This window comes from Dermacentor silvarum, chromosome 8 (genome assembly GCF_013339745.2).
Source record: "Dermacentor silvarum isolate Dsil-2018 chromosome 8, BIME_Dsil_1.4, whole genome shotgun sequence".
NCBI classification, from domain to species: domain Eukaryota; kingdom Metazoa; phylum Arthropoda; class Arachnida; order Ixodida; family Ixodidae; genus Dermacentor; species Dermacentor silvarum.
In genome coordinates, this window is record NC_051161.1 from 20,183,337 (window position 1) to 20,255,425 (window position 72,089).

General features: G+C 46.5%; 1 protein-coding gene and 1 long non-coding RNA gene across 2 annotated transcripts; one reads left to right on the plus strand and one right to left on the minus strand.

The window, feature by feature from the left end:
- Positions 1–35,973: 35,973 nt before the first annotated feature.
- On the plus strand, positions 35,974–46,258 carry LOC119460749 (sestrin homolog). The gene is made up of 7 exons (XM_037721826.2): positions 35,974–36,344; positions 39,564–39,725; positions 40,201–40,389; positions 40,769–40,954; positions 41,550–41,905; positions 42,839–43,064; positions 43,757–46,258. The coding sequence occupies exons 1-7, from the start codon at positions 36,267–36,269 to the stop codon at positions 43,841–43,843; spliced, it is 1,284 nt and encodes a 427-aa protein (XP_037577754.1). The 5' UTR covers positions 35,974–36,266; the 3' UTR covers positions 43,844–46,258.
- Positions 38,608–39,549, minus strand: LOC119460750 (uncharacterized). The gene is made up of 2 exons (XR_005193890.2): positions 39,456–39,549; positions 38,608–39,405 (listed from the first exon to the last, which is right to left on the minus strand). It is a non-coding gene; the product is annotated as an uncharacterized LOC119460750 (long non-coding RNA).
- Positions 46,259–72,089: the final 25,831 nt, after the last annotated feature.

Consider the following 72,089-nt stretch of genomic DNA (forward strand, 5'->3'; position numbering starts at 1 on the left):
AGCAGAGCTATCAGTGCGCACGCGCATGAATTCAGCCGTCCATCTCCCAGCTGCCGGTCTGCGCAGCCGGCATAACGGAATACAAACGCAGGTCACCCCACGAGAATGCCGGCGTGCCGGAAAGCACGCATCGCACTGGCGACGGCAGTGCGCTAATCGAATCGACCCTGAATACTAATTCATCTGTGTTCTTCCAGTCCCCCGATTAGGTTTCCCTTAAATATATAACTCTTCGCAGAAGAAACTGGTTTCACTGGGACACGACGAGCTTAAATGAAAGTTCACTCTGTTATTTGATGACGCTGATTCTCCCGAGGTATAAGCCCCCGCAGATGGATGTGACCGGCATCAAGTGCGCGCCTCGTCAAGCGAGAGAGAGCGGCGCCCTTTCAAACTGCAGTTGACTCAGCAGCGCAAGAAACACTGGAGAGCCAAGGGATTCCCTTCGCAATAACCTTTACTTAGCTGCAGCTGTGCCCGCTTGCAGCAACAATGGTTTCAGGCGGGACAACAGTGTTTCATTTTTACTGCGAGCAGCAGTTACGAGCTAGCCCGATCGTTTTCGCTCACTCGTATCTTTCATTCCTTCCTTCGCCTCTCCCGCCTTGATTCCGAGATCGAACGAACGATAACTGCGTTTCAAGCAGAATCATCAAAATACAATGCCACGGCCACCATGTGCGCGAGTAAATATTTGTATCGTTAATTAACTCGTTCTCCCACGAGTGTTTCAGTATGAGCAAAACTAAACAAAACTAATAATGCCGTAGAATTCTTGGTGTGCAAAGTAGCGCCAAGCGAAGAGAGACGTGTGCGGGATACAGCGAATAATCACGCTTGGTTATAGCGATTAATTAGGTCGGACATAATGTAGCTTTAGAACGGTGCTCCACAGATGAAAGGAAAAGCATGTAGAAAGATCAGTTTTAAGAGCCTCTGGGTGCAATTCACTGTTCGCAGTAATTGAATTAAGGCAATCAAAGAATCACTGCAATCTCTGGGTTTTTTTTTCCAGCTATTGTTAACTTGCAAAGTGATAATAAACTTTATTTGAAACTGGAGAGATTAACCTAGAAAAAAAAGCTTGGCATGCTGTACTACAGATGCAATGCATGATGAGGGGTCAGAGAGAGAGTGTAAGAGGAACGAAGGACACACATACAAACGGACATGCACGAAGCAATATCTTGAATTGAGCAAGCTTGCCGGCCACACACATGGAAAACACTTGACGGCGCCGCTACAGACGGGGAGAAAACGCGCCCGTGTTTTACGTGTTTCGTCCTCGTCTCCGGCGCCGTCAAGTGTTTTCGATACGCGGGCAGCACATTGACACACAAACTCGATACTGGCACATTGGCACACAAACTCGAGGCAACAGCGCACAAAAAAAAAAAAAATGAACAAAGTTGTACGCGTATATATAAGTTGAGCTACGGCTGCGGCAATAAGCAAAATTTTATCTATTATGATCCCTCAGGCGAGTTGACAAAACTGCTCATCCTGTATAGGACAGTATCGAAGAAGAGCAACTGATAGCTTTTTAAACGTACGTAATACATTTTTTATTCAAGTGAGGACCACACTTTAACGTTGCTTATGAAAACATTCGTTCAGTTGTATGACTGAGGTTACTAGGCCATATGAAGGACTACATTGCAGTGGAGCTGCTTAGCACAATCGTTGACTCTGAACTGCTGTATTTTTTTTTTTTTTTTGCAGTGCATTTCATCTTATCGTTCAATCAAATCAAAACGCCACACTTGTCGGCTTAATACGGCTAACTCGGCAGATGTGAGCGGCGTTAAGTACGCCTCGTCAAACGAGAAAGGACGGCGCCCTTTTAAAGTTCGGTTGACTCAGCAGTGCAAGAAACACTGAAGAACCACGGGATCCCCTTCACAATAACCTTTACTGTCTTCACTTAGCTGCAGCTGTGCGCCTTTGCAGCAGCAATGATAACAGCAGTGTTTTTTTTTTTTTTTTTTTTTTTTTTTTTTTGTAACGCGTTTGTTCGCTCGTTCGTTCCTTCCTTCCTTCGCCTGTCATGGCTTGGTTTTGGTGTCAAACTGACCTAGAATAACATCCTGGAGGTATCCCTTACTCGGATTGAAAGCAACTCTGACGCGGCACGAATTTCCCCCAATGATAATAACGCTATAACGGCCACGGTACCCTAGTCTAATAAAAGCTAAGCCTGCAGAACTTGATAGGACGAAAAGACACAGCGCAAAACCGAAGTTATTTCCACGTGGCATCGTTCTCGACCGCGTTGGCAGGGGATGTCCGTCACTCCAGTGACGCGTCTCGCTGGACTTCATATATGTACTTTATGCAAAGGAGATTGATTGATTGATTGATTGATTGATTGATTGATTGATTGATTGATTGAAGTGCAATGTTCTAGAGCGACACCTGGGCTCAGTAGTGTATAGCTCCAGTTTAATTTGGACTACCTCGGGTTTATTAATGTGCATCTTAATCTAAGAACACAAGCGCTTCACCCGCGGCCAGGAGTCGAACCCGTGATCTCTTGCTGTGGCCTCCGAGACCGCCCTCGGAGGCCACGCTCGTGCTTAGCAGCACAGTACCACAGCCACTGAGCAGCTTCGGCGGGCTCGTACTTACGTGACCCACAGCGAGAGTACACAATCGATCGAGAACAGGGCCCCTAAGGTTTCTCGCACTCAGGCTAATTCACACTCACTCAGACTGAGTCATATTAAGTGTTAGTCACCGGGCGAAAAAAAAAAAAAAAAAACAAGTACGCGTGAACGCGCTACACGTTATCTGTCGCACGTTTCACGGTGATCAAAGAGAAAGGGTCACCTTCGTTGCTACAGTTATTATGCGTGTAACGTGCGCACCGTTGCTTCCACGCGCAAACAACAACAGGCGGTCAGCGAGCGTGACGTCATCGTGACCCCCTTCTTCTCTTCCTAGTAGACACGCTGGCGACGCTTACTACGCCGTTCTTATCGCGAGACGGGATCGCGGCGATAAGGCGTCGTCTGGGGGGAAAGCCTCACCTGAGAGTACGCTCGGAGCACGCGTCGCAATCACGAGTTGCGCGCACCGAAACGCGGAATCTGTAGCTCCCGTTTATAGGGCAACACGACGTCAGAAGACATGATCATACTAGAGTAATTCATAGGATGCTTAATTTAGTAGTCGAGTACGAGTGGCAAACGTCTGCGGCATACAAAAACTACTTGATGGACGGTCTGTGCAGATCTCAAAAAGGTTCTTTTGCGACCTTAGCCGCACCCTTGTCGTCGGCGTGATATTCAATAAAGGCTGTCGTCGAATTCTCCCACGAGCGTGGCCCGGATTCCAAGACCTTGAAGAGCATTCGCTGATGATGTTCATTCGAACCGGACATACTCGTCCTCATCAACACTTTTCTCTCTTTTTCTGTTTACTCCCATTTTCCTTCCGCAATGCCGAGTAGCAGGTCAGAACTTTTGTTCAAGCCGACCATTAAACTTTTCTGTCATAATAAATGTATTTCTCTCTCTCTCTCTCTGAGTGTGTGAACGCATAAAACCAGTTAAGAAACGCTGTGTCCGGCGATGTGGCGGCTGTAACATTCGCACATTGCTGTTTTTATTTACTCGCCTCATGTATTTAAAGAATAAAGCACTTAGAGTCATAATAACTGCACTATTCACTGTCTACTACACCACGATAAAAGAAGCAATACATGGAGCACCACACAGCACTTGTATAATAATCGGTCACGCGCCAAACCGTTTCATTCAATTACCGGCAGATTTAAATGAACTCACCAAACACCTGCTACATTCCTGATCAGACTCACGTCTTCTTTCTACCCACTTTGGAAGAAAAGAGCATTCTTTTTTTTCTCCCGTAGCAAGATGGCGCTATTTTCGTTCTAAATGATCATGACACCAACTAACCAACAGAAAACTCTATTCTACCCACTCAGTTAACACAGGACTTCGTTTTAAAAGCCTAAAGGTTTTACATGTTCTTTGCCTCAGCCAAATATATTCGTCAGCATCCGGATAAGCACAACACTGATGAAGGCCTCTAGATCAGAATCCAATGCATATAAACTGAAAACAAAGTCAATAAGCCAATAAGCTTGACTTAGGAAGCTTTCCGCTTAACGAAGGCCACGGTCACTTCATCAGAAGATAGCCGAGAAGGCAGTACAGGCGAAATCGGGTTAGGACCAACTTGCTGTTAAATCTTGCCTCATCCATTGCTGGCTACCCTACGCTGGCCCTACGCTGGCTGGCTACCCTACGCTGGGAAAGGGGAATAGAAAGAAGGGAGAGAGTGAGAGAGAGACAGAGAGAGAGAGAGAGAGAGGGAGGGTAGAGAGACATGCACGGACAGCACTACAGAGTCAAAGGCGCTCGCACAAGCCAGACGTTCTCAGAAAGCACAAAAGCGCCTTCACTGCCTTGAGACGATGACCGGTGGGGACGTTGTTCTGGTATAGTCTGTCCACTCAGAAAACGATCTAGTTTCCTGAATGCGTTGGACATAGATTGTCTTTGTGCATCAAACTGAAAACAGTGGCACAATAGGTTGTCAATGTTCTCCTCGCATCCGCAGACATCATATGCAGGACTGTCAGCCGTTCCAATTAGTGCTGAATAAGCTTTCGTAGAGGCAACACACAACCACAACCGACACAGAAGAGACGCTTCGCATCTGTGCAGTCCTGGCCAGAGGTCCGAGTCGCAGCGAAAGGTTGAGTCGATAAGCAAGCATAAAAGCTTGCCGCCTGAAAACAAAATGAGAGCAGCACCCGAAGAACGTGCTCAAGCTGTGACCGCATCGAATTCACCGAAAACACCGCGCTAAAAGAATAAATAAAAAGAAACGCGCCAATAGCCACGCTGCCCCAGAGACAAATAGCTCGTCTATCGACAGACCTGACGTTTAATTGAAAAGCAGCTGCGCGTACCGTGGCGTTTCCAAACGGCGCATGCAAGCATGCATATAGCCCACAGCAGGTCCTCATCAACGCAAACAAAAAGAAAAATGAAAAGAAAGAAAGAGGCCAGAGATGCTTTTTACGTGCTTCTGCGCAGCTGCAGAAACGAGCTCGAAAACAAACGCTTCAGCGACCCCGTCAGCTTTTATGGCCAGAATCGTTGTTGCACGCGAAAACAGCAGCGTGAGCCATCATATAAGCGCCTATGTTCGAACGCGAAGCTACCGGCGGCAATTAAATGTTTACGGGACGTTCATGGCCCGGCCAAACTTCATCGATGCGCAGAGTCCGTGACGTTCGGAACCTGCTGTGCAGGACCATATTCGACGAGCACGCACGCCCTTTTATGTTTCGTAATGTGCGTTTGTGAGCTGACGTCCGTTGGAAGGGCGCCAGATATCGCTCCGCCAGTTGCCGTGTCGCGCATCTTGGTGTACGGCTTGCTCCGGATACGCGACTCAATTGTGGAGCGTCGTGCGTAGTCGTGCTCTCAATGTGTGTTCGCCTGTAAACTTACATATGCAACGTCAAAAGTTTTGCTTTTACTTCCACCACAACAGTAATAGGCCCTCTCTGTTACAAGCTTTATTCATTTCGGCAACTCTATAAACATGTTTCTTTGCAAAGCGTATGCAACGTATGGAATATGCTGACAGCGTGTAGCATTGTCACATTGTTGAACGGGAAAATTCGCGATACATGTGCAGCAGAATAAGGAAACCGACTGAAATATTGCGATATTGTGCATTGTACTAATGCTACGTGTAAACTATGCAACCGCGACAGACAGACGCCGGTATAGGCCAAACGAAGTTGTGCCAAGGTTTCCGCGCGTATGCTGAAATAAATGACGTTGGCTAAAAACAACACGACCAAATATGCAACGATTTTGGCGTGCACGGCCACTGCAATCCTACGGCATAACGAAAGGCTTCACTGTACTTCGCTTCAAGCCAAAGGCCCCAGCCGGTTAGCGCACGATTACAGATAAATCTGGCACCGTACCTTATCGTATAAACAACAGGAAGGTTTTTCCAATACCCCCCTGGTATGAGCAAACATTTAGCATTGTCATCGTCGTTACTTCGACATCCAACTCCTGTCACGCCGTCGTCGTGAGTCATCGTCGTCACACATTCGTCGTCATACCGCTGTCATCGTGCCCCGGAGTCATGGCGTCGTTTCACCAGCTTCATCACTCGAGTAATGTCATCCCATTGTCGTCAAACCACTTTCGTCGATCGATATCGATGTCATTCCTTGTTCGCCGTTCATTCCTTGTCACCCTGTCACTCTCATGCCGCCGTGGTCGTGCCATCTTCATTCCAGCTTCTTCACAGTCGTCGCGGTGTTGTTCCGCCATAGTTATGATTTGCTAATCAACATCTCGTTGTATTCATGCCGTCGTCGTTATAACGCCTTTACGTTCCATCGATATCATCCCTTCTTCATCATTCCATCGTCACTGCGTCCGCGTCATGCACAGTCCTCTTCATACCTCCATGCTCGCGGGCAACCTTGGCAAGCGAGTGTCATAGTAAAGTGGGACGACATTGGAGTAGGTGGCATATAGCCGAAGTAACGAGTCTCAGAATTACCACTGCACTTGTTAAATAAATGTGACATTAACTTCGATAAAGTTATTCAATCAATCAGAAATATATGGTCTGTCGCTACGTTGCTCGAATGTTATTCGCATTACCGCCGCCAGACATCGTGAGGTGAGCTCAGCCGTAATTTTTTTTCTGAACCGTCTTTAACCTCAATTGTAGAGAGAATGTTTGCAAACGAAAAGTGGGCGCCTTTCTGCCTGGCCGTCTACTGCGTAACATAGCGGTGACAACAAGCAAACGCCGTGCGAGTCATACCCACAGCACTGGTCTCCGAAATGTCCGGTAAGGAGGAGCAACGCACCACGTCGGAGATTTCGGAGGCAATATCGAAGCTACCTATGTCTATTTGTGCCGTTCTTGGCGAGTATGCATACCGGATTCGCGGTAGAATGCTCGAATCTTCTGTACTGAATTCAAGTTCTGTAGTAAAATCACGACCGGAGCGAGAATCCTTTTTTTTTTTTTCTTCTTTTCAGCGTGCGGCCCATATGGTTTCCACTCTCCATAAAACCAGGGAATGTCGCATGAACAGCTTCTCACCATGCGGTTGAGGTGTCCTCTATTGAGAGACAGTTATCGCGCTGCACTTTAACCCAATCTTTCACCCTTTCCAACTATAATCTCTTGTCAGCTTCTCACCAAAATTAAGTGCCAATTGCCATGGAAGAGGCTGCTGCTCTAGAACACAGCGAATAATTCTAACGGAAGACTTTGTTCAAACAAGTGAGCCATTCGACCGCAGAATGGGGCTGTCATGCATGTATACACGAATTCGAATGTCATAGATCATTTCAGATATACACCTCCTGGACGATTTACTCTTGAGACTTGTCGTACAGCGGGGCACTTTGCTGAAAGTGCTCCGGCTTTAATCATGTCATTGTACTATGTGTGCTGCTCATTCATCACACGCAACGTCTGCTTTCATCAGGGTTATTCATTTTACTCTTCGTTAATGACGTCAAAGCTAAGTCACCATCGCCACCCTTCCGCAGAGCGCCATAAATGTTCGATACGGAGAAATTTTGACCACTGCGTACGACATTGTGTACACTGGTATATATGCTGCCGGCAATGGGAAACTTAAGCCCCTATAGGTACGATACCTACGGATGTTTTATGTTTAAGTGATGGCCTCGATAAGTTGATTGATTGCTTGATAGATTGATCTTAACGTCCCAAAGCGGCGCTAGGGCTACGTGAGACGCCGTAGTGGAGGGTTGCGGATTAATTTTAGCTGCCTGGGGTTCTTTAACGTGCACCTGAATGTAAGCACGCAAGTGTTTCTTGCATTTCGCCCCATGGAAATGCGGTTACCGCGGCAGGAAATCGAACACGTGACCTCGTGATCAGCAGCAGAACACCACAGCCACCGAGCAACCACGGCGGAGAACGACACGGCAAATAACACCATGCACGATAACTACCATCGCGCATAAATCTGCGGGAATCATGCCGTGTATAGTTGCATCGCATTGAACTGCAACTTTACGCTCGATTTCGTATATAGAACGGGCAAATCGACCATTGCAAAGCATCTGCCGGTGGTTCCTTCCCACTGTACTGCGAGAATGCGGCGGCAGCAAGCAGCAGCAGCAGCAGCTGTGCGCCCTCGTACCGCCCGACACGCGTCGAACTTTTCCGCGGCGTCGAATTCACCTCGTGTCCGTGTCATCAGAATCGAAGGCGGACGCGCAAGGAGCGTTTCGCGCTATCGTATTATATCGTTCGTGAGCCCGACGACAGGAGTTCCCATTGCCCGCTCCTCAGCCACGTGTTCGGTCCGGCGGGAAACATCCATTAGGCCGGCGCGCCGGCTCCTCCTGCACACAACTATTCACTGGGCGAGAGGGCGCAGCGCAAGAAAAAGTTGCAGCGCGCTGCGTCGGCGTCGGCCTACATATCGGCGCGTCGCGTCGCGTCTCGGCAGGCTACTGCAGCGCTTGCCCGGCTGCGCCGATGAGGGCGAGGAGAGGGGCGTACGGTTGGCGCCGACGCCGATTCCGGCGGCCCCGCTTGCTTCTTCCCTGTCGCCGCTTCTGAAATGTGAAGAAGAACCGGGACGCCGCGACCACCGGGCGAAAAATAAATTCCCAAAGGGAACCGGTCTCCCCCCTCCAACGTGTGTGTGTGTGTGTGTGTTTCCGATCTCCACGCACAAATGCGCACTTTCAGACGGACATGACGCCGAAGTAAGGACGGAGTGGACAACAGGATGACTCCGCGAGTAGTAGTAACCGTTGCTCTTAGTCTCGCCAACGATGATGGCCGGTGATATAGTATGTAGGTTAGGCGGCCCGGGTCGGAAAGTTGTGATGTACTCCAGACGATAGACAGGCTCATATTAAGTTGTTTCTTGCTTTGCTAGGAAGGATGAGTCGACCTCGGGGTAGGCCCCGGGGTGGGTCCGGCTGAATGAGAACGGAGGTCACGGGGAGATTTCAGAAGGCGAGCCAGCTCCGTGCCATGAAGAAACCGTGACGTCCTTCCGACAATGCGATGATGACACCCACGGAGCCATCGGAGCAAGCTGCCATAGGAACTTGCGCAACATAACAAAGAGAAAGAATGAGAGGAAATTTCGCTCGCACGCAACGAAACGAGTGCTATCTCAAAGTGTTTATCCCTTTCAATGAAGTACGAGATAGCGGGCGATCGTTAAATGCAGTTCGAATTCGCATACCATGCCCGATCAGCAACGGCTGTTTGCTATATGCTATATAGAAGCATGGCATAAGGTCTCATTCCCGTTGTTATATACAACAGACGTGTGACTCACTTGTAGATGCTTCCAGAATGCGCAAAGCAGGAACGCGCAACTAACGGCTCTGTTAGTGAATCGTGTACACGTCGCCAAAAAGCGTTGCAATCGGCTTTACATCATACGTCTGGCTTGCGCGCTGCTGTACCTATCACAGTGCGAACTTGTACTTTTTCTAAGAACCCGCTATTCTATGTTTCTTTCACACGTGCCGCCAAGAGAGGTCGAGCACTCCAGGCGCGCGCAAAAAAAAAAAAAAAAAAAAAGAAAGAAAAGACGCTTCGGCTTCTTCCCTGTGCCCAACGCGAACCCAATAACAAGGAATACTACACGCGCACGTGTTAATGAACCCGAAGCTACCCAATTTAACCCTGACTAGACGCGCGCACACCTGACTGCGGCGTCAGTGTGTTAGCCCGCGGATATACAAGCACTGAGAAAAGCCGGCGCTGGACGCGCCGAACGGCTCCTCTCTCTTTACCACACCAGTAATTGTATCCGCGGCGACGCACACGTGCAATCAACCACCACCGAAACTGTATCTGATTACGGTAGCCTAATTACCCGAGGTCGAGCAGGCTAGCTATAGGCGGACCTGACTCGTGCAAGATCCGTACGGCGCGCGCACACCGCCAGAGGCCCAGAAAGGCGGAGAAACGAAGACTAAATGAAAGACAGAGATAGAGAGAATAAAAAACACGACAGTGCGTGCGTGCGTGCGTGTTTGCCGGAAGGCCACGCCGCTCGATTCTAGGCACCGCCGAGCGGCGAGGTTAATAACCTCGGCCCGCTTTTTCTTTCTTCTGCCTGCTTCCTTCCCACCAGCAGCTCGCCAGAAAACAAGCGGCTCGCTTTCTTGTCGCCTTTCCGATGTAACGGATCGCGCGCCCTGTCATCGCGTTGCAAACGTCCTTTAGACTCTATTCGATTTATAACGGGTTGGACAAGTAGATTCCACTAAATAAAAAAAAGAAAGAAAACGAGCAACGAAGCAGTCGAGGCGAAGCATCTGCCTACGACGAAACGACGATTCGATCCTTGCTAAGCAGACATACCGTTTTTTGTCGCGAACTATACGTATAATAGTAGGCTTACAATATGGCGGACACAAAAGTTGCTGCCGCTGTTAGCCGACCCCTGTTAAAAAAAAAAAAAAAAGTTCGGCAGCTGTTACACTCTTGTAACACAAGAAGGCGAAAGCCTGCTGCACATTTGGTACTACATTGCGTTATGCAATCGGGGTTAGACTTCGTTGCAAGACATAACGAGCCGTATATGGGAAGCACACATGTGGCACTAAGGCAACCTCCTGAACGCCACATATGAACACTTAACGTAGTACCTTAGGTGCAGCATGTTAGTGCACGCACTAGGCCACATCTTTAGTCAGTGACATGGCTGCGACGTGACGTGCGCAAACACGCACGCACTAGGCACACCTTTATTAAGCCAGCTAGTACTGTGGAGCAGCCGTGGCTTCAGGCAAGCGTGCTCGTATAGCAACCCGGTGGCCCGGGTTCGATTGTCGCCCAGACCGAAATACGTACTAAATTTTCTTTTCAAAGCCACTAATTTACTTTGTTTACTCATTCAGTCCATTCCAGGCTACCATGGGTGTAGACCACGGAAAGTAAAGACGCCAGAAAAACAGCGTGTATATAATGTCGGTGTGAAGTAATAAAGGGTGTGGTTTAAGCACAGTTGCCTTGTCTCTGGTTTCACTCTTTGTAGAACCACGTGTGCGAATTCAGGTGACGTCACAATGGGTGATCGTTGTGGGTGTCGTTTACAGCTTCGTTGTCCAACCACCTTCACAGCGTGGATTGGAGCCACAATTTTTTTTTTTTTATTTACAGCGAACCTGTCTATGGCTAAGATACGGGATTGTATGGCGTCCGCGCGCAAGAACTCTCCCCCGAGTGATACGCGAATGTGTGTGCGTACTTATCGGCACGAGGATCACCGATCAGGACAATAAATATGTTTGTACCGTTGTTAAAAATTCTGTGTCACCTCTGTGTCGTGCGCTAAACAGCTTCGCTGGCCATCCACCTTCACAGAGTGGAATGGCTCATGAATTTTTTGGCAACTGATTCAAGATTTACGTCGGTGGACGCAAGAAATTATGTGATGACCAATGATTTATTCATTTTCTCAACAGAATATGCCAGGAAACAGGCAAGACGAGGTTCTGTCGAGCAGTGTATACATATAGGGAAAGGCATTATATAAATTTATACGTCAAATGTCAATTCATTTCGCAGCAGGTTAGAGAACGGATATCTAAACGCTGCGCGGCAGCAGCTCCGCAATTGCTATACGTGTGCAGTCAAGTAGTTCACTATTTCTTGAAATCATAGCGGATACCAATTAACTCGCTGATCTTTAAATCAGGGTTAGTGACAACGAGTGTTGTCCATCGGTGAAATAATGTTTCAGAAAAAAAAAAAAAAAAACAAGACGACACAGGCCTGCTGAAACACCTCGTAATCTCTGCTCACTCACACGGGCAAATACTCTTTCTTACAGAACTGTTCGAGTGAAAAGTGTTCCTGCCGCTACCATATGCCCTACATATATTCATTCCAACTCTTTTCGCCAACGCCAGATAGTGATTACCACATTGTTCCATATCTAACCGTAATCATATCCCGTTACGTTTACGCCAAGGAATAAAGAAAGAAAGAAACCCGATTGTAGCTTGTTTGGGAAACATGTTAACGGAATTTCATTCGCCGTTTGCAACAAGCCTTCCCTACGCCCTGCATATATTCATTGCTACTCTTTTCGCCAACGCCAGCTAGTGATTACCACGCTGGTCCAGATCTAACCGTAATCATATACCGTTACATTTACGCCAAGGCAGAAAAGAAAAAAAGAAAGCCGATTATAGCGTGTTTGGGAAATATGCCAATGGAATTTCATTCGCCGTTTGCAACAAGACTTGCCTCCACTCGAGGTCTAGAGGCCTAAGTTGCGAAAAGTGCTTTAATCTAACGCTGATTTTGGGCAGCGAACGGCTAATGCCTTTAGAGGCGCAGACTCTTCCGAGAAACGACCGGGCCCGATAAGATGCGCTTATCATGACTGACCTAGCGCGGAGTCATTGCTGCTGCGACCGAGTATAGGTCTATCGCATATTATCGACATGAGATTCCATAGCAGCGAAGCAAACAAGCGTCACTGCAGAATTGATACCATTAAGACCACGCGAGGATATCGTTACAGTATATACAGATAACTCAAGGCACGCTATCGTCCTTCCTGATCTGCAGCACCAAACTTTCCGTCAAACGCTAACGCACGTTGTCCCGCTAGGGGATTTGGGAAAAACTGTAAGCGACGACATTGAACATCATGGAATCCCACGGCGCAAATCGCGGCCACATTTTGTAACTGCTATTTCAGCACCTTTTTGTATCGTCCATCTCACGTTATGGTCAATCCTATGCAAAGATAACACTCGCATGCCAATTAGCCGGGCAGAGACGGAGGGCGAAAAAATATACAGAGAAGGAAGAATTCGTCACAAAACACGGCCCCCGCACCTAATCAACATATAACTGATAACGTGCTTGCTTCTATTATCGGTCACTTCAGCCGCATATGTGTTGGCCATTCACAAAGTGCTCAGGCGTCCTGATTTAGATGAGAGACTCGTCCCGCGATTTTACCAAACCCAACCGCATAATGCAGGGCATTACGTACCGCTCTGTACCATGACGTCACACACGGGAGTGAATGCCCTATCTTCAAATAGGGGCAGCATGAAAGTACATAGCAGCGGCGTTATCTGTGTTCATGATTTCGTCACGCTAGTCTTGCCAATTGGAACTTCGACCCTGATATGTGACGGTGCGGCTGAAGGCGTTGCTGATTTGTACACGAGGTGACGTTGCTTTTACAAGCGCGAATGCAGCGTTAAAGGATAAAATTTGTTCATGAGAACTACACATAAGCGTAACGTGTGGAAATAGTACAGAAACAGCGTGGGGCATACTTTGTTGCCATATATCACACTATACACCCAGAGGTCACAGAGGACGTCGTAAGCTTCCCCAAGGAACCACCCAGAGGTCAACGAGGACGTCGTAAGCTTTCCCGAGGAAGTAGGCATCAAGTATAATATAGAGCAAAAGCTTACAAAAAAAAAAAGAAAAATTACCAGTGGAGAATATTAAGGAAGGCTGGGATACTGGTGATGTATAAAGGCCGAGAACATAAAGATTAGATTTTAGGACAATGAATTTTAATCAGCTTTGCTATCATTAACAGCATGTGTCTTAAAGAACGGATAATAAAACCCTTAACGCGCCCGTAAATATTACTACACGTGCGTCTTTGCATTGCATCGCCATCTGAATGTGACCTCGGGCTCAGCAACAAAGCGCCCCACCCACAGAGCCACCGCGATTCGATGATACGCCTGCGTAGCTATAGCACTTTTCTCCGATAACACCAAGAGCCAACCTTCAGCTGAGCCGTTGTCATGGCAACGGCTCCGCACGTTCACACGTAGGGTCGTTAATATCCTCGAGAACATCGACGACTTCGCGCGCACTGAACGATATCGAGCGTGGCCTATGAATGAGCCAACTTAAACCACGCTTATCTCAAGATATTGCACTGAAGTCGTATTTACGACTGTTTAAGCGCGCTTTTATTCTGCCTGTGTCGGGAGGGGGAGCTGGTTGCGAATTGTTTGATAGCATAGCACACCGCCACGTCGCTGCACGGCCTGTATAACGCGCTGCCAAGTAGACTATCGATTCCTCGACAATTTTCAAGGCAATCGACCTTGTCGACGCTGATGCTCGTAAACGTATAACCAAGCAACGAACGGCCAGGGGCAAGTCCTTCCGCAGAACGTTCGCCAAAGCAGTTATCACACAGGCAGAACACGGGGCAAAAGAAAGTAATAAACCAGGAGCTCAGCCGCTGAAACGAGGACTGAATATTTCATCACCTCATTAAGGTCTCCGAAACCGGAAGACAATTCCAGTTCGACGTAATCAGCACCGCCGTCTTCCGCGCCGGGTATGATTTACGTCGGACTCGAGTGTTTCGACGTGTCTGACTATGCTTCTCGCAGGAAAGCCCATCTGTCGTATCTTCGCAAGTAGTTCTTGCGCAAGCATTACCCGTCAAAGAAGACGCAACCCCTACAAAAAAAAAAAAAAAAAAAAAATCTGGCAAGTGACGCGCAAGCGCGTACTCCGATAAACCGAATTGGCCGGGTTGCCCGACACCAGAGCGGGCGATAGAAAGACCACAGCGGTCATGCTCGTGGTCTTCTATCGAAAAAAAAAAAAAAAAAAAAAAAAAACCGGAGCTAGAAATGCTACGGGCATCCCCGAGATATGTTACAAGGGCGATCCCTTTCGCGACTTCCTACTACAACTCGGCGTTTAAGTCTTTCATTTATTTCTGGTCTTTTACTTTTCCTGGCGCCGTGCCTATCTGGCTGATGCAAACGGAAAGAATGCCTCTTGTACAGGACGCGGGTGTAAAGAAGCCCCCCCCCCCCCCCCTTTTTTTTTTTTTTTATTTTATTGCCCCGCTTGGAAACGCGATCGACGTCTGGGAGTGAAGCTCGCCACACTTCCCTGCAGGCTCGCCAGGAGCGAAAGAAAAAAAAAAAGAAAAAAGCAAGGAATGCTATCTCTTTACTGCCTCTCCAGAGTTCGCCTCCGAGTTCCGTAGCGGCATCCTTTTCTGCACGGCATCTAGAAAGCGAAGCCCCTCATATGCAATGTCCACCCATGGTTCGACTTGGATATTCTGCAACGCTGCGGTTTCTTTATCGCCTTGGCATCCGCGCGCAAGGTTGTGCAGTTCCCACCGTCGGTGATTTCGGAGCGACGATTTCTGCTCGCCCAGCAGCAGCAGCCTATAATGCATGGCACTTATGCGAGTCGACGAACTGCTGACGTGCCAGCGGAAATGGCTGCGCGATGTGCAGCAGTTCGCCTGCATCAGCGATCGCCTGCACTGCGCTCCGTTGAGATCGACCGAGTATCAATCACCTGAAACCCAGCAACAAAGCCGCCAAGCATAAAGCGCTACGATGATTCGCGGACTGATGCACAGGGCCCTGGACGTCAGGATTAACTTTAAGAACGATCGGTGCTTTCATTTAATGGGTGCCATTTAACATGCAGAAGCTGCAGGCCGCAACGCTGCGAGACACAGCTAAGTGGTAGAAGAGGACGGAGATTTGGTTTATTCCCAGGCACCTCTAGTTCTGTAACGTGCACTTAAATCTAACTACGCGACTGCCTTTCCATTAAGATCACATCGCAATGCGGCCAGGAGTCTAACCTCTGACTTGGGGCTCATCTGCAGAACCCTGCAGCCACCGCGACCGTTCCCTGTCTCCTAAATAACACAAACTCCGCTGCCGGATATTGACCCTAATAATGACAGCCAAGGCTATTACGCGGCAATCTTAGTTCAGAAGCTGCGTAGGCGCGCCTGCGCAACATGGCAGACAAGCAAAAGTTCCGGAGAGCCATGACCCTGCTATAGAAGGAACACAAGGTCGCGCATCGTAGCCCGTCGTATCTTGTCTGTTTCGCACCAGAAGGCGACTTGCAGTAAGACATGCGCAGCGCAGTGCAGCACCGACACTCTGGGAGCCATATCGCTCTTTCTTTCTTTTCTGTAAAAGATTATTCCGCGATTCCCATCATCATCGTCTGCCTCTCCTCTATATGTGCAAACAAGAAATGATTGTTGACTCACTGCACGATTCCTTCGTTCTATTCGCGATTATGCCTGTTTGCATTCTGAACAGATCTTTGGATTTTCTTTTTTTTTTTCTTTCTTACCCGCCAAGCGGGCGAAATACTGACGGCCAATGAGCGACAAGCAGAGAAACAGAAGGCGAACACCACAAACCCGTCGCCCGCACTCTAAAACGAACGAGTACTAACAGCAAACGCGCTTGCGGGCCGCGACCTCGGCAGCTCGAAAAGTGTGGTCGCTTTTCGATCGCGTCTGAGGATCGCCGCTAACGACACGCGCGCCAGGACTATCGCCGACATCACCTGACGTCGTAACCGGCGTTAGGGATAAAGCAGTCCTGGGAAACCGGCCCTTTCCCCAGTGTGCCCAGCCTGACCTTCTTTCTTTCCCCTGGAACGACGCCGTCCTCTCGCAGACGGGAGGCGAATCATCATCTACGTTCGCGGAAGATCGCCCTCTGCAATGACTCACCGCCGTCGCTTCGTGTTGTGAAGGCCTCCGGAAGGGCATGTTTCAACTCGCCTGCAGTGCTTGTGTGTTTGCTTTTTGCATTGGCATACGCGAACGCGTTTTTGCTTGCTCCGACAAAGTTTGCGCGGCCCGGAAGAAACAGGTCCCGACTACTACACAGGTGCCATCCGAGACCTGCGTCTACAACCAGCCCCCCTTGCGGTCCTCCCCGTTTTTCTACGGGGGCCCCGACGACGCCCTCCTCGTCATGGGCAGCGCTCCAGACTCCTTTCTTTGGCCGTGGCAGCTTCGAGGGAAGGTAAGGAGCTGCTTCGCGTACGTGCTCTGACACTGCGTGTTCTTGCTAGTTTTCTTTCTTTCTTTCCTTTTTTTTTTTAAGTTGGATGAGTCAGACGGCCTCTCCATTTATCTTCACCACCTCACTTGTGAAAGGAAAAAGCTGGTGTGGTTGCTGGTGCAATGTATCGGAACGGTTGCACGTCGGCTTTGCGAAGCTGCCAAAGTTCGCGAGCTTGGAAGCTTGCGAGTTCGGGAGGTTTTTGTCGGCGTGCTTTGCAGTTTTGACTACAGAAGGACAGTAAAGCAGGACCCAATGAGGCGTAATTCGTCCCTTTACAGAAGTGGCGTTATAACCGTAAATAGGATTCCGGTGGTCACCGCCGAAGCAGCACCGGCACGAGGGTGTTTATTTTTATTTATTTTTTTAACAAAGCATCCCCAGTGGAAGCAGACGAAAACATGTTTTTGTCTGTCTCGACGCGCCCCTCTCTGGTAGCAAAAACAAGGTGCCGTCGTCTGCTACAGATACAGCTGCGCGTGGATACGGCAGCGTGATCTATCTGTCAGCTTCGTGATTCACCCGACGCGCTCACTCATAATCAAATGCACTGCTATACATGCCTAAACAACGTCGCGACTGGTCGGCGCGACTCATCTAGGGATTATTCTTCTTCGCTGAACGTATAGCACCTGAGTGTTTTACGCACTCGGTGGTTACAAGAGCGCCAAAAGTAGACGAGTTTATTATAGTAGTTTCTGATTCACGACAGATGGTAACCTTATTGACGTCATAAACTCTAGTCGGATATTAATGGTATTCTTGACACCACTGTACGTTATAAATTTCGTCAACGTCAATAGATTCGGTTATCTGGGTCTAATCTTGAAGATTGGCCCAGAATAGCCGTGTCCGACGTGAGACATATACCAGCGGTCAAAGAATGACGTAGCCCAAGCATAAATTTGAGAAGAAATGAATTCAGCAGTAAGAAGCCAAAGGTTTCTTTCGTTCTCTTTTCTCCCTTTTACGTGTATCTGAATAGGATATCCTGAGTTGGCTCTGCAGCGAAGCTTGCTATTAAAGCGCATTTTGACAGACAACACAAATAACAGGTGCACCTACGAGCAATATATTATTGTGATAGCAATCATATGGACACTCCATGCGAATATTTGCAGTCGCCGTGAGGTTCCGTATATATTTAGGTACATGCATGCTATAGGACATGTGATATATGCGGGTTATATTGCTACACCATTCTATCACCAAGGTTGCTCATACCAGGTCTTCCATTCTTGACAAAATTATTCCTCAGAATTTTGAAAATGGCAGCCCAAAAACGAATGTCGTGAAACAAAACCGCCACACCACATGCATTTTATCTTGAATCTTCTCAGACTTAAATATGAAAAGTGCGAAACAATGACAGAGCTCAAACCCAAAAATGATGTAATTTTACTGGCGCTGCTGTGCACCTCTGTGATCGGCCCAGGAAAGAGAAATTGTCCGATGGCAGGATTCCAACAGTGGACTCCTAGCCCCACAGCTCGTTTTTACTTAGCTTACGTTTGCTTCAATTCATACTGCCGCAACAGCTGCGAGTCTTACACTTCGTGTAATATTCTAACATGTTGCTATCGCATTCATTGCTTCGCCCTCATGGCGAATCTATATTTTATATCACCCGGACATAACTGCGATTCACTAAACGCGAAGGTTAAAACACACACACACACACATCGCCTTTCTTCCGTTAAATTCCTGTGGTTTTGTTGTGAGATGCGTATGTAAGTGCACAACAGTACGCTGCCTGACACACGTGCGAGTAGTTCCTTTCGCACTACCAGATTTCTTTCTTTCTTTTTTTTTTTTTTTTTGCGAACACTTGCGCAACAATCCCGCGACTTGCGCAACTTCGCACAAGTTCGGAACACGCTCGCGATGCAACGGCATATATATATATTGTACACAATGTAGTTCAGCGGCTAAAGTTGCTCTACCGACACCTTGACAGGCGCGAAAGGATTTCACATCTTACCAGATGCCGTATTTTAATTAGCAAGTGCCAATTCGCCGGACAAGGACGCCTCGATAAAAACAGCTCGAAGACGTCAAGGTTCAGTGTTTACTCTTGTTCGCAGAGTTTGACAGAAAGGCGAGAGGGAGAACCGTTGCCCCTGATGCGCAATGCGTGATGCCTGCTCATCAGGATGGTGCGAATATTCGGAATTTCGAATATGAACCGAATAGTGCCAGCTATTTAATTGGTATTCGACTCCAGAATCCACTACTCGAAATTATTGAATATTCGTTTCTGTTCTAATACAAGGGGTAACAACACTTACGGAGTCTCGAGGAAGGCGGATCGGTGCAGGTGAGGACAGTTCCGAATGATTATGCTGCCAGCAGAGCCGATAAATGAAAACGAATGTTACTAATTTACAAGCTCCTCAATTAACCGAACCCGCTGTTGTGAACGTCACTAAATGCACGTTTCAGATAGTGCCAGTAATTTTTTTTTTTCACGCGAACATCCACACGAACTTTATATTTCGTTTTGTTCAGGAATGAGAAAATACGTTGATAGTCGATTCGGTATTCGAAGGAAACGTTTCTCGAATGATCGTATTCGATTCGGAAACTTCCCTATTCGAACGCTCCTACTGCTCATGATTTGCCTTCAATACTCGCGAACGGTATACCCAAGAACACTCCTAGGCACAACTTTGCAGCGGGCGGCATCGTTTCTGCAATGGCGTGCCCGTGCGCGTGCTTTCAATGGAAGAACAGCAGTGCGACATCGCCGGCCCGTCCTGCGATGCTATAATAGCTATACGCTTCCGCGAAACTGTTTGCGTATGCACCCTCGTCGTCGCCTCATCGTGACGCAGAGTCGCCGTCGAGTGAATGCAAGGCGCCGAACTATACGCCGTGCGCCGCCGCTACACGTCAGAATTCAAGCGAGTTCGGTCCGAAGCAGAACTGTCTTCGTTCAGCACGCCTTCCTCGATAACTTTTTTTTTTTCTTTCTTTTCCCCTCTTCTTTTTTGTGTTCGATCTGGGCGGTGCCACTGCAATAGTCTTTTTTATACTTATTTATTTTATGATGAAAGTTAAGCGACCGACCGACCTACACAGAGAGAGAGAGAGAGAGAGAAAGATTGCTTCTCTGAATTTCGCTGAAGGTCTGGGTGAAGTCCCCGCTGCGCCGGCGTATCTGTGGTGGCCATTCCATTAGGCGAATGAGCGACTTTCCCGTCGGAACATGTGCGCGCATTCGGGTGCGCTTCGATTGCGACGGTATTAAAACTTTAAAAAATTAAAAAAATTAAAAAAAAGCAGGGAGGGAGGGCGAGACAGCTTGATTTCGAGTGCGGCCGGCCGAGAGCTGTCTTTTACGCAACTTCCGAAATCAATGAGCGCCGTGTTCGCTCCGGCGCGATGTGCGCGTCGGATGACGAAGGCCGCCTAAAGAAGTCGATTTTAGGGCAAATTAGTTCCTATACGGAAAGTGCTCGCTAAGTTAGTTTGCAACTCATGAATGCCTTCGCCTTCAATCTGACCCACTTATGCTATACGCTGAAGCGCGAGCTCCTACAGAATGCGTACCGAGAGTTCCTCCGTCTTTCAAAGACGATATGTATATATATATATATATATATATATATATATATATATATAGAGAGAGAGAGAGAGAGAGAAGACGAAAAACTAGTCGCATGTAGCCTTAAAGGCATGCTAAAGAGGAGCCGTAAGTTGAGCTGAATTCATAAATTATGCATTCCTGGGACACCGAAAATATCAGCGTTACTGTGCGCGGACACTTGGCAAGTTAGAACAGGCGCAACAAAAAATATTAATCAAACAAACTTTCGCCCGAAGGCAAACCATTGAAAGCGATAGCAATGTATAGCGTTGCGCTGATTGCGTCTCAGAACGCTGGCGTGATGAAGGGCGCTGCGACGACGATGCGCCATTGCGCATGACGAGACCGATGGAAAAACCGCCGGTGTTCGTCAGAGAAATGATTAGATAGATTTAATTTGACGTTTAATGTCCGATTTGCTCAGACCAGTGTATGAACCAGGGCGTCGTATGCAAACAGCTGCTCGAGCAGCAACAGAAACTACAACTTGTGTGCGCACAAACTTCAGGTCAGCAGCCGAAGTCGCAGAACGCTGCCCTGGCTCTGGAAGAGGCGACTAAGTGGAAGCGTGACGATGCATTCACTTGCCTTCGTCTCGTTTGCAGCCAAACACACTGTGCTTCTCTGGGCCGGTATTTTGTATCGATGCCTTGCCGGTAATAATGCCTTTTCGCGTTTATCGCGCTTTGTCAGTGGTCAGAGCGACGGTCCGCTCGCGTTATCAACGGGATCAGCCGGCCGTGAGCGGTGGTTGATAAGACTACAGTAGAATAAGTGATAAGGCATCGCTACAAACTCGCGCCCCTGGAGGCCTTCTCCACGCCCAGATACGTCGCCCATGCGCGTCGATACCGTGACAGCACGGCGCCAACGACGGCAACGGCGCGATGGGGCCTCCACCATCCGTATAGTTGGCACAATAGGTGATTTCCAAATCCACGACCCACATGGTGGCGCCCTCTGGATTTAAAGGCTGCTGTTTTGGCTGGTTCAATGCGGCGGAAGCAATTTTGGAAGCGGGGAGCACGTCATAGACGTCGGGTTTTGGACACGGTGGTATACGACGGCTCTCTAAGTAGCAAACGCTAATTTCGAAGGCTATGCTTTTCCTGGTGACGGGCACCGGAAGCGATTGCAGAGCCGGAAACACGTCAAGGCCACTATGTTTCGAACACCCTAGAAAAAAAAATGTCGCAGTTTCGCCCGAAAGGCGAAGCATCAATTTCGATAGCAAATTAGTAGAGAGCTATTCGGAGTAGGGATAGTAGTTTTATCGGCTGCATAAACTTGGACACATTCGCTTACTAACTGAATTAACAAGCGTGGTGTCAGCGCGCACAAGCAAACATGAATAGATCACACTGAATGACCGCAGACAACGACAGTCAAAACGCTGGCAGCAAGCGCAGCCGCCGCAGCGGGCGAAGGTTCGTGCGGTCTATCGCTTCAACGGAAACTGAGCGGCGAATGCACAGCGCATACAAAGGTCAGAGCCGTGTGGAGATAAGAGACGGTGCGGGCGACCGCCACAGCCGGGCAAAGTACAAAGGCAGTTGTTGGCTGAGTAGAAGCTGCCCCACCCCCCTCCCGCGCTGCTTTCCCGCTTTCTTGCTTTCGCGTGGGAGATTGAGTGGCCAGTTCCCCTTGCGCCCGGTTGCAAGATACGCATTTCGTGCCGCAGCAGAGCGTCGCCCCGCCTCCCTCCCTCCCATACCCCAACGGCCTTTCGCGCGACGGTCGCGTTTGTTTTCCGCCGTGCGTTCGCTCTCCGTGATAGAGCGTGGGGGAATACGGCGCGCGGCGACGATTTTATCGCCCTTGGACTTTGTACGGAACCTCACGGCGACGACGACGGCAGAAATCCGGTTGAAGTGTCCATATAATTGCTATCGCAATAAAAAAAGAAAGCCAGATGACGCCTCCGAAACGTTCCCGCACTAACTAGCTCGAGTGACCTGCGTTTTTCCTATAGTAACTTCAGCTGGTCTGGATCGTTCAACATAATACTTGGCACTGTTACTTGCCTCGATCGCCAAGAAAAATGAAATACAAATTTGCTTTCGTCTGCACCCCTCATACGTGATGTCCCCATCGCCATACCTCTGCGAGTAATGGAACACAATTTCGAAGGTCATGTTTCGCCGTACAGCAGAAGACGGAAGCGATGGCACAGCCACCATGTTTTGGAAACCGGCGTGCGTTTTTCTCGTAAAATCATAGAAAAATTATTTTGCTATTACCGATCCTACGTTCTTCCACAAGTTTCACACCAAAATCACAGTTCAGGGTCCGGATCGTTCAGTACAACTCTTGGTACTGTTACTTGCCTGGTTTGTCAAAACAGCGAATTTTTCTTTCTGCGCCCCTCGCAGAGAGTAATTTGTTTAAAACGCGACCGTATGTCACTTCCGGCGCTTACAGTTACGGCAGAGCATGGCCTTCCAGATCCGTTTCCATTAATCGCTAGGGGGTCTGCCTCTGAGAGCAACAGACAAAAGCTAATTCGCTGTTTTTTTTTTTGTTTTTTTTTCGTGACAAACCAGGGAATTTTAACAGCGCCAAACGTTATATCGAAAGATTCGAACCATAAAATGCGATTTTGCTGTGAAATTTGAGCAAGAACAGAGAAACGGTATCGCAAAATCAGTTTTTCTTTTTTTAAAATATCTCTGTTGCCGTCGTTTCACGCGCTGATCCAAAGGATGCACCAATTCCAACTCACCCAGATTTCCACCTTACTGCACTATGACGTATGGCGGCTATGGCGGCTCGGTATGGAAATAGGCAGTGTCCAAATGCACACCCCAGCGAGGGTTCCCTCTGAGTTTGTTCAGAAACACATCTCAAAGGCTATGCCTTTGCAAACTGCATTTGTCGGAAGAAAATTGAGGACCCGGATACACGTCATGGCCACCATGTTTCAGACATCGCCTATTAGAAGTGTTGTATGCTAATACATAATTCGATACTCGTGTTTGATATCCCTTTGAATGAGAGCCAATGGAGACGTAAATTACGTTTCACATTTAGAATGGACCTTGGTGCAAGATCCACGAAGATTAAGAAGAAAATTATGAGCTGTAGTGAAGACGAATGCCCGGCGCTGCAGCCACATCGCCAGTCATCCGGGAAGCGCGAGCTCGAGATTGCCTGAGCCGCTCTGGTTGAGACACGCTGCGAACGCTGCCCGCTGCTCTCTTGTCCTGTGTTCGCATTAGATTCTGGTGGAGGTGTTGCGGTATCCCCCAACCTGGAATTACGCACCCGAACTCTGCCGTCCGTCATGCCTGACGACCCCAGCCCGACATCCCCACCGGTTACTCCAGCCATCGTATGTGCCGGTGCCCAGCGTCAGCGGGATCCTGACATCTTCAGCGGCACCGATGAGAAAGACGTTGAAGATTGGCTAGAATCGTATGAACGCGCCAGCAACACTAACAAATGGGACGACACCCACAAGCTCAACAACGCGATGTTCTACTTATCGGGCGTCGCCAAGCTGTGGTTTCGAAACCACGAAGCCGATCTTCGCAGCGTGTCTCAAGCAGAGCTCGCGCTTCCCGGATGACTGGCGATGTGCCTGCAGCGCCGGGCATTCGTCTTCACTACAGAGCATACTTAGGCCTGATGCACTCCCGCTATGTGCGTCATTCGAATATTTAACGCAAATACGAATTCCTCTCCATGGCTGCGCAGTCAGAACTGTCACCTAAGTTCCTTTTAAGGTGTATTTCAACTTCCTTTCAAAGTTTAAACTGCAAGAGGAACGGTGAATCTTGTTTTCGATTTTGGAATTGATTTATAACTCACGCGCGATTTACTTAGTGACGTTCGCGCGTAGGCGCGTTGAAACAAGGCCGTGCTCGACAATGTCATGCATCACGTAGGCTACCGGACACACAGCCCGCATGAGCTGTGCCCAATGACGCTCGTATAACTTCTCCTTTTTTCCTTTCTTTTTTTTTTTTCCTTTTTGCGATTCGCGAGCTCAAGTTCAAGATGCTAAGATACTATATATGCGGATCCTTTTCATCCATACACGGTGAAAGGAGAGAGAGTGAGATGTTGAAGCGACAGAAAGGGCACGCATGTTGAAGGGACACGATAGACAAGAAATCACCTTATACTGATAAATATTTTAAGGCCATATTTACACTAACTTAGCGATAAGCGGCTGCTTATTACAAAGGAAAGTGAAGGCCAGGTTTCCATTTTTTTTTATTTCGCACATTAATCCCAGCGCCAGCACCTCGCTTTGACGTCAATTTTTTGGGGAGGTGGGTGGGGGGAGGTTGAAGTGTAGACGTGCAATTTACAAATGCAGCTATTTTGTGCCCCTTTAACCAGGCGAGGTTTCCGGCTGGCAACAGCGGGCGAGGTGATGACCGTAAGGGAATAGAAATCAGCAAGAGAGAGTAACGGTGATAATCGCAAGCGTATCCACTTCCGTGCACGGCTGATTCAGCACAGCTGTAAATGAACTATAAAAGGTTCCTCGTAATGACGTTCCACCTTGTTGCCAGGTAGCGTTCATTCTCTACGAAATCTGTTGTTGCTACGACGCGACAAATATATTTTTCTTTATTTATTCAAGCGCTTCGTTGAAATTGATGGCTGTTTTCGCGCGGGTACTACGCGCGCGATACATATTCAACTCGCCGCGCATAATTAAACATTGCTTGGGGCTCTACAGCAAGTTAGTGCTGGCTTCGAAAGCTAGGGGTTATGGAAACGTTAAAAGGCAAGAATGAAAAAAGAAAGTCGTGCCGTTAGCTCTAGACTTCCTACGCAAATGGACGTCGGCGGTATACAGCTTGAAGGTGCGAGCGATTGCACCTGACGCATTAGTGCGTCAATTCTTTGATGTGCGTAAACCGTACGCTCATCTGCGCTTCACAAAACAGTATACGCTTTTCCTTAAATAACCTTTGAACGACAGCACCATACGGAACAGGCAAACAAACCGTTTCATCTTTCACCGTTGACGTGAAAGTGTGGAAACCAGGATCGAAAGCAGGATTGAAACCAGGATCGCAAAAGCGGTGCGTACCGAGGATTCAAAGGAGCAAGTTGGTCAAAATCTCTCACGTCGATGCATACTTTTTCACTTTATTCACGTGAGAACCACGCTGAGAGCAGCAGCTCTACATTCCTTCGCAATGACGTCTGCGATACACCTGCAACCAATCATTTATTTCGCCATTGAAAGCTGCACGGTGCATCCGAAAATGTTGAGCTATACGGGACGACTATACGGGGTGATTTTAAGTTTTCTGAAATTTTTAGACATCGCCTGTGGCAGATAGCATAATTATTGTCCTTACGCTGTACTATACAAAGAGGTGGACGTTACTAGCCCGAGAAATCGAAACACGTATTCAACTAATCAACAAAAACACTAATTAACACTCCGATTAATTAGTTAACGGCACATAATGCAATTTACGAATTGTAGCCGGTGAAGTTGCAAGATGTATCAACTTGAAATGAATCTCCAGAATGATACCAGTTTCGAGATATTATTTACCAAAGTGTGGGACGAAATACATGGGCGTTCCAGTTACATTCGTGTTCGGACGCATGAAAGAGCGTTTTGTTAAACCAATTGGAACAGTGCATTTTTACGACGACTTCGATGGCGCATATCTCCAAACCGGTGTGATTCTGGAAATTCATTCCAAGTGGATACGCATTATAAGTGTTGCCGATGTGATCGGCAACAGGCGATTTTAAAAATTCAGTTAAACTTCTGATCATCCCGTATATACAAGTATGATAGTCTCGCATCGGAGACTTCGACGCATTTCTCATGGGCGCGGTGTCCAATGCACGCCTGATATTTAGTCACTGGTCGCTGTCGGCGCCAAAAGTTTACATTGTGGGGCTTGCAACGTCCCGAAATTGCACAGCGGGAACTTATGAGGGACGCCGAAGTGGAGGGTTCCAGAATATTTTCACCACGCAAGGTTTGTTTGTTAACTGTGCACCTAAATCAATGTACACAGGCGTATTTGCATTTCGCCCTTATCGAATTGCGGCCGCCGCGGCCGAGGAATGCCGGGAAATCCGATCCAGAAACAATGTAATCTGTATTGTATACTCTACTGTAAATACTTTACATGTAAAAATGAAATCAGAAAGGAAACAGTTGATGATAATTCAGAGGGCAGTGCCCTATTGCTTGAAGCCAGATGAGTGTGCATGAGAACGCGTAGATGTTGGCTTAGCCGAGGCGTTAGGTTTTCAGGGCGGTAGGGTAAACATAAATGAAACTGCTGTCGAAAGTAGTTGAAGACGGCTGGAAGGATGACGGTGCGGAGCAAGAGATAACACGCAGGGAAGCAAACCTTCTACAGTGAATGATATGTATAGCTTAGCGTATAAAGCTTGGTGACCATGTGTCATCTCCTCATTTAAGACTGGACTCTCATATCATCATGTGCCAACCTTATGTGACGTCACCGATTTTTAGCAGTGCGTGCTCGGTGCTAATTAAAATCGTTGATCGATAAAATAAAATTGCCTTCGCAAGTAAGCAAACTAGGATGAGTCGGGCAAATTTTGTGGACTCTCCCCGTACATACGTGGTCGATTCGCGAGAATGTATGCAGTGAAATCCACGACGTCAGTCTGACGTCATCGGTACCAGCACTTCGAGCATGAATTTCGAAAATGAACGGGTATGGCTTTCATTTCCTCGGCTAATAATCAACGTTCTCCCCCCCCCCCCCCTCTTTTTTTTTCTGGCCTCACAAATGCGACGACCTTTAAAAGAAAATCTAGCAGTTCAAACTTAAACAGATGCAGTTTCTCTTTTACCGACCATTGAACAGCAGCGTAACCTATGCGAACAGTTCTGTTAGGTATGTCTTCTTTTGCGATATGGAAGACGGATAGTACTGTTATGCTTCGCAGCAACGTTCATCTGGGATACTTGTGAAGTGCCACAATTCGCAAACTTCTATTCACTTTGCAATAAACTCATCAGTCATAGCTTGCCATGACTCGTGTTTCGTCGCTACAGCCTCCATTTAAATGTTGACTTGGTTGGTCATAATGCGACGTCACATGGCCTGCCGAGGCTGTGACACTGCCGATGTGAACATCATCATATGGAAACGAAACGTGTTCGCTGTTGCTGTGCTGGTTGGTTCAAACTCTTTTCTACGGTGTAATAGGACGCGAAACAATGAGACGACCACGGCAGGAAATTAGACGCTATTTTCTTGTTCTGGTCTTACTTTGCACTGTTTAGCGTCCTGTTGCACCGTAATGTGGGAATGAATTCCTTGCTGTGGACATGAGCGCGCATGGAAGCACGAATTGCCAGCTCGCACGCGTGTCTTGAAGCCAACCCGGTAGGAAAAAAAAAAAAAAAAAGAAACAGCTAAGCAACGTTTGGTTGAGCGCTTGCCAGCTTCCGCGATGGGACGCCCACAATGCGCGCATCATTCTTTTGCACGAACAATCAACAAGCATTACATAAGTTAGGGCTCTTAACTTGGAATACGTGTAATGTTTAGCGTGTCTCGCGGCAAAATGTGGGTTATTCACCGTGAAAAATTCAGGCCGGAGTTTCGAATTCTGCACCCAAACCGCGGACTCGATGGCGTACACAGATTTCGTGGTATTGATTGATAGTGAGTTAACGTCCCGAAGCAACATAGATGTTGTGACACGGGTCATCGCTGAAGGCTACGGATTATATACGTGCAGCTAAAGCATGGTACGCTCACGTTCAAGGTGAGGAAGTGGAACCCGCAACCTTGTGCTCGATCAGCAGCAGAGCGCTGCAGCCACTTTATACCGCTACGGGTCGGTATATATATATATATATATATATATATATATATATATATATATATATATCATATGGGAGACGTTCAGTACATAGATTACTTTCGAATGTAACGTTTCCTTGTAAACAAGACTCTCAAAAGCGATAACCGCGAGATCATCGACAATAAACTAATTAATTAAAGATCAATGATAAGCACCGATATATAGCTAATGAGATTAGCGATAACGTTGTAAGCGCATCCGACAGATGTCAGCCTGTGTGAGGGAAATAACGAAATAATCAAATTGTTCAAAGTCCGCCACTTGCCACTCGATACGAACAGCTCGGCACTCGATACGAAATCAACGAGTGCGAGGGGAGGAAGAAAGACAGAAGGCAGGGAGGTTAACCAGCATAATGTCCGGTTGGCTACCCTACACCGGGGGAATGGGAAAGGGGAACACAAAGATGACAGGGGGAGAGAGTGGAGGGAAGGAAAGAAGGAAATTAGCGGTGAATTCGCTGACGCGTGTGGTATTGCACTATTAGTGAAACACGTTCACGAGCGCGGTGGAGTTTATGTAACAATGAGGCGATTGCCGCCTTTTTTACGCGTCCTTGTGTACAACCCCGACAATCCTCGTGTGTTCAGGGTGTCAGCATAGAATAAAAGCAAGGTTACGTTTCTCGCTACTTTCGTATTCGCTGTTGAGCGTTTTTTTTTTTTTCTTTCTCTCGTTCTTCCAGTTTTTTTTTTTTTTCTTTACCGTGCCGGCATTACGATGAGCAATGCAAGAGCGGCGGCAGCCACACTGGAACGGATCGAACGCATCCGGTGGCTTTTATCATCTGCACGCGTGTATTTCTTTTCTCCGTACAGTTTCGTACATAAATCACTACAGGGAACTTTGTTGTTGCGATTTTTCAGCTACAGCGAGAATGGTTGGTAATACATGACTTCGTCCAATAATCGTGCTTGTATCTTCAGACGTTCTTGCGGCGGTGTTTATTAAGCTTCGTCTTTTTTAAAATTCCCAAGCCGCCTTATCTTTCTAAACTCGTTAAGGCAGTACGTCTCTGCCTACACGCATAAACACTGCGAATCGTTGCGTTTATGCGACAACATTTTGTCTAAAATGGGCCATTTGCAACGCCACGAAGCCGTTTCAAGCTGGAAGAACGAAGCAAATCCATGTGTATATACATCACTAGACCACCCTACCATCACTCCCAAGCAGGCCAGAACCGCTCCATACTTGCCCCGCAAGCACGGTGTACCCGCAAGCTACAGCACTCCCCGCAGACAGCGACGTTGGCGGCGGTAGCAGCAGCAGCAGTCTGCGGCGCTTCGACCGCAACGCAACTAAAGCTTTAAACGCAACGCGAGCGGGGGGCTCGTCTTGCAAGCTCGGCTCTCATCGTCACGTTGCCGGCTCCGATATCTGCGGACGGCGCACTCGGGACGGAGCGCGGTCGAACAGGGGCGGGTACAGAGGCGTGTTCCTGACGCAAGCAGTGCGCCCGTTGACGTCACCACTACTCCTCTCTCTGTGTGCGCTTCTTGGGCGAGCGAGGTGGTGTTGGGGAGCGTTGAAGAAGCGAGACGAGAGAGAGAAGGGGAGAGTTGGAGGAGAGTGAGCGCCTCGCCGAGCGCTGAGGTAGCGCTGGATGCGGCGGCTTGAGAGCGTTCTAGCCGAGAGGGCGCGACAAGGAAGAGAGACGAGGAAAGGAGGAAGTAGCGATGGGAGAGGGGTGGCATAGTCGGTGACGGGCCGGAGAGATATGTGCAGATATGTTGGCACCGAGGGCGGAATTAAATCGCGGAACAAAACGAAGAAAATGGAAAGAGACGGGAGAGGGCAGCTCGGGCTGGAACAGAACGAGGAGCGGGTTAGAGCTCCGGCGGGGAGGTTGTCGCCGCCGCGGCTTGAAACGATGCATCACACTTGCATCATGCTCGAGTTGTGTGCGCCCGGGGCCTCAGCCGCACGCAGCGCCATCTGTGCGCGTGCGACGAGGAGAGGTGTGGAAGAGGAAGGGAATGTTTCGGAATTCCACTAATTCAAACAGGCACCGAGTTGTTTGCCGGGGAGTTAATTCCGCCCCGATTGGGGGGGTTACGCAGAGAGTAACTGACCTGCCGTTTGACCCTACATAAGTGCTACCACACTGTGAGGTCGTGCTGCTTTAAAACAGAACGGTTAACGCTGTACAATGCTGTTTCACAAGTCAGACGGCACCCAGCCGTTCGACCAGATCAGGCGTATTTTCGTCTTACTTCGGGAGAAAAGTAATGTCTGCCAGTAACACTGAGCGTGCGAAATCGATCGCATGTAGTGGAAGATCAGAGGGACGTGGTTTCATTGATGTAGTTCGGTTTAACGCGTAGCAACAAAGGAGGGAGAAAAAGCGACAATAAGAATCCGAGAGGGACACAAAATAACGAGCTTTGCGCTTACAGCTTGTGCGGTCTGCGTCCATGTTTTCTGTAACGCTGAACTCAACTCCATTCCAAAGCGCGAAGAAGAAAGAATCGGCGCACCACTGCGGCATGCAGCAGCTGTCCGGTGCAAAACGCTACTTCGACAGCCGTTGTCTGATAGGTTGCGCTTTACACGAGCGACGCAAAATAATGTAAAAGGGGCGAGTAGTGCATATTTGTGTTTGTTCGCGGTTAATCCCCGTTCTATGCTGTTGCTTGGAGGACCACCAATGCGTTTCAGCGCTTGCTCCTGATTTGTTTTCCCCTGTAATCGCTCCATCGTCTGCGAATGCAAAGTGCTCTCTTCATTGCCTAGCAGCTGCATGCGTACAAAAACATGAGGCAGGCAGTGCGGCGACACATTCAATTGTGCGACGGAATGCGTCAATCACTGTCGCGGTAAACGAAAATAAAATCATAGTTTCGCCGTAACGGCGAAGCAACGTATGCGATAGCAAGTTGATAGAATAATACGCCAACTGTATAAGACCTGTAGCTGCAGTGGCAGTATGAATTGAAGTAAACGTAAGCTGACCGAGTAAAAACGAGCTGTTGCGTTACGGGTCCTCTGTCTGAATCCTGCAATCGGGCAATTTCATTCATGTTTATTAATTAAATCCAACTTCTCTCTTAGCGACTTTGCCCCCACTTTTCCGTATCGGATGTGTTTTAAACCTCTTCCCTGGGCCGATCACGGAGGTAGTGCACAGCCGCACCAATAAAATTGCATCATTTTCAGGTTTGAGCTATGTTATTGTTTACCACTTTTAATATTTAATTCTGAGAAGATTTAAGATAAAAGGCATGCGCTGTCGGTGTTTTGTTTCATGACATTTGTTTGTGGTCTGTCATTCTCAAAATTTAGAGGAATAATTTTGTCAAGAATGTGAGACCTGGTATGAGCAACTTTAGTGATAGAATGGTGTACCACATGTCATACAGCATGCCATATAGAATACATACCAGATATATACGGAACCTCACGGCGACGACGACGACAAAAATTCGCTTGGTGTGTCGATATAATTGCTATCGCAATAAAAGTTGTGGCGCTATAGTCTTAAGTGGCAACTTCGCGGAACGCATCATAATGGCGTATTGTCGGCTGTCGTCGCCAGGCGACCTCTGTAATGATCTCGCGGATCGCACAAGAAAAGTGTTCTCGTGGCAACGCCACAGTAAAGTGTTCTGAGCGGCTTTTGATTAATGCTGATACCACAGATTTGAGCTGCGATAACAACTGTCGTAGCCTGGCGTGGCTTCGCGACGCCACGTTTAAGGTACGACGGAAACGCGCGTCATGTATAATTGAAGCCTCAAAGGACTAAACTGAGAGCCATATATAGAGCTCGAACATAGATTAGTGGGCGTGAGTGGCGGGGACCACAAGAACGTCGTTGGACGATTACTACATCGTGTTTTTGCAACACTGCCTCGAATTACGCCTCTCTCTCTCCTTTTCTTTTTTCGTCGATTTTTCTCAGAAGTGGCGTTTCCCAGATAATGAGGCAACTATATCGTTGTTCTTCCGATCGCTCTACGGACAAAAAACAAAACAAAAAGGAACCGTTTTCGTTTCGCATTATCGTCCTAAGAGCTTCATTTTAGCGAAAAGAATCATTCCTGCCGCTCCCTCCCCCCTTTTCTTTTATGCTGCGCATTATCTATTGCGAAGCTCGTCTCGAAATAAATGAGGTGTGGTAAAGTGCACAGTATGATGACTGACGGCAACAATGTTTCGAAAGGTCGCGGTTGCTTTTCTCCAACGCTCACAAGTTGGCGACATGCTGACTCGGCGTAATTTTTTCTTCGTTTCATTTATCCTTCATGACACACTTACTAGCTTACTAGCTGCTTAAATCTAAAACAGTTAAGGCCCCCGTACCAAGCAATCTCCTTCGCTCTTACTATAGCAAGTATTGACCTTTTTTTTCTCTCTCTCTTTAATTGTGTATACAACGGCAAACCAAACTCAGTGCCATTGGGATTTATTCCAGTGCGCTGTTTGCGGGGGGTCCATCGGGAATGCTATGAATCGTTGAACAAGCACACCCAATGACACTCATTTTACAAAATATAGGAACTCTAGCCAGGCGAAAACGTGTTGTCGCCGAATTTTTTACATGCAACGTGTACACACCTTAAAAACAATGCATGTCAAAACGGGTTAGCCCAGCTGTCGTCAATGCGTTTAATTCAGCGGGCGGTTATTTTTCACCTCGACTCATGTAGGCAGAAGGTATACAGATAGCACAATCACCATACAGGCCCAGTCATAAACGTAAACAATACTGGTGAAACGTTGGCACAATATCACACAGTGCAGTCACAGCTTTGTTAGCCAGCATGCCCTTCATATGCGTCAACAATGCGGCCAACTGCATTTCGTTTTCTTTTTTTTATTAAATTAAGTGCATAGACCATGTTGTTCTCAGAGTAGGCAAGCTGCCATTGATCACCATCGGGAGTCATTTTGAAAAGAGGCCGTTGTGCCGTGAGAACGATGTGACTATCCCCGGGCAAGCAGGAAATGCCGTGCCCTGGCTACAAAGAACAATAGCAGTGCAGGAGATAAACCAAAAATCCTTCGACATGAAGGGATTATAGTTACGCTGCTGACGACTGCCTTCCGCGTGATAACGACTGCGTGCCCAGTTTTGCCATTGCGCTGTGTTTCACTGGCAAGAACATGCAGTCTTCGCATAGGACAATGACGCACCTTTGTCCTATGTTCGTCATTGACAGTATATATATACCGCTAATCCACAATGCCCTGCTTTGCTTTAGCAGTGCGCACGATTTCGTAACCTGTGTTCCAGCTGAGTTAGTATCGGTAGAGATGCCAACGTCCTTCGGATGAACGCATTTCGTCCGGGCAGCCACCGAGAAGTTGATGCAATGATGATCGACCGGGTGTACCGGTGGCCTCTCGTATAACCAATAATGAATCCAGTCCCTGGCGCCAAGACCAAGTAAGCACCAGGTCACAAACTATATCAGCGCCAGCGAACCTGGGCGCAAGTTCGTCCGGGGCCGTCGCCATTGGACCCAGTGCGCAGGCGCCACAGGCAAGAAACGCTTTTTTGTTCGCGTTAAGTGTGCGGGAGACTGTAACCACTCACATCGGGGACGGTAGGAGGAGAGAGAAAAAAGGCCGGAGGCAAAGAGAGTGGCGCAAGGCATTAGTTAAAGCCCGGCGAGCCGTCTTCTCTCCTTGCCCGCCCGGTGCGGGGCAAAAACAGCGAAGGTGACCGGGCGCCGATCGCCAGTCACGTAGTGTGCGCGCGGTCCCTCTCCCTGCACCATTGCACCCTCTCCCCGACATCTTCCTTCGGCTCCGATGCGGGAGCCGCGCGTTTCGACTGAGCCGCAGCCAGCCCCGCACCGCCATCCCCTCTCCCCAATGTAAAAAAGAAGAGCGGCGGCCGACCGGGCGAAAGTACGCGCACATCGGTCGCTACGATAGGAGAGCCCTTTGTTCGATGGAGCGTCGCTCGGCCACCTCGGATGGTTTAATGCGAAGTCGACCGGGCGATCCACTTCCAAGTCCGTGGCAGGCTAGAGAAAACGTACTAGTGCATCCAGCCCCCAAGCTCGGCTCGCATTGACAATGACATTTAATAGACGCCAGCCCAGTTGGCAGGCGGCATCGAAAAAAAATGAAGACGCTGAAATGTATATCACGGTTAATGTCGTCTAATCCCTAACAAAGCGTTCGCTTATAGGTGTGGCGCACGCTGCGCTACGCGAGTGCAAATCGGATTTATTTGCTTCCCAGCAGTCCGCAGATCACCGGCGGCCCGAAACGATAGCTTCTTGTCTGTAGCAATGAAGTCAATAATGTTGCCGGCTGCTTTGTTGCTCGAGATGATGCGAGGCACTACTCGCGTCGGTTGATACGAACGAGCCGGTAAGTCGAGTCTGGTTTGCCTCTCTAAAGATGTCTGTATTCCAGCAGCGCAGGAACGATTGATATCAGCGAGTTCGCGCTCGCAAGAAAAAAAAAAAAAAAAAAAAACGTGCATTGAATTACTTTCAACGGCACCTATTCTGCTACGTTTCAAGAACAATGCAGTACGCGCGGTTGGAACCGTTCAAGAGCCCTTTTTCCGACGACGTAACGTTTTACTGGCGCAAGCTCCAAGCGATATTCGAAGTTACAAGTGCATCAGAGACCTAGCTGTCAAAACCACGCGTCATCACTGAACAAGAGGGGGGGCCCCCCTTTCGGATTAAACTTTCCACGTAGCAGGAAGCAACATCGGACTGCTTTCCGCCGTGCAGAGCGAAGAGAGGAAAAACACGCAGCATTTGGAGCGCTACAAATCTTCACTGTAATCTAGAGAGAGACGGTGTTTGCGGGCCTTGACTTCTAGCCAACGAATAAAGAAACCCCGCAAAGGATAAGAGTGAGAAGGGGCGCCTCAAAGACGGCAAACAAGGACACAAGCCAGATTACGCTGTCAGCTGCCTCCGCAAAGAGCGCGGCCGAGTCCGGTAATCCCTAGGTAGGAGGGCCTGGCCGCGACCAGATCGGGCTACGATCTCCACGCAGCGCATGTGCAGAGATCGACCCGCACAGCACACCTGTGCGGAAGCGACTGAGGCCAAGACACCGCAAGGCTGTTTTTCGCAGCCAGTACGACCGCAGCGCCGCCGCTACCAGCTGGAATTTTCCGTTGCCTGATGCGAGAGCGGCGAGCTGTGGTAAAGGGAGCGGCAACAACACGTTTAGAACAAAGGGCGAGGCGCTTCGTGCTGAAAGCGTCAACGAGACCTGGCAGAAAGAACACTCCTAAATAGTTTCAATCCACGTGCATGAACCTTCGATGAATGCCCCCTTATACAACTTGCGTCACAAACTGCGTTTATCGCTTCGAAAGCCAAGAAACCACTTTGGAGTCTAATTTTGGCAGCATCGTTCCCACTCGCAAGTCAAAGCATTGTGATGCTTGTTGCGATCACCATTGAAAGCAAATAGAGCGCCTTATTGCATTCGCCCAGACGATGCACTATGCGGCAAGCAGTATCACTCGCTTTCTGCTTCCTGCCGCTCCGTTTAAAACGAGGACGTAGCACAACGCGCTCTTCCAACGCGTCGCCATAGCGACGAAGGCCAGGGGGCGCCAGCATCGCGGCTTTTTCTCTCACCTAGTGGCCGCCCATTGGTCGGCTGGGCATCTCCTGATTTTCAGCTGTTTACTAGTCCAGCTGATAGGGCCGTTCGTTCATTATTGAGAATGACAGCCTAGGTGGTAGCTCGTATGCGTGTGTGAGTGCGTGCTGTCGTGCGTCTCGGCTTCGGCATCTCCGTAGGATTTCCAAGGGGGACACTCTTAGGATGACGGACGCATGATCTCGCAGCGACAGACTTCGACGGTGCATGTGTGAGTGAGTGCGTGGTGACACAGGGTATACTGCGGCGTCGTTCTCCGTCGTTCTAGTCGTGCGGTTGCGTCCAGGGAAGACCCTCCGTAGGATCACAAGCGCTTTGCGTGGATCTTTTGGGGGCTCATGATTCTGCCCTGCCGCAACAACAGTCCACTGCACGATACTTCAAATCATACCATGGGCCAAATGGGAATAAGAAACGTGAGTACCGTTTTCGCTCGGCCGCTTCTCGCCGGCTGCCGAGGCCGGGAAGGAGGCCAAGCCGGCCGGCTTCTTTGTCTCTGTCGTCTGCACCAAGCATCCGCCAGAGCCGGTTTTGTGTACGTAACGAAACGCACAACGGACTTCGCTAATACATAGTTTGCACCGGCAGATCTGGCGAGCTATCGAGTACTTTCTCGCGTGCTTTTTTGGAAAAATCGTCTGCTTCTGACTCTATTGTCTCGGGGGGGTGTGCCGTTCCGTGCTTTGTTGCCGGGCGGCTTCCGCATCAAGGCGATCCTCATTTGTGTGCTTTCGCAACAGCTTTCCTGCTAATATACGCTTCCACAAGCTCGAAATCGGTAGATTCGGCTCTTTTCTTTCCTCGCCGGTATGGCGTCCGGCTTCCGTCATCGCTAAGCGTCAGCCGGCATCGCTCGCCGCTCCCGGCCGTCTACTACGAGAGGGGGATGGTATTGGGCACATTGCCCGCTCGCCGGGCCGTCGAGAAGGGTATCGTCACGATTACAGCTCGCCGCCGAGGTTGCTGCCGTTCGGCGCTCGCGATATTCAGCCCGAGGGATCGAGCCGAGCAAGCCCCTGCATGCTCCGGGCATTTTTCTTCGACCGGTTCGGAGGATGCTCCTGTCCGTGCGGCTGACGAAATGCTGCGGAGAGGTTGCCAGCCTGCCAAGCTACGCCGCCGTGTTTTTTGAGCTCTCTCCGGGTGGTTTTCTCGTGCGACCCAACGAGCAGACGATTTTGCGGTGCTTTAATATTTTCGCGACCCGCACACATTTTTTTTTTCTTTTTAATGAGAAAAGGACGCGCTGGACATCGCAACACAGAGGCTTTTGCTTTTTTTCCGGCTCTTGTTCGCGGTCCACGAGACTCGGAGGATGTTTGCATCTTTTTTTTTTTTCTTCCATCGGTCCGACGATGGAGCGAAAATCTTTTCGGTCCAAACGTCAGAGGTGGCCCAGGCCGGTGGTAGTGCCGGATTCTGGCTTTTATCGTTATTATATCCCCCCCCCCCCCCCCCTCCTTTTTTTTTCGCCGGCTCTCCTGTGTGCCGCCACTATTGTGCCGGCGCCGGCCTTTTGAATTCAGGTTTCTCTCGCCAGCCTTTGCGTGGCGCCAGCCATAGCAACAGCGGCTGCCGACTCGCCATTGGTCGCTGCGGCGGCGCGCCTGTCGCGGTTGCCGTTGCGCCGCATTACGCCGGGCCGGGGATGGGACGGTTCGCTTTTTTGGATGAATGCTTGCTGCTCGAGTGCTCGCTTCACACACATTCTGCTAAGCTTTCGTTTCGTACCTCCTCTCCCTTTTCGTTTATTTTCTATAAAAAAAATTTGCTTTTTTTTTTTAATGTAGGTTCCGTGTTTGCAGACGGTCGGCGTTTTTAACGCAGTGCGTCGGAAATTAACGCTCGATAGCTGCTGCATCCGTTCGTCTTTGGCAGGAACGTACCTTTTTGTTCGTTTTCCGTCATATGTGTCACGTCGCACGGAAAGGCGTTTCGCATGACGAAGCCGACTGGTATTTCTCTTTGCGCGCCCGCGGATGCTCTAGCTGCAGACGGTCGTTGCCTTGCGCTTTAAGCGGCGTGTCTTGACGTGCACTATCAGGATTGCCGGCTGCTCTGAATAAAACTTCATGCATTCGGATGCAGTTTCTTTTTTTTTTTTTTTTTTAATTCTAGGCGCTGCTTTTTGTTCTGCTGTGAAAGGTTTGCGCTTTGGCCGTTATTGCTTGCGATCGGTGCAACAGCTGAAATAAACTTTTCGGTCAATCTCCGGTCGCGAATTTAGCTTAGCTTACGCACCCCTGCTGTGAAGGAGCTCTAAATGTTCCTTGAGTATGTCAGCCTACTCTTTTTGCTCGGTTTATCCAACATACCGGCAGTGGCGTTGTCTTTTATACCATAATTATTCGTTTCAAAGAGGCATCTATGCCGTTGTCTGAAAATTTTACGTGTAAGCACAGTTACACATACTTGTGTCGAAAACTGCAGCTGGAGGCGAACTGCCAGAAAATGGAATATTGGGTGCCTCTTTTAAACGAATAATTCCAGTATACAAGGCAATTTGATACTCGCGCGTCGACTCGCGCGTCCATTTTGGTGTACAAAAATAATGGGGTGCTGAATATTTCTGCTAGGGCACCTGAATGTGCTAGCTCAATGCGATTTCCTTACAAAGCGTTCGATGTTTGCTCCTTACAGCCGTTTTTTTTTTTTTTTTCCATTGTTCGGGTGAATTCAGACCTGACACTAACACACACTATACGCGCATCGTTTTCGTTTTTTTATTCTTCGTACCGGAAATGTTCAATTCTTTTAATTGTGCAATTTTGTCGCACTACACTGAATTTCGCACAGTTTAAGCCGTAGCTCTCGCAAGACGGCTGTGCCGATTGCGCTTGCGAAGGATTTCGTCAGCAAATCGAGAAATCGCCTGCTTCATGGCCCGAAAAGCGTAATTGATGTAACGGCGAGACTTTCCCAAGATGTTCCAGCGTAGTCGCAGCACGCCCAAGTCGTGTAGCGACGTACGCCTCCCATGTTGCACCTTATAGTCGTTAATAAACTGTTGCAAGTACAGATTACTTGGTGCACTAGGTCTTGTCACTTACCTAGGCCATTTAGTCGAGTGCCGATGTCCAGCTACGTTTGACAGGGCGTCATTATCGCACAGTCGCCTTGCGGTCATGGGGCGTTCATTCGTTGTCGTTCTCTCGTCGTTACGCCGTCCATTCCATCCTCGTTAAAGCGTCTTCGTAATTCCATCCTCATCCGTGAGATCCACATGTTCGAGCGCCACAACTTTGTGTTGGGCTAGGCGTTTTTCTGTGAAAATGTGTATATATTGGTCGTGTGCTCAATAAGGCCGGTATAACGTAAAACTTATCTGTTTTTATTCCAAATCGGTCATTAACCCGAGCCATTCTGACCTATCAGTCAGGGTCAAACGAGAACGGCGTTGCTTAGATTCCCACAACGCGTAGGATCAGCAACTATCTTATTTATTCCTTTTTCTTTATGGTTCACTTATAAGAATACCTTGCAATCTTATTTATTCCTTTTTCTTTATGGTTCACTTATAAGAATACCTTGCGATCTCCTGAATTTCGGGTATCGGCCTATATTTAAATACCAGCTATGAATTGCACAATTCTGCAACATCAGTGCCTAACTGTGTGTGTTTTTCTTGCTTGCAGACTCAAGTGCTGTTTATCGATGCGCTTTGCCAAAGCAGCCACCTGGACCTACTCATGGGCTACCACTCAGCCTACCAGGGTCCATTTCTCAAGACACAAAACTTCATCCTGAAGAGCGATGGGCCACTCCCATACGACCAAAGACATTACATCGCAATCATGGTAGGCACTGACTCTGTCTCTAGTATTGCATGCCCTGCTGTAGTCCATCAAAGAGTGAGAAAAACTAGAAAGGTGGGCAAGGGTTTTGGCCAGAAGCATGTCTGGTTTACTGCACAGCACTGGGACGGCGAAGGCAATGCTAATGAAAGGCATGCTGCATTAACTAGGGTAGAAAGGTAGGCTTAATTAGCAGGCATAAAAATGACCAAAATGCTCAATGATGAACAAACTTGATCTGTCCAGACCTAATATTATACATAAGTATTGCCAGTGTCACTGTCTGGCTTTTTCTGTCTCTTGGCCATCATCTTTTGGAGCATTGGTAATAATTAGAATGTTGCATGCACACTGTCGGGAGAGTGCACTTGCCTGTAGGCTCAGTAGTGCACAGGTTTTCATTTCTTGATGCTCGGCTATTATGGCTATCCATTGTTGCTTCACCGATGACAAAATCCTTTTCATCTGTGTGTTGCAGGCAGCAGCAAGGCACAACTGCAGCTACCTGGTGAACATGCAGCGGGAAGCATTCCTGTCCCCGGACGTTGCGGGGGACAAATCGTGGCTCCAGGGCTTGCATTGCATTCCGAAGAAGTTGAGGGACCTAGACGAGATCAACAAGATTCTTGCTCACCGCCCTTGGTTGATAACAAAGGAGCACATAGAGGTAGGCATGCACTGACAGTAAATTCACACTGTCTGTGGCACTTATTTCTCATAATTTTGCGTGTGCTGTAAAAGTTGAAGACAGAAATATTTTGCTAGAAATATTGGAAGCAAATGCCCTAAATCGCATAAAATAGATGGTAAAATAAAGCATGGAACAAATAAGTGGGATATGGAATGAGCCCATGATTTTAACATTATTTTGGTTCCCTAATTTTCTGCCTTTTTAAAGCACTCTTGGAGTTGCCGCTGCACTCAGATTTGATAATGCTGTAGGCTGTTTACGAAGTGGTGTGCATGGCACTAAAGCCTAGTGCATTGGCCTATTTGAAGATCTGTGTTTGTCCTTCATAACGTTTGCTTTCTTTGTCCCTTTGCAGAAATTAACCAAAGGAAAGAACAACTGGTCCTTATCGGAGGTAGTGCAAGCCATCGTGATCCTTGCCCACTTCCATGCGCTGTCCAGTTTCGTGTTTGGTTGTGGCATCAACGCTGACATGGAGGAGGAAACGAATGGAACAGTTGTCTACAGTGCCAATGGCGACTCGGGGGTGCCAATTATGAAGGTGTGTACTCGAGCTGTAAAATTGGTTGTTGTGTAAGAAATGACGGTGTCTTCAGTGAAGGAAATATGAGCATGACGTAGTTTTCAAGCATTACCCGCTGCAGTGATAACAGCTTTTCCTGCTGCTGAGTGCAAGGTTGCGGATTCGATTCCTGGCCACAGTGGCCACATTCTGGTTGAGCCAGAATATGGCAATGCTTACTTACCTAAATTTAGGTGCACAATAGATAACCCAGTGTGTAAGATTAACCACCTCGACGCCTCCACTATGCCCAAGCTCGGGCGTTGCTTTTCCATAAGCCCCATAACCAGCCAGTCGTTTATTGAGCACTGCTCACTATTGTCGTAGTTCTAGGAACACTGTTCAGTCAATCCTTCTGTGCTCAGAGTAAGGTATTATTTGATAAGCTGCTGCACTGAAAACCTTCTTCCTTTGCAAGCTGTTATAAGTAAATTCAAGCATGAGAAATTGGGTCAGAGAAAACAGTCCCAACTGGCATAGATAAATCTGGTACACGGGATGAATCTTAAATAGCCTGTACTGGCTAACAGATGAATGTGACCTGAGTGCGACATTATTTTCTTTTCTCGTGCAGAATGGGCAGACCACTGTAGAAACCATCATGCAGAAGATGAAGAACATCTCTGAACAACGCTCCAACGAGCCAACGTTGGAGGAGAGGGCTCGCTGCTTCCATACGGAATGCAATGGTGGCGAACTCCCAGCAGCTCGGCGCAGTGTCCCCAGGAACGACTTGTCTCACTTCGTTACGGATGCTGACTTCGGCTACCAGGACTTCGCCCGACGGGAGGTCTCTGAAATCCCAACATTCCGGATACAGGACTACTCCTGGGAGGATCACGGCTACTCCTTGGTCAACCGGCTATACAACGACGTGGGAGAGCTCCTCAACGAGAAGTTCAAAGTGGCCTACAACCTCACATACTACACGTGAGTAGCTAATGCTTATTATGACTCTACCACACTGTACCATAGTTGCACACAGCCAATAATCACTAAGGGTACAGAGCATGCGAGTGTCCTTACAGAAGTACGAAGATGTACTGGTTTTTGTGCTCGGATGGCAATGCACTTCACCTTTTCTCAATAAGCAATTGAAATTATGCATTTTTCACTATTAAAGCAATTGCAGTGAGTGAGCCACCTTAAGTAGATTGAGATCATAAATTTAAATCGGTGCTTGGAAAATTTTCTGCTAATAAACACTACAATGTATTTAAAAGCCGCTTCTCTTTTTTGGGGAATCGGCACTGTAGTGATGTTAGGTCTACAATGGGAAGTTACCTAATTTTCTTATGCAGGTGTTTTGCCTCATGAATTCTGCACACACCCATACTGTTCCTGATAGAAAAGCACTGCTGCACATGAGTGCTAGAAAAAGAAAGGCCAATTCTAGTGCAACAAGTCTATGCCTTAAAGGGGTGGAATTCGAGAGTGCTGGAGCTGTTGCTCAACAATATCCGAACTATAAAATGTTTTTATTTTATCAGCTGGGCATGCTAATTTTCGCGATATTCATGCAGCCAGTAATCTTGCAACAGACACGTTTTATGTCGGGACTGAACATGTGCAATATAGTACTTAGTGCGCTGAGCTGGTTCTAACAGTTTTCGTCCTGTAATGTCTTGGGATGAAAACCTGCTAATTGCATTTTCATGAAATTTGAATGCTCTGCTAATTTTGACTGGAAATGCATTGCGAGCTTGTGGCATACATTGGCCTAACCAAGCTGGACGAACATAACAGCACTTATGTTGTGCCTATTGAATTTTCAGGAAATGAGCTTATTGCACAGAGACTACCCACAAATGGTCGCAGTTCATATTAATGAATGTGCTCTTTGCTTTTTTTCTATGTATCCAGAATGGGGAGCAGAACAAACGTGGACACATCCATGTTCCGGAGGGCAGTCTGGAACTACATTCAGTGCATCTACGGCATCAGGCACGACGACTACGATTACCGGGAGGTTAATGAACTCTTGGACCGGGACCTGAAAGAGTACATCAAGGCTGTGTGCTGCTACCCAGATCGCATGACCAAAGAGGACTACGACAATGTCATGAGGGAGTTCAAGTACTCCGAGAAGGTAAGCATCTATTTCAGCTTTTCTTATCTTACAATACTGTTCATGCATGACAGAGGTGCTTGCCACAGCAAGGCTTCAATATAAAAAAAACGCCTAATCTAAATTAGGAAATAAGTTCGAGACCACCCATGTAGTTCTTGCGCTGCAAAATATGGCTTATGGTACATTGTTTGCAATCCAAAGATTCTTTTGAAGGCATTTACATTCATACTGGTCCACCTTGTACTTCAACTTGCAACACTATTAAGCATACAGCAGCATGTGAAACTGCTCAAGAACTGCCATTGTAGTGGCTAGCACTAGCCAACGGTGGTGCCGCTTAAGCTGGCACGACTCCTTCTGGGAGCACTTTGGTGGCTGTTTCAAAAGTGCATCTATTGAGTTAATTAACTAGGATGCACCATTAGCTTTAGCAAGCAAGACTAATAGGCACATACAGTCGACCACAAATGTTTACAGATCGCGAGATCAGGAAAATAGAGAGAATAGTATTTGCCACTGCTAAGCAGTTTAGTTCTAGCAGCAGGCATTTAGTTCCTAGTTCAGTTTTCTTGATTGATTGGCCGGTAGAGGCTTCCTTACAGTTTTAAAGTAGCAGTATGCAACTGAGGGACTCCTGGATATGTGCAGATTTCTCCAGTATTCTGGTGTGCCCGTACTTAGAATATCTTTCTTTTTTTCTTCTCTCCCAGGTGCACGTAACAATCATGATTCTGGAGGCACGCATGCAAGCCGAACTTCTCTATGCACTGCGGGCACTCATGAGGTACATGACGTGACTCGTCCAGCGAGCAGCCAAAATGGGACTCCCGTTACTATCTCTTCGTGCGCGTGCCCTCTCTTGAGGCAATGTGCACTCCAACACCTCCCCACTTTGATGCGAGGCGGCCGGACCCCTCCAACATGGGGAAGAAGACTCGCCGTTCTGCGACATCTGCTGCTGTCGTCTCCTAGGGAACTTTTAGAAGAATTGAGACCCACCGTTTCTTCAATCCTCCTCTGCTGCTGTTATCGACTGGTGGTTGCGTTGTCGTCAGAATGAACCAATGTGCACCCCCACTCCCCCCCTCCCTTCATATGTTCATGTACTGTACATTCTACTTTTTGTTTTTCGTGCATACTCTCGAACCCTCCCAAGGACTCTTTTCCCCAAACACATACACATTTTCTTGTGGTTTGTTTTTATCATTTCTCTGCAAACTGTGAGCACTGCTTGTCTTGTTACATGCAGTGTGTGCAGATCATTTCCTAATTTATTTGTTCTTTCAAATGTGGGTAGGGGCGGGGTTTGTGGAAGTTCAAAGCTAAAAGGGTGGTTAAATACTCCTCCTGTTGTGTTGCTTTTCTTCTTACCGTAAGATGTTTTTTTTTTTTTTCTTGTGCATAACTGAAAGCGCTGTTTTTAGTTCTTTCTTGTGTTAGGTACGTAGGTTCTTTTGATTTACCACTACATACTTGCTAAGAACACACCTCTTTGTGAAGATGGCTGTTTTCTTTTTTATTTCAAACGTTTCTTGAGTTAGTTTTAATGTTTCCAGAGAATGCATCCACGTTTCTTTTATGCGTTTATTACTTTTGTTTAGTAGGTTCCTTGCTAAAGGAAATATTCTGGAAGACTAGGAATGGTGTGGGTTGTTCCACAGTATAGTTTTTTTTTACTTCCACATATGTCTAAGAAACGTGCTGTAGTTCGCCATTTCAGCGAAGTGGCGATAGGCCAAATTTGTGTACCTTACTTGGAAGCATGGAACCACATTTGCTGCCTCCATTCCTTTATCATAAATTTTTTTTATGTGTGTGCAAGTTTTGGCGGCATGCAAATGCAGCGGAAATCGGATCATGGTGGAGTTCTGAGCCAGGTTTATTTTTATTCTTAAATAATGCATTTGGCTAACTTGATGCAAGGCTTTTGTTCATGCTGAACTGAAACAGTGTTTGGTAATGAATGCCTGCTTTTAAGTGTGAGAACATCTCAAGTTGCAGCTATGAATGGGCACAGACAGTGTACTGTTCACGCATCTGGTGGTAGCTTTTCTTCAACATTTTTTGAAGCATTCGTAGCTCTTGCTTCTTGCAGCCCAAAATTTTTCACCTTTTTTTTTCTGGTGACAGAACTCTTCCTGTCAGATGTTCCGCAGTCACTGGTTTCGTAGCGTCGGCAGTACAATGCCCATGCATGGCACTGGATACTTTTCAGGGCTGTTGGGAGGAGGACTTAAAAAAAAAAAAAAAACTTTTGCCTTTGACTCGTGTTGCCTTTCCGTTTTTGTCAGCATGGAGATTTGTGTGGCTTGCATGTGCAAAGCTAGCAAACTCCCAATAAGCTACATGCTTTCATGTCTACTTAGCTTTAACTATGGTTTTTCTCAATGTGTGTAACCAATTGGTGTGCTAATTGAGGAGAGTCCCACCGCAATCTAGGTAATATGCAATTCTGTCCGTGACACTACCTGTTGTCTTAGAAGCTGGTGCAGTGTGTAGTAGGAACTTTGTCGGGATGTTGTTTACCGTAGCCTCACACCTTAGCAATGTTTACATGAGCTGCCTCCGGGCAGTGACTGCCTTCATGCTTGCTTCAACAATGTCTCCTTGTTATGGGCACTTCTCTGCCAGAAACCTAAGTGAGCCTTAGCCTTGTTCCACTTCTGTTGTACGCCAAACTGGGTGACATGTAACTAGTGAAATTGGTTGTAAGTTCGAATGGCCCTGCTTTAAGCAGTGCTTGCCAGATTGGTTTCAGAAGCTCAGCTGAGCACCTGGTGTTAGAGCTGTGGGACCTTCTATGCCTGTTGCATTCCTTCTGTTGTCTAAAAGCAAGCTTGCAATCTGCAACTGTGCAAATGCCCCCCCTTTTTTTTCTTCAGACTGCTGTGCTCATGCTGTGATATGATTGCAAAATACTTCCTCCCACCTCACATGAAAGGTACATGGATGCGGATACCCAGTACAGTTCTTAATTTAACCAGCTTTTTTTTGTCTAGTCCCGACTGTGATCTCCACTTTTGACGACCGCTGCTGCGCGTGCGGGCATCTTATCAAGAGATGATGAAGCTGTCTGAAAAGTTTGTATATTTTGTTAGCAATTAAATGGTCGCCCTCTGCGCCATCTCAGAGATCTGGAGCTCCTTTTTTATTGTGTGCAGATCGATGAACACGGTTTTTATAGGTGACAATAAATTGCGTTTACAAGCCTACTGCAGAGTTGCCCTTGCTTTCATTGTTCCTTTTTGCACTGCACGTTTCTAGCACTTTGAGTGACACCCAAGTGAAGCGCGACTCTTTTTCAGGTGCTTTGACACTGCAGCCTCCTCTAACCATCTAGTACTAAGAAGGCACAGAACTGCTACACATTCTATGCACATAGTACAAGTGTCAAAAGTTCGAGGCACTTGATTTGCCAACAGGCTGAATATCTTTGCAGTCTGGACGCTGCTCTGTGGAATCTACATTTGCAGCTGGCATTGTATGTTTTGCTCGCGCAGTGTTAGTCTTGTTTTACAAACTGCACACACTTAACTGAACAGGATGTTCCTACAAACTGCAATCTGGAAATTCTTTTGACACCAATTTAAGGCTGCCACAGCCACATTCCAATGTGGGCGAAATGCAAAACCGCTTGTGTACTTATATTTGGGTGTTAAAGAAGTTTAGGTAGTCCAAACCAGTTTGCTACAATAATTACTAGTGGAAACTCTGACAATGACGACATGGGAATGATGGTTAGTACATAGATTCGTCTGATGTTCGTGCTTGTGGCTTTGTTTATTATGCCTTATCTGCCTTCACAAGTCCTAAATTTCAAAGCAATCTATAAATGCAGAAGGCCCTATGAACTCGCATAATTGCTACTAATTGCAGTGGCTCAGCTTGTTGAGGTGGCCAAATCAAAGCTCACCAAGCGTCTCAATGTGCTCGCATGCCTGCGAGAAATTCGTAAGGGTGTTTTATGCCACTTTTCGATGCATGTGTCCATAGCGCAATGGTTTCCAAGGTCGGGCTTCTGTGCTAGAGATCCTGTGTTCGAATCCTTCTGTCAGACAATTTTAGTAATGGTTATTTACTATTTATAACGCAATACTTTGTCGACAATGATGAGTGAAGTCACTAAGCCAGAAGAAGCTTGGGCTTAACCGCCCCGCTTGTAGTTCCCTTAGAAACTAGCACCAGAGTTCCCTCTAGTAATAATTGTATTAAGCTCTATGGTACGAATGAATAAGAACCCTACGAACCAATCAAAACAGGCATCATGCAGATACGCCAGCTATGGCATATACAAGCAATAATGGCTTGTTGGCGTGTTGATTGTTCAACATCGGCGTGCAGCAAGTTGCGCACGTGATTTATTTACAACCCCAGCTGTTCTAAGCACTACTCGGGCCAAGGATACAAAAGCATAAGTCAAACGCACTAAGCCACTGTTCAATATATTTTTACCACAAGTAAACAAGGCATGCACCCAAAAGGGCAACTACTGGCAAGGCAATTTGTTATGCCATCAGCTTGGAATAGCTGGTGGAACTACTAGCCCTGTAGCAAACAGCACTATGTTAAGTTTTCATTGGCATGACACAACAAACATCTTGCCAAGGCATGCCAGGTGTGGTCAGTCTTTGCACCATCATGCCTGCTGCCAATAAACACTGTGCACAATGAAGTTACCACAATACAAATACATAATTAGTAAAGACTGACAATAAGGACACAAAGATAGCATTGCACAGAAAAGGTTGATTTCATAACTTTGGAGCATGCTATGCCTGCCTACACTGCAATTTTCAAATACAAGCCTTGATAGTGCTTGCGTTGAAATAGGTCGGAAAAGGTGATACCTACATGTTACAATTCAAAAATATGTACAAACTGCAGGCTGCGCTTCTAATTATGGTTTCTGGTTATAGCAAAATTAATGTTATAATGAAAGTTATAATGTAGCTAAAGTTATTTAACATAATAGTGAAATTTCTGACCAAATTAATATAAAAGAATTGGAACTACCATTTCCACAATATTTAATAATGCATGTGATAGACTTCTAAGGTTGCTGCTGACTTGATGACCACTTGTTCCCTAATTTTGACTTGTATAAATGGGATGACTGTCAGTGCTTTTTATGACAGTGTTTGCTGACTCTGTAGGCCGCATCATTTACATTTAGGCTAAGCTAGCTTACTCCTGGTGCTTGCGTGAACCCTCATGGAGCCATACCTTCGATGCGTGCCTCTGTGAAGGCATCAATCAATGATTGACATATGGTCGTACATGCGGAAGTGTGAAACTTTCTAAAACAAGTGGCTACAAGTAAGCTTGTGTGCTGAATTATTTACTTACACGAAAATTATCCATTATATATTTTTTTCACTGTGGTTACATGAATGAAACAAGACTTTCACAGAGACAGGGTGCTGACCACGAGGTACAACACCATCATGACTTGTGGTCTATGATGTACAGTCTGTACCTTATCTGAGTCATTGTCTTGTTTCATTCATAGTATTTAAAGGGGACATGACACGGTCGTCTAATTACTAATTTATCACTGAAACTGAGTACAGGCACCAATAGATTTGTGCACACAAAAAAACTGGGCTCTCGGCACACATTTTGACTGAAACAGTCAAGTTGAAATCGCTGCCTCCAAACCCCTCCCTCCGACAGCGACTGCCATTTTGGCATGGATTGTGTGAAGTCGGGAAGTACAGGGCTACCACAGTGTAGTCAGCTCCGAAACAGTCGTAAACGACGCTGAACGTATTGCTGCACGTGCTCTGGCACTCAACGACGCAGCAAGCACATTGCCACTGAAATAGTGCCTACAATTCTTTCACACTGGCGATAAAAGCAGCATAAATTAAAAAGGTCTGCATAAACTTTTTTCCAGGCTGACCGCCAAGACGCATTTGTGAAAACGAAATGATGCATGACGACCATGACGTATTTCCAGCTCTTGCAAACGCTGCTGGTACTTTCAGTACACAAAAGCGTGTCGGAGATTGTCTCCTATATCACTGAGGACCCTTGCGGGGCATGCGATTTCATTTCGTCACTAGTTGCGTGACTTCTGTATGGTTTAAATGCGATATAAAAATGTCAAGTGCAACTTTTCTACTGCACAGAATGCACCCAAATTTTGGCAACTTGCTGTGAAATGCTCATGGTTTAACATGCACTGCATAATTCAAGCTCCAAAATTTGTGTTATGGCACCTTAAAGTGTAATAACACACAAACATTTAGCAAATGCCTCACTTGCAAGCTCCGTGGGAGGTACACAGGGGATCTTGTAAACCACCAAGTTACCTATGTTAGTCTGAGTATCTGTGATTGAATTTATGCATGCATTTCGTGCTCTGCTTCATTTATTTTATGCAAGCTACATTCGCTGTTAGGTGGACCATGGATTGATGGAGAACAGTGAAAAGCCAGAGTCCAATTGGCAATGATTTCATTTGGGAGTATGCGAGTTCCTAAGCATGGTGGTAATCGTCTAGCACAAACACCATAATTCGCTTGCTAAAGGCAGCATATGAACTATTCCACAGCAGTACAGAGGCTATCAACACTCAAGTGTTCTAAGGCGACGTCCAACTGACTAAGCCAAGTGTTGCTTGACCTCTCTTTCTTGCACAGAAGTTTCTATGAGTAAACTGAATATCACTGAAAAAAGGGTGTGAGAGGCTAAGAGCTAACTGTTGAATAGAAAGACTACACACGAGGACCTAACGAAAGCTGTGGGAGTCAACATACGTAGCTGCTATGCCAGAGTGGTTCCCTGAGCTTTCTGTAAAACTCTGCAGCACAGTTTTTATACTTCAGCACACAGAGATACAACACTCAAAATTCTGCCTACTCACACCCCCCCTCCTGGCAATCATTATTTTTTCCCAGCGTTTCTCACACCATACTGACGTCATTCAGCTACATGGGAGGCTCGACGGCTGCTGCTAAAGCTTGCAAAAAAGGTCAGCAGACTTCAGCGTTTCCTCTAGCTCTGAACTCGTGCACTGTGGCAGTAGCAAGCAGGTTCTCACATCAGACATCATCATCTTCTCAAGAGCAGCTTTTTTTACAATGTGCACGTCATCCTCAGTTGCTGCAGTTGCCTCCAAAATACTCTTAACAGCCCCCACTCTTAAAGAGTCTTTCAGCGACACGAAACACTGCACAAATTGGCAAGCGCAAAAGCTCTGTGGTTAGTGCATCTGACTCTCAAATGCACATTGGTGCAAGGATATAACTTTGATATGTGGCCGAGAGGCATCACTGACTAAAGGTTTCTTCTCAAAATGATATTGCTCACACGCACTGCAAGTGTTCACTTCAATCGATCCTACACGAAACAGTGCAAGACTTACTGAGCATAACTATGCCAGCTGTGTTGTCACTACCTTGCATTATGGTCAAAACTGCCACTTCTTCATTGCGTGGAAAGGATAAAGCTAAACATGAGGAGGTGGCCTAATACAAGTGACACGATGACCGCTTAATGGAAAGGACAAGCAGACAACAGCACCCTCAACCTTGAGCTTTAAACGGCTGTGGCATTAAAATGTTATCAGCATGTGGGCAGAGCTACAGAATTAGGAGCAACAAGGTTAAAAACAGTTTGGCTTGGCAGCAGGAAACGATAGTCATTTCAGAACAAAAGGAAAATGTTATCATATGGTGGTTGTATAGGTTAAGCACCATGCTTTGAAAATTCTTGACTTTGGTAAAATCCTAGCTGTGCATGTTCTGCGTTATACACGACACATAAGTAAGCAAACTTCTTCCAAGAAACCAGACTGTCATGTCAGCGGCATGTATTTCATGCATTTCACAGTATGAGTACCTCATTAAGTGTTACTTAATGACTACACGCAGTCATTTTCACTTCCAAACAAGTTACTTCAATCATGTGGTGAATGTGTGAAGGACTGTTATTCTGCCGTAAAACACTGCACTTGTCTGAATCTTAAAGCTTTCAGTAAGGTAAAGTGTATCAAAAATAAGCATTACTGTCGCAAATGCCATGCACTTAGAGCTCCTATGCCTGGTGATCACATCACTGGTTAAGGCAAGGTGTACAGTTAATCAAAATTGTGTGGTTTCAAGTCTTGCAACTGCACAGTGGTTTGTAAGGGACAATGTAGTGGAGGGCTCCGTATTAATTTTAACCACTTGGGATTATTTAATATATGCAGACCTTAATGCTAGTCTCCGGTACACCTTTATCTATGTAAGTAACCCTCCTGAAAATGTGGCCGCTGCGGCTGGAATTAAAGCCCTGACTTCATGCTCACAGGAGGATGCCACAACCATCCACCGCGGCAAAGCAGGAAGTCACGAGGCATACAGTGCATGTTATTATGCACAACTTCATAGTACGAAAAGTTTATTTACAGACAGCCATCCATACATTGACTTGCAAAGTCTGGAAAATGCAGTATTTGCGCAATATACCTGAGCATAAATGTGTGACAAAAATGCTAACCAGGTGAGAAAATGTTTGACGATTTTTATAAAAGTCCTTCTAAAGGACTTATTATTATATGGCTATTAAAATTTTTAAGGCACCTGAAAGCAACTAGCCACTTTAATAAGCCTCTTTTGTTATATAGTTATAGTTTTCTTGGTGCAACTTTATACTTCAGATTGAGGTTCACTGTGCTCATAGTTTCACAAGACTACAAGTACTTCCTTGCTGTGATGCTTTATAGTTTTGAGAATGAGCTTCGTAATAGTTTAGTAATGTAAAAAGATCTACACTCGAATACAACGACAACAAACACCTCTACAGCAAAAAGACTTGTATAATGAAGGATTGATTATGTACCAGCTGTTTTCCTATCTTCTATATGTATTGTGAATTCATCGACAACAAAGACATTTAGGCGTCCTCAACTGTTGATTTGTTGCTTTACAATGAATGCCACGTAGCGGGGCTGCTACGTGGCCTTTCACAAATGTCACGAACATGAACTCGGCACTAGCGTTAACGGCAGCGCTAGCGATGCACTTGACAAGCGTGTTGATGCCAGCTGTAGTCCTGCTGCACATCTCCTGGAATCGCATGCTCCTTGTTGTAAAGCATTAGCGGGTGCAACGACTGACGAATATGTCGCAGTTGAAGACCCGATGATGTAATCGTAACGAAGGACACGAATGTAAACAAAGGCTACTTTGATGGAAATCCTGCAAATGAACCAAGAATTTGGCGAGAAGGAAAGTGACAGCGGCATTCGACGATCTGCAACTTTACTTTTTGTAGCTCCTGCGTCTCGCCATGGAGCATGCTTTGAATGTCAATAGAATGAGGTTGGATGCAGTTGCACATTCTGTCAACCAATTTGTATACACACAAAAAAGAGTAGTTCATGTGAAATCAAGGTCTCCTTTGTTTGTTGTTGAAAGTGCTTAGCCTGCTTTATTGTGAGCTGGTATAGTGCTTGACCTTTACAATGAAGTGACCTGTATAAAGAAGAATTCCGGAGGTCCCAAATATTTTGTTATAAATGCGCTTGACTGTGCATGGACAGTGTGCATGGATCGCATATATCCAGGGTCTCTCAGCGAGCACTTTTAAAAACATTTTTAAAGGTTGCCTGTGGATAGCACAATTCTAGTTTATGAGCTGGTCTACTCGAAGAGGCAGACATTGCTTGCACAAAAATTTTAAATGCATATTCGACTAATTAACAAACATTCACTAATTAAGTTTCTGACTAATTACCTTAATTATGGCCCATATTGCAATTTACAAATTCTAGCCATGGAGTTTGCAGGATGGATCCACTTGAAACGAATTCTCGGGATGACGCCAGTTTCGAGGCATTTATCCCGAACTTTGCAGAGAAATGCATTGGCGTTTCAGTTACTTTCTTAACAAAACGTTGTTTTATGCACTGAAGCACAGAAGTAACTGGAACGCCAATGCATTTCTCCGCAAAGTTCGGGAATTAATATCTCTAAACTGGCGTCATCCTGGAAATTCGTTCCAATTCACACACAACCCAGGCATCACAGCACACATATAATACACATATACACATCAAGAATTAGGCCTTAACGACAAGTCTTCCTCGCAAAAAAAAACAAGAAGTGGTCCCACCTCACGAACTCCACGGCTAGAATTTGTAAACTGCAATATGGGCCATAACGTAATTAGTTAAAACATAATTAGTGATTTCCTAATTAGTCAATTATGCTTTTTAATTTATCGAGCAAGTAATGTTCGCCTCTTCGAGTAGACCAGCTCATGAACTAGAATTGTGCTATGTGCTACAGGCAACCTTCAAAATTTTTTTATTGTTGGCTGAAACACCCGGTAGATTTCTGTGTGGCCTTTTTGCTTCAGAGCTTATCCTGGCTGTTTTGGCGCCCTCTGAAATTTGATTCCTCAACCTGCCATTACAATTCTCACTTTCAATTAGGTTTAGCTTGTAGTAAATGCCATTAGTGGCAAGCTCATTTGATGTTACTATGGCTTTGAAAATTGAAACTATTTGAGTGACGAAAAAGATTTTTTTGCCTACCATGTATTGGTACTTAATGACTTCATGAGTTGCTGTTTTTCAGAGAGAGAGAGAGAGAGAAAGACGTTTATTAAATAAAAAAATGTATTACAATGCAACCCCAGTGGTTTTTCCGGTGAGGTGCCTAGATTAGGTTAATTGTTTCGCTCCTTATAAGGTAGATGAGCAAGCTGTCATATATAGCTTTGCGGTGTTGAGGGGTCCCTCTTGGAAAGATCCAGTCATTGAGTGTGACGACTGAGCTCTACAGCCCAGCAAGCCAGATTCTTCGCAGTGAGGATAGGCCAGGACATGTCCATAGCAGCTGGTGTGCTGTGGCTGGCGCACCCGTGGTGCAAGTTCCACAATTGGGGTCAAGCGACTTGTCAATGTATTGGGCTTTGAATGCAGGCGTGACTGCCGTGCCAGTGCGTAGACGGTGGAGTGCCACGCGTTCCCTGGCGTGGAAGCCCAGGAGGGAGGGGTTCATGGCCTTCGGGCAGAAGTGCTTATAGACAAATACCGCCTGAAGTGATTCTCATGAGAGGTGTTTCTTTGCTTTCCTGGTAGATATGGACATTGACATGGGGATAAACTTGCTTCTTGAGATACATAAGGCACAACATTGACTGCCTTAATTGTCTGAAAGATTTGGTTTTATGGCATCATATGTTTATTGGAGGACTGAAAATGCGTAAAGGTAAATTTATAAGAAGGCCTTGCATCACATCACCGACAATGTAATATTTCACGCACATTGTCCATGCAAGCAACATACACTGTGCAATATCAGTATTGCACCACGCAGGAAGCATTATTGTAGGAACAAATTGGCAGCAGTTTACTTGAAAGGCTCCGTGAAAACGTATCCATATTGCAGGCTACACCTAGAGGAAACAGTTTTGCATGAGAGCCCAATACCATTGAGCCAATTCAAAGGTCTACACAGCAAACTGTACGCATCAACCACGTTTTTTAAGAATTCAGAATAGCCATTGCTATCCTGACAGTTTCCTTTTTTCTTTTACACAAAGGAAGATCGTAAACGGTCATCTAATGGTGAATCTGTTCTGTGAAAGCCTGTAAGGTGGAGGAACATTAATAAATCCAATTGAAACGCATATTAGATACCGGTATGGGTTTTCCATACAGGTTTTTAAGATGGATGTAACAGGTGCTGTATGGCACCTGTCATGTCGTCCATTTCTTCTATTGATCCATATTTTTCTTGCACAGGTTATCTGTCCCAAACCAACTTTACACAACCGATGAACTTAATTAACTGTGACATTTGCCAGGAGTTTCCTTTGTAGCTTATTGCTACTACTGGGTGGATGACAATCCTTTCACGGTCATTTCATTTTTATTGTGAGAAGCATGAGTGGCGCAACAAATGTGGCAAACTTAATTACTAGGAAATTGCAGAGGCAATGGTCAGCCCATCCAGGTGATTATGCGAGGTCATTAGATAAAGGCTAGTGGCAGTGGTCTAGCAAGGGGGAGGCACACGAATCATGTGTCCCCACCCTCCCTCTTCTGTGAAGTGGGTGCCTCCGCCACGAGAAAAAATATGTCTGGCTACTGCCACTGGCATGCAGCATGCTTGACAGGAAAACTGCCTGCCTTTATTTAAATCTCTGATAATTAAGATGCATTCTACGAGTGCTGTGCCTAACATTGAATGACCTGTTGCATATTTCGGACTGAACTGTATTACCATTATCAATGTGTAAAAGCTGCCTCCCTGCCAGTCTTGAAATTAAGTTTTATGTGCACCATTTGCGTTCGGGTAATATTTATTTTCTCTTTTCAAAAATGCACGAACCACCTGCTAGCCCAAGCTCCCCGGTTAACAGGCTAAAATAGTGTTAAATAAGTGAAAGCCACACTATCTCAGATTCATGAGAGCTAAAGTTGTCAATCCTAACACAGCAGGATTTCTGTATTTATTGCTATGTGATCAGCTGAAAAATGGCAAGTTATTCATTTTTTAAGGTAAACTCAGTTTATTTATTTTGTGAGTTTAATTATATTGAAATTGTTTACTCAAATCTACGTATACTGCTAATTGATGACATTTAAATTTTTTGTCCCTTTCATACTGTATCATCTTAAGGTCGCATTTATGAGCATATCCTCCCAAGACCCCTTGCACGTTACACTGAACATTGGTCTCAATCTTTCTCAAACTGAGCTCGGAAGCTGTTATGTAACACATTTACCCTGGATAAGATGGAATATACACGGGGAACTGCATAAAAGTGGTTTAGTCATATTCTTGCCACAAACTTTCGAGAAAGTGGACACTAATTTGACATAGGCCACTGTGTCTTCACAGACGACAAAAAGCAACCATGAAGGGTGCTTCACGTACCACGAATTGACATGAACATACTGCACGCAGCATAAATATGACAACAGGCTACATGATGCTGCATCTTGATCTCTGTTTACACAAAGAAGAGTTTTTACTATATGGTATGAAACACGAGGAGATGATTACTTTGTTTATGTACATGTAGATGCTACTTCTGAGATCCAGCAGTGGCAAATAAAGAAAAAGATTGTTTTTACATGTTCAAAACATGCCAATCAGTAATGGGCACTGAATTGAAAAAAATAAAAAAATAAAGCAATTATGTCCCCCAGCTTTCTTCATGTCTCAGGAGAATATAGAATAGACATACGGTTCAGCATTATTGTTTTTTATTTTCCATAAATTCAGCATACTTTCTTCTTGTTTTTCTTATAATATATACTTACAGATATTATTATAAATATATTACTCATAATATATTTTCCCAATAAACTTTCACCGCTGTTTTTCATTGGACAATTTTCCACGTCAATCTTGTAAACTTCTTCCTTTTTATGGACATCTAGTTCACTAACTTTGTTGAGTCAGAAACTGCAGTTGCATTCAATTCACAGAATAACAAAGTTTCCGAGAAGCAGGCTAGCAAGGACACAATGCCATACAGCAATGTGACTCTGCAGAAATTAAGAGTGAACCTATTTGATATTCGAGCACAAACAGAATGAGACTTTGTAATATTATGCAGCTATGGAGCCGCAACAAATAACACAGGAAAAAATGCTTGGGTAGATACAACCCTTAGTCACCATCAGTGAACTTACCCAGTTCATCCCCCGCAGTGGTCACAATGCGACGACTGCAAAGGCCCATGCCCAGGGCTCCCTTCAACTCTTCCTTGTACCACCACCCAAATCTTCGCTTCAGCTTTTATAGCAGGGACTGGTAAAACCTATGCAAGTAAGAGAAATAATTTTTAGTGCTCGACACTAAAACTTTTCCAAGTCACGCGTTGATTTCAATGTCACACGTTGGCAGGCCAACGTGTGACCTTGAAATCAGGCTGCTTGCAAGGGAGCACATGTAAGTTCGCAGCTTTGCTATAATCATCGTCTTAGTTCACAGATAAATTTGCTCTCGGTGATCGTTTTCGGTTAACGCTCAATTCCTGAAAAAAGAAAAATTCGGCGTACTTCTTTTGGTTTAAGCAGAAAATGCTGAACTCTAGTTTACAGTATACTTCTATTAAGACGAACCCGGTTAAGCAAAATTTTCGAATATAAGGAACAATGCGCGAACACTTGGTTGGTTTCCCCGTAGATCCACTCCCCCCCAAAAAAACACATTTGCTTAACACAAACTACTAATTCGGTTAAGCCGAACTTGCATAACTACACTGACGCCTGCTACTAGACTGAGCAAGGAGCCCCAATTGGCCGACTTGGAGAAAGCAACATTGCTAGCTACATGAGAAGCAAATGGCATTTTTGTGGGCATAAATGGCTACGCCAGCATCGATGATGACACGGAAACCTGCAGGGCTGATACCATAGAAACAATAATTAAGGAGGTCCTCGAGGGTCCTCTGCAAGCTGATAATTATGGTGAGGACACTGCTGAGCAGTGCTTACACATGATGCAGCTGCTAATACTATGGTGCATTTCTTTTTTTTTTTCCAACAGCATGAAGGCACTGAAAAGTTAGAGCAAGCTAGGTGAATCGTCAGCTTATGTGACAGTACCAGCAAGCAGCAATTGCTTGAGTGCTCAAGTAAAAGAAGTAAAAGTGCATAAAGCAATACTTTTTGCCTGGAATGTTCAATAAATACTTTTTACATCTGCCTTTAGATTTTAATGCTGTCTTAACATGAGTCTACTGAATATCATTTCGTGTAAGCATCTATGTGTACTACTCAGAAGTGTGATTGATATTTCTCAAGATTTTATTTCTGTGCCTTACCAAGCCATACCACTAATCAAAAGTGCTTCTTATGCAAACATAACAATACGACATGTTCATCTTACAAACAGATTACGGATTGCAGTACTTAAGCAGGCTGTCCTGCGTTTAAGCAGGTCTAAAGCATGTTGATCTTCAATTCAGTCGCTTGAAAGTGTCTTAATAAAATGAACGCCACAAAATACAGGATCAGCAGAACAAGAGCTGTTATTCAAGTTAACGCTTTGATGAAGAAATTTGTCTTCGAACAAGCCTGCTTGTCACCACGCTGTCACACCCTTATTGCAATAGTTTTGCAGTAGTTCGCTATTAACAGCACTATCAATAGTAAATAGTTTTACAATTCTTAGCTAGTGATATGAAAATTTTTCGATAACTGCCCAACTGACAACCAGTAACACGGAATCAGTTCATGCAATTGGAAACAGGAAAACATTGCCAAGTTTATGTTGAAGTGTTTACGTGTGGCATGTTGCGTGATTTTACATTACCAACAGTGCACTATCGATAGTGCATTACCAATAGTGTGCTAGCTATCGATGGTAATACCAATATATTGTTTTTGTACTATCAGTAATTCAATGACTGAACTATCGATAGTAGTGATAGTACTATCAATAGTTTTGCATCACTACTCCAGAGACATCTCTTGGTTGGTCACTCTTTATCATTTCAGTTCGCCACCTTGCTGAGTACCTTTGTCCTGTTTGGACAGAATACAGCAATGTCTTAAGTAGCAGGGACCCTTTTGTCCAGATTCATTGCTGTCACATAGTATGGACATAGAATTCCATACAATGAATCACCTTGCAGTTGTCTATCTGTAGCAGAGTTCTATGCAGGGAAGCTGCAGAGGGTTTATCTCTGGAGCTACCCCAAAGCCGGTAAACTCCCGTGAGGAGGTTTATCTGCTCACGTGCTATCACAATAACAATAGATAGTATGGATATTTGTTTGATTGGCATACCGTTTTCTTCTCCCAGTTCATAAATGCCTTCCACTTAGTCCTTATCAGTTATCCGCTTATTTGTTCATGCCATTCGGTTTAAAGGTGTTCTTCAGCAATATTGCCACCTCATCGACCACAGTGGTTTTCACAAATATTTATACTCAATGGTCTCTTCGCTGATCAGTTACCTCTTTTCTCGTAGACTAACCAATCTACCTTATAGTCATCTCTGGCAAAATTAAACAGAAACAGAATTAAACAGAATTAAACAAAATTCGAGGCTCCTGAGCCCCTGAATTTTACCATTCCTTGGTCACTCCATGCATTCAATTCAGCTGCTGAAACATTATTATTACCTCATCCTCAGTGCGATAAAGTTCTGTACTGTGGGTATCACTTGAAAATATTCTATAAGTAAATTTTTTCTTCCCGAAAGGAAATCAATCAGGTGCAAACTTGTTAACAAATCTTTGAAATTCTGGCACTAGTGTGTGCACCCTGCTATTCCCAACCATAGCTGCACGAAAAGAATTTTTTTTTTCATAAGGTAAAAAGGTGTCATAATAGAGCGAGGCTGCTACTGAGTAGGCCAGATTAGTAAATTACAGCTCTGTAGCACCAAAATGATCAGTATTACCATGAGCGGCGGCGTTGGAATAAAATAAAAAAAGAACAAGAAAAGATGCAAAAATAAAAGATGGAGGCGACACAGCCTTCATGTTCCAGCGCTAGGTACATGTGACACCCAGCTAAAGGTAAATCCAAGGTAGCATCTTTTACCTTCACCTGTTCCACCCCACACAGCGGTGACGTCAGGGATTTTTGCAGGCTGCTGGGGCTAAATGAGATTTGACGGTTGAAAAAAAAAAGAGAGAGAGAGAGAAAATAGAAAGTGTCGCGAACCCAGAAAATAAGGCTGAAATCCGCGACGTCACCGTGAAGCACCGACACTGCGGTTAGGAAGTGAAATTGAAGGTCCTACATTATCTGCGTTATGAACACCCATTTTCCGTCAAATGAACGCGAAAAGTCTCGACAGAAGGCTTTTAGAAGTAGTCGCTCAACTTCAGTAGGTGTCGCACTTCTCACTTTAATCGAAGTTGGTCGCTCACACTTTATAATTCAAGTCATTAGTTTTCTTTTTCTTTATTTGTATATACATGTTTTTTTTTAAGGGCGTTGCACGCTGCGTTCATGCTGCATAAGCTGTGTATACTCACTTCGCTACATCCTAGACAAGTCTTTCGTCGGGTCATTCAGCACGTGCCCTTAGACATCGTACAAAAGAGTGGTCAATAGCTTGAACAGAAGCACATAGACATTTACTCAGAGGAGCGATCGCTGGCGCCATTTTTCATTTTAAAGTCGGGAAAGTTGAATTACAGTGTACTAGAAGGGGGCAGTGGGCTTACTCAGCCGCTCCTCTGACGCAGTCAGCGTCGCATCCAAGAGGTGGCGCCACTGGCAACTTCAATGGAAGCTTTGCTTGCAGAAGCTTTGATTTTCCTTGCGTTTCTGGCGGTTCAGTTCGAAGCAGTTCACACTCTTATTTGTTTTTAGTTTTGGCGTACTTGACAGTCTTTACATATCTTGAGCAAGCACTATATTTGTTTAGGCCACATGATATTTGCCATATTAGAACCTTGTGGAAAAGGAAGACGGCAACTCTTGGGCAATTCTCTGCCTATCCTAACTCTTAGACGTTTTGTGCAAAGAGCTCGTCGCTGACGGATGTTGCTTATGCGGAAGGGGCCTTCGAATTTTTCGAATTATCGGGCAATCGTAAAAAAAAAAAATTGAAAACGGTTTCATGCCGTGTCGACCTAATGTAAAATTTTGTCAGACAGAAAACAGTGCGTGCATACTTCCCAGCTGGGCTCAAAAAAAAAAAAAAAAAATCAGGCATGCTAATTAGGTTTGTGCCTTTGCTTAGCCAAAATGAATATGTATATATGGCTTAAATATTTCATTGTCCCACTTTAGTTGTTCCATGCTTCACAGTAGCCTTCTGCGTTTATTATTAACCATCATTACGCCGGCACACATTTGTTAAATCAAATCAGGTTTGTTTTTTCCATAAAGAAATGGAGGGAGGCCTGAACAAAAAGTGAAAACTAGTTCACGTGACAAAGGCTCCGGTCTATGCTCATGTACAGTTATATAAGGGTAAGCAAAATGAAGTTAACAGGGCTGTTGCTGACACAAAACTTTTATTTGCAAGAAGTACAGCAAGCCATTGTTTCATGCACTTCAACTCATGTGCAATGGTTCAACTTCAGCTGCTTGGCCCTCTGCCGCTTTCCTGCCTTGTTACAGTTAATTCCTTTCACATAAGAATGCATACGTGTGACAATGTAAAAACTAATTATTTTAGCTGTGAGACTAAGAGCGTGCACATTGCAGCCAACTTCGAGGGAAAGCTTACTCTTAACAACTTCCAGCATATCCATAACGCTGTCAGAGTGTAGCTCACTCTGAGAGAAGCCTTCTGTGAAAAGATCCTCTAGAATTTTCACAAAGCCGTACAGCTGACTGGAGGGATAAAGGAGAGGCATCCTTGGTCACAGAAGTTTGTTAGCCGGGCAAGTTGAAAACTTTCGCCTGGTGGCGTCATAGTGAGCAGCTTTCTGCATTCTTGGCATTTTGTGCTGGAAAGGACAATACACTTCCGCGCAACATAGCCCGCAATGTGGTAAGTGAGCCTCGAGTCGCTTCTGGCCACGTGCTGGTTATGGTCCTTTGAAACCCGCAGGCCTGTGCAATGCTGGGGTACCACGTTTGTGTGGCCTCTGTGGCAGTAGCGCTAGCAGCAGTTTGACTGCACTCATTTCTATGACCTGATGCTTCGAGAGAGTCAACTTCCAGTAAGGAGGCCAGTGTACCTTCTTCGCAGTTTCCTTCACTAACTGACCTAACTAGACCATAAAAAGAAAAACAATTCACAGTGATCAGGAACTACGTTGGAGTTGAGCACAAAACGTGGCTCGTAATGGAGCTCGCATACTGCACTCGTGTCGTCCAGGGGAGGTTGTATGGAGATTCTTTTCCCGCTCTTTCCGCCTATTTTTATTCTTCGGGACGCCAAACAAGGACAACTTCGGCCCATCCTTCACATAAACATAGCCTGTTTGGCACCCAGGCGCGTAACAGTGGTTTTGTCGATGCCGCGGCATGGCTCAGTTACTGCAAGGCATACTAATCTCGTGCAGGTTATGTGCGAAAAAAACACTGAAGGAAAAAAAAAAAACCCACGCGACACGTCCACAGGAAAAAACAACGCAGCTCAGCAACTCCAACTAATATGATCGGGCACTGGGCGGGCACTAGGCAGCTGCGCCGTCGCACCCACGTTCCATTGAAACCGACGCCAGCGCCGCCGCTCGGGCTATTGGAGAAGCTCATATTTGTGACATTCGTGGAGCCGCCGCATCGCATAGCCTCCGCCAGAGAGTAAGCCCACTGCCCCCTTCTAGTACACTGTAGTTGAATTACTGTAGTTGAATTAAGAACGTCCTGGATAAGCCGCGAAAGTTGCGGATCGAGGCGCGCGCTGACACTAATGAATATAGTTGGAGCACGAGTTGGCATTCGATAACAATTCAAATTATTATAACATTCGAACCTAGCCGTATATTATGGTACCGTTGAAAGACAAAAGTACGGAGGATACGACACCATAAGTTTCTTTTTTCTGCTAATTTCACGTATCGCCACTACCATCAACACACGAGCACAAATCGGGGAAGTTTTGGTTTCGGTTAAAGCGAGCTTTTCTTTTTTCTTTTTTTTTCCTTTTTTTTCTGACTTTCACACCGATATCGGCTCGGTTTCAATATATTCCGTGAAAATAACAAAAGCAATGAATAATTTTTATTGTGCACACGTTATGTACAAGTACATAAAGTTGTGTGAAATAAATATTTCATACGCGTATTACTGTGAGGTAGAGACTAGAGCACTGCACGGGCCGAATTTTGCGGCCCGGGCCCGGCCCGGGCCCGTTTTTACATTGGGCGGCCCGCCCGAGCCCGATCAAAACTTTTATGGCGAGACCCGGGCCCGGCCCGGGCCCGCAAATAATCTACGTTACCCGCCCGGCCCGGCCCGCCACCCCTTTACCTTAAGCCCGAGCCCGGCCCGAGCCCGACTCGAACCCGGCCCGAACCCGGCCCGAAACCAAAAAATACATGTTTTTCAGAGTTGAGAAGCCCGAGAATAACTCGCAGAAAGCCCGAGCCCGGCCCGGGCCCGCGTCAAAAAACCCGAGCCCGGCCCGAGCCCGGGTCAAAAAGCACACGCCGTGCCCGAGCCCGGCCCGAGCCCGTGAAATAACTGCTCTACCCGGCCCGGCCCGGCCCACGGGCCGGGCCGGGCCCGGGCTTTCGGGTAAGCCCGAGCCCGTGCAATGCTCTAGTAGAGACCACCTGCAATATGGGATATGCGCAATATCCTTCCGTCGGTCTCCCGGCCACAACCACACCACGCCGGTCGCGTAGTACACATTTAGCAAATTCAGTAGTCAAATTCGATGCACTCACTTTGCCACGTGCACGTAGCGCCGGCGGGAGCTACGCGTGCGTTTGAAGAAGAAACGCACTCTGACCTGTTCTAGCACGTGCCTCCTGAAATTTCTGTGTTAGTATGGGACCTTTTCCAGCCGCCCACGCCCTTCAAAAAGATTTATGGCTTCGCCACTAGCTCTTATCGTGCACTGCATGCTGTTTCTATTTGACTGGACTATTTCTGGAGGCTGTCGGGATTCTTTACAAGAAAGTTTACCCAATGATCGAAGGTGGCGACTGCGCTGCGCTTTCGTTATGTGGCTGCCACCGCTTTCGTGCGTGTTGCATATATAGCTGTGCATTCAGTTTGCAATGAACGTCTATAAAGTGCACACTTCCCAAACCAATTTGATAAAGTAGGCGCTGTAGTGAGCTTATTTAGTGCTAAACACCGCATGGTTAGCTGAGCATGATTTCGAATCTCGCTAACGTATGCCTCTAGATCGGTTGAGTGGCAGTTTATACACTACTCTAGTTATCTGCAAAGCGGACGACTGCTCTGCATTCATCATGCTGGGAGAAATACAATGCGAAGTTACAGACGTGACAGCTTATACGAGGATTTATAAAACTAAGACGACAATGAATGCGCAGGCTTGGCACCAATGTTAGAGTGCTCTGCCCCATGTGGTTCCCCGGACAAAGCCTCAATTTATACGAATGTAGCTGAAATAGTGTCCTCTGGACCTCATTACCATGGCGATGTGTTATGATGATGCATGCTGGGAGTCCCAGAGAGGAGTTAGAAATGTTTTCAACTAGACGTCCTTGCTTCTTTGGATGAAGTGACAGAAAACATTTAGACCATTGAGCTCGTTCACTGCCTACTGTGGCATTTTTACGTGCGAGCGCCGAAGGAAACGTCACATTAAATGTCGTAATTTATTAACGGTAAGTCGATTCAGCGACAAATTCAGCATAGAGAACAGCCCAAACTCTGCTACCACTTTCCCCAAATAAGCCTGCGCGTCACCTTTGCACAATTCGGCAAAGGTGACGGAAAGGGTAACACACACATTTCAGGGGGGGGGGGGGGGGGGGGGTTGACACGTGCCCGGCGACGCACCCTCCCAACGTGGCTACGCGACAACGCTGTGCTGCAGTTCTCAGGCTTTGATACGCATGATATCAAGCAATACATGTGCCGTGAGAAACGCCCGCAGTGGAGTGCTCTGGATTAATTTTGACAGTCTGGGCTTAAGGCGTCAGACGCGTTGTGGTGCTGAAGCGGAAGACTGCAAAGAGGAATAGCGTCTCTCACAGGGTGCTCTACCTCCAGAATCTCAACTGGAAGGTGAAGACCACTCAAGGTGCATAAGCAGAAAAAATTAAAAACGATGCTCGATGACACGTGTAATACATACATACATAGATACATACATACATAGATACATAATGAACGAGAAGCAAGGAAACCGAGGAGCCCGATTTTGATTAGTTTAGAAAAAGCCAACAAACATACACCAAGGGCAGCATATATGGGGAAATTAGTTGTACTAATAAATTGAATTAAAGAAAATTAGTACTTAATGGAAATGAAAACGGATGAAAGAACAACTGGCCGCAGGTGGGGCACGAACCCACGTCTTCACATTACGCGTGCGATGCTCTTACCAATTGAGCTACCGCGGTGCAGTTTCCCCATCCACTTTCTGGGGTATTTATGTTTATCTACTAGAACTAACACTGATAGTGTTAAACAGGGCCACCATTCACAAGCCTTGGCGGCACATGTGGCATATACCTTGGATGTGGAACACCCTTTCTGCTGCAGGCGTGACATACACGCGCGCGCGCGCGCGCGCGCGCACGCACGCACACACACACACACACACACACACACACACACACACACACACACACACACACACACACACACACACACACACACACACACACACCTATATATGTAATTGTGAATCAAGGTTCGTCAGCCCGTCTGATTGAAAATATGAGTAATTTATGGACACCTTGTGTGACAACATGATTTTCACTTTTCGCACTTTGTTACAATAGTCCTGACGCGGCTCCCTTTACGAGAACACACTGCACTCGCTTCACGCATGGCCTTCGAGATTGGGTGGTACGGTTGTAATCTTAGAGGCCATGCATGAGGTTGCAAGAAATTCCCGCGAGGTGTTGTGGCGCTGCAGTACCTGCGGCTGCGGAAGCAAGCATCTCCGCGAGCTGCGTCTTGTCTTCGCTTTTCAGTCAGCCTCAATCTCAGCCGTTTGCTCGTAGTGGGATCGACTGCACGGACATAACGCGCAGTACGTTACCCGCGATGCGCCGAGCTTTGTTCGGACGATGTGTGCTTGCAGCCAAGCCTTATTCAATCAGGATGCCAATCTCGGGGGCGTCATCCCTTCAACAACATGCGGAGCGCATTTCCCACGTGACGGTTACGCAGAGTCGGCGAATCCATTTTAGATCGCGCTATAGGTGGTGCCCAAAACGCACCCCTAGCCAGGGGGAAGAGGGGCACACCGGGCATGTTGCCACTAGTCAAGGTTTGATGTGGAATGAAGCTTCCGCCACCGAACGTTCAAGATGATAATTTTTTTACATGTTTATTAAGCACTTATTGCCACATGTCTGCTCAAAGATACTAAAACGAACCTTTTCTTGTGTGTGAAAAATTTTTTTTTTTTTCACAGTGACTTCTTCACGCCAAATATTATCGTCACTGCATGCTTCACATCATGTTCCGTGTCCTCTCAGCGGTTTGCATCTATACGCCTGCCCTGCACTCCTCGGCCTTCATTTCGTCCCCTTGGTACACATTCGCTTACTGCAATAGAACAACGGCCGGCTGCCTTCTATGCATTACATATACGTACACACTAAAAAAGAAACGAAGAACGAGAAGTTTATACCTTAAAAAATAATCGACATCTGTCTTGCTTACGTATCCTTTCTCGAATAGTCTGCGCTCACTACTTTCCTGTCAAGAATGCTCTGTCACGCCGATAACGCGCATGCCGTTCGTGACCAGGAAGTTCCATGCGCGCAGTGGTGAAGAATGAAAAGGCGTGCAAGACAGAAGACGATTATTGTTTGAGGACAAGATGAGCCCCGAGGAGATCCAGCGCCTACATTCCTACTGCTGTCGCCACAGTAGGAATGTCGATTACGCACACGTACCTAAACAAAAAACAGATCAGCAACCGCTTGAAAAAAAAAAAAAAAAAGAATGTGCAGAAGAGTGGCTTCTCCGCACATTGCGTCTTATTGTGGAGAAGCCACCTTCGGTGAATTCTATTTGGAGTGGTTAGAGGACGGGGTGGGAGCGCAAAGTGCGCGCCCCTTCAAGAGCACGACGAGGTTTGCGCGCACAAACAAGATGTCACCTGCAGAATGATTGGCATGAATTCATTCACACCAAACCATTTATCTCCACGTTGACTTAAATTTTTTTTTCTCTAGAGCAGATAAATACGCAGTATATTTATTCGGATATCGAAGGCTGATTAGCCTGCTTCGTAGCAGATTTACGCCCAAATAATTAACTTAAGCCGAATGGTACAAATAATGCTAACACAACTTTCAAGCTGCTGCTCCAACCCATGTTAAGCATTGCGCAGATATTTATTACTGAAAGCCTTTCTCTGTAATGACCTACGGAATCCGAAAAGGCTGCCTTTATGCGCGCATTTTAGATGCCGCTCGAAATTAGATGCCGCGCCAATAGTGCAGAGACAGTCCTGAATTGCTGTGTACATCGACTTGTAAGCGAGCAATCTCAGCATTTCCTTCAGCGCACAAAGAAGAATCCGTGCCCCAAAAAATCTAATATGCATCGTTTCAATCTACAACAGCAACCATCGCTTGCCGAAGCTGTACCCTCCCTACGTGTCCTTCATCAGCAGCCCATCCTGCATTTTGGCTTTTTCATTCCTTCGTAAAAACCACGCAACCAACCAGATTCTTTCTCCTCTTCAACCTCTCCGTCTTTTGTTTCGTCCCTTCCTTGTCGCGCTCACTCGGGAAGCTCGAAAAATAGAGAGGGAGGAAGCAGAGCAGTGACGTCAGCATGACGCACTGCCTGCGTCAGGAACACGCCTCTGTACCCGCCCTTCTTCGACCGCTGTGACCCAAGCGCGTTGCTATCGTGGCGCCGGAGGTGCGCAGCCTCAGCGTACGGAGCCAAGAAGGCAGGATTGTCCTCCATACTACTCGATACATTTCGGCGTGCGGCGCAGCCATTTCTTGCTGCTGTCACCGTTGGTGCCATTGACCAACTTTTGCAGGTTCTTTTTTTTATAATAAACGTTTATAATATCGTGTCTTCATGTGAGTGTCCCTGCACTGGCCATCTTAATTAGCAGCGCAGCCATAAACCATACAGACACGTCATACAAGCTAGCCTCCGTCGAATCAATTCTGAACTTCATAGAGGGTGACCACTTTCAAGTGTTACGGAATTTTTGCAAACCGCCTGTGGTAGATAGCATAATTCATTTTCTTGAGCTGGATTACTCGAAGAGGCGGACATTGGACTAGCACGAGAAATTGAAACACATATTCAACTAATTAACAAAAACTGACTAATTAGTTTCTTAGTTAAATATTTTATGGCACACATTGCAATTTACAAGTTGTAGCCGGTGAGCTTGAAAAACGGATCCACTTGAGATGAATTTCCAGGATGACACCAGTTTAGGGATATTTCCCAAAGTGTTCGATGACATACAAGGGCGTTCCAGTTATCTTTGTGCTTTAATGCATAAAGGGGTGTTTTGTTAAAAAAAAGTATAAGTGGACCAACAGTGCATTTTTACGGCGAGTTTGATGGCGCATATCTCCAAACTGGCGTCATCCTACAAATGCGTTACAAGTGACACCTGACGAACTCACAGGCTACAATTCGTAAATTGCAATATGCGCCTTATAGTAAGTAATTAAGAAGCTAATTGGTAATTTTTGTTAAATAGTTGAATGTATGTTATGATTTTTCGTGCAAGTAATGTCCGCCTCTCTGAACAATCCAGCTCAAGGACCCGATTTATGTAATCTGTAACAGGCGATCTTAAGAAATTGCATAAGACCTAGAAATGATCACCCCGGATAGTAACTTTTGAATTGCAGTGTGAATCCTAAGTTACGTCTCTGTGAACCCGATTCAGCCGTGTCGAGTCGGCTTGGCGAGCTGAAAACCGGTCGTCGGATTCGCATAAACACTAGTGAGTCGGGAAGAACGGGCGTCAAAGGCGAGTTCGGACAACACGACTTCGAAGGGTGGTACAAAATATTGTCTAAACTGAATAGAAAGAATGCTCAGAAGCGTCAGAGCGTCCTAAATAACTTACTATGATACTTGTACCTTTCTACGAACCAGGGCCAGTATTCACAAAAAAGGTCTAACGTTAAAAGTCTTCGTAAGGAAAAAAAAAATTCAGGTAATCCTGACGCTGTACATATTATTATGAGTGATCAAGGCAGCCGGCCCATCACAAGCATGACCTACGAACGAAAATTCCGCCCCAATTTCGGTATCCAGGGGGAAGAGGGGGGGGGGGGGGGCGGAGCGGTGATGTCGTAATACAATGGCTTGCTCGATCCTTTCCGCAAATTGCTCTGGCTGTCACACGCGAGCGCAACCAAAACAAACGCGTGCCGTGCTCGTGCGTGCGTGCGGTGCGTGCGTGCGTGTGTGTGTGTGTGTGTGTGTGTGTGTGTGTGTGTGTGTGTGTGGTGTGTGTGTGTGTGTGTGTGTGTGTGTGTGTGTGTGTGTGTGTGTGTGGTGTGTGTGTGTGTGTGTGGTGTTGTGTGTGTGTGTGTGTGTGTGTGTGTGTGTGTGTGTGTGTGTGTGTTTTGCTGTTATATGAGAGACCTCTTCACACATAGCTTTATTGCTGAGGGACGGTAGGGAACTCTTCTTTCATGACGTCACGATAATGTCGATGATTGTAGGAAACTATATGGATGACACCAAGTACGGTACTTCGAGACTAACTTCCTTATGAAATTAGCATCTCCTATAGCGTTTCCCAACCTTGGTGCTTTAAAAGTGTCTTTATTTACGGGTGAGAGTGTGGTAGTTTTTTACGACTCCGAAAATATGTGTCAGCTAAGTACCACCGTGGTCAGTACATAGCTTTAAGGAACGGGGACGATACCCGCGTACACCGGCAGCTGAGTGGCTATAGTATTGTGCTCATATAAGCACGAGTTCACGTGTTCGATTGCGACCCCCCGGCGCTGAAAGGGTTCGCCGCTTAGTCAAAGGCAACCGAGCGAAGCGTATCGAACTCTACGATCGCGACTCGTTCGAAAACGAGACTGCGCTCACCGTCGCTCATGATGTCGACACGATCCGGCGAAGACAGGGGCACAGACACCTCGGCCACTTAATCGCGCGTAAAATATGGATTTTCTTCGGCCCCTATTAGGACTTGTTTTCGCACTCGGCAGCGATACGTCGCCCTCTTCGGTATGTTCCGGCGAACACACCTGCAGCGCGAAGCAGCAACAGCCTAAACGTCCTCGCGTGGGCACGGCTTGTCGAAAAACGATTAATTTGCCCGAGGCTTCAGCGTAATATGGGCACGTCTAAAGTGGTACCGCTGCAGGCACCAGACTCCGCCGACGACCAGCAGCACCCGCAGTTTCCGCGTGACGTCATAACGAGAGAACTGAAAATGCAGCGCACGCGAAACCCCGAAACGGTTTCGTATAGATTTCCAACTCGAAGCATCGGCGCAAGCCATGCGCCAGTTGCTTATAGCGCTATCCGAGAGTATAGATGATGCAAGCCCAATCGCCGTACAGCGGGTGCGCGCTTGCACGAAAGCTCGTCAATGGAAACGCACGTTTGCGCGCCCATTCGTAGCTTCAGAAAAACGTGCCGGCGTAGTTATCAAAGCGATCTTGTAGAGCTACTGTTTTCCCTCCATGGGTTCAGCTGCAGGGCGCTCGAACTCTCGTAATATTATTGAGGAAATGACACCTCGAGTTCTCCATGGCCTTAGAGATGCGTGTACGGAGAACGGTATATACGAGGAAGGAAGTGGTCTGGCAGGCTGTAGATAAACTTACATACTCTCGTTTCGATCTGCAATAAGGTAACCAGGGCAATGCTTAAGATCGCTTATCTTCGAACACCTCGCCATGAAAGATGATGCTGGAAAATGCACGGCCTTACTTACATGCGCAGAAAGAGGCAAATACGTGTGCAGTCAGTTCTCGCAGGAAAATAACAGGCGTATAACTGCCTAGTGCGAGATGTACCAGGTTTTATTTGTTGTTGCTGTATACCATAGGTTTTTGCCCTCGCTAGCGGCAATGTAAGATTGTAAGACATCCACCCAATCGTAGCAATTGCGACAAATGGAAACCATACGGGTTCCACGAAATACGGTTTCCACTACTACTACAGCTTATGCTTGGAATTATGCCACTTAGCATTATGCTACTACTCATACTACTACTACCACCAATACTACTACTAAACTACTATTACTACTACTACACGATACTGTTTCTTTTCTTATAACTCCTCCTCCCCCTCTTTTTCCTCTGTGTGAAGTGGATCTGTTTGCTGCCATACAACCGCGAAAGTACATTCCAACGGATCTCGTGCAAAACGTTCAAGACACTGGGCATATCGGGTCACTGCAACTATTTTTATGCTACATTTGCGGACACTTTTCTATGGCAAAAAAAGGGAAAGCTGCGGAGGCATTGGCGCGCACCAGTAAACAGCTCTCCTGAATATAGTCCAATGGTCTCAATCTCGTTAGCTAAATCCGCGGAAGAGAAACATGAACTTATTATACTTACAACAGTAAAATAAGACAAAATTCTTACCGATATGCGCTCCACCGCTGCACGTGTTCATTATCTGTTCCAAGAAACCTAAAGAGCTATAGCTGTCAAGATCTTCCGGAGTAGGATACTTTCTAGTCTGGAAGGAGAGAGAGAGATGGAGAAATTAACCGGTGAAGAGCAGAAAGGTTGCCCATATTCGTTGTACGGTTGGCTATACTCTGCCTACGGATGATAAAATATTAGAAATATGAGTAGAAATGAAAAGGAAATATGAAGACAGTCTGTCCGCACAACAGATTGAATGCATCTGAGAGCGTCTATAGACTACAGCGGAACAAGCACAGCCCCTGTAACATCCCTTCATTGTCAGAGAGTATAACCATTGCCCGAGAGTACAACGATTAACACGGCTGACATAGTAGAGGAAGTAGAAGGCAGAGACCACTGGGTGAGGCAGAGGGAACAAAAATACAGTAGAAAGCTTTCTTTTTTTTTTTTTTTTTTTTTTTAAATGAAGAACTGCAAGGGTTCGCCTGTTGGCACGCCTAGTATGTTACCAAGGTGAATGCGACGATACATTAAATCACGTCACCGGACATACAATGACGGGCGCATAACACGTGACACAATAGAAGAGGATACATCCAGAGTATATATACGTGGATGGATTCAGAAGTAGGTTCAGCGGAGACCGGTCGGATATTTGGAGCTGCGTCGGCGACGCCGCGCTGCCTCATGGTCTTTCTTCTTTGTCACAGCGCGCGTAATGAAACATTGGGAGACAGTCGCCGCTCTGCTTCCGCGTAGCCCTTGACCTTCACGCCAGCAGACCCCCTCATCGCCTTGCTCGCGGCGTTGCAGCTCACGGAGTGCCCCGCGGAAAAAGGACGAATGGAACTGTTCTCGGTGGTGTCGCTAAGAGAGGTCTTGCGAAAAAGTACCGCGCGGCTACGCACCGCCGAATTATCATAAAACGTGAAG

Bases quoted from the DNA above. Each gene is read 5' to 3' on its own strand.
- LOC119460749 (XM_037721826.2), top strand. From the start codon at position 36,267: ATGATTCTGCCCTGCCGCAACAACAGTCCACTGCACGATACTTCAAAT. The intron at 39,726-40,200 runs GTAGGCACTGAC...TGTGTGTTGCAG, and splicing joins GACATTACATCGCAATCATG to GCAGCAGCAAGGCACAACTG. The intron at 43,065-43,756 runs GTAAGCATCTAT...CTTCTCTCCCAG, and splicing joins AGTTCAAGTACTCCGAGAAG to GTGCACGTAACAATCATGAT.